Consider the following 69428-nt stretch of genomic DNA (forward strand, 5'->3'; position numbering starts at 1 on the left):
TAATGCAACTGTAATATTGACTTATATACAGTTATACTTGAATAATATTTCATTTCCAGATTGCACTAACGTCCTTTATCATTAGAATTGAATGGATCCTTGAATAATTATTAGTTATACTTGAACACGAAATAATGACCCAACAATTAAATGTTTATGCAACATGTTGTTTTATTTCAATAGATGCCTACATAAAATCCTACGCTCCATGCCTACCCCTCTCCACAACTTCTCGTCATCTGTCAATTTATGTCTTATCCATATGTGGTGGAAGTGGAACGAATAGAGATTCAAACCATAATAAAATAAAATAACATAATAACAAATAATAATTGATAATAAAACGAATATGCTATATTATATTATACAATAGTAATTGATTATCGTTATAATCGTTTTAAAAACTAGTGTGAATAAATTATCAGATTATTAAAAAGTCTTGAACGCAAAAACTCAATTTTTATTGTCAACGTGCCTACCTATACCTACGTAAAAAAATAATTAAAAATATTCAACTACCCACGCTATTCATACCTATCAACTTACGCCTGCAGTACTTACATATTATATTTATATATATATATAAAGTATATTTATTCGTTATTGTGATTCAACGCTCGTGTATTATAGGTACCTAACGAGACGTATGCGTGAAAACTCGCACGGTGTATGAGTATTAGTGTAACGTGGTCGGGCGAACAAAATGTGTTAGGTACAGTATATTATAATAGTAGGTATATATAATATAATGCATTTTGGTAGGTAGGTACCAATGCATTAATTTTATATACCTACCGCAGCCGTGTCTAGTATGTATATTGTATAATGTATGTATATTTTATATTATATAAGTGCGGTACCTATAGTACTTACCTACCTACCCATAGTTTGAGAAGACGCACTTCATGAACTCGCAACACTTTCTTTCACCAGTGCGTGAGCGGCATATGCTCGAAAACGTTTTACGTGCACGAAACGGTCACATAATAATAATAAATGTGACTCTTCTTGGCTTCTCAGTCAGATGCGATAAGTGAGAGAACGCTGCGCCCATATGCATCAGTCTTTGTCCATCTCAGGTACGTGGACAAATGTTTTAACTGTTTCCGCTTTAAAAATGGAAAAAGTCGACGTGATATATTGTTGTTATATCCGCGGCCGTCAAGGTGTGTCCTGCACTGCTGCAATAGTACCTACCATATAGGCACAAATAACAATACACTTTTAGGGGGACTTGATCCACCATAATTTTGACTAAAAAAAACATGGTACGTAAGTACGTGACCCCCCCCCCTATTGTTATAATTTTCATTAAATAATAATATATTCTATTTCATATCAACCGTAGTATAGGTAGCTCAAATTATTACTATTATGAAGACTTTAATTAAAATTTCTTTAGTAAGTACTAAGTACGCATTACTTAATAGATTAAAAAATGATCGATCTATTTTTTTGTACCTTGGGTCAATTTAAAAAATGTCAGTATAAAACTGGAATGTTATCTATAATTTCAGTCATTGATCTAAATGGTTGTTTTTATAGTGAGGTAATTCGTAAGGAGTTGGCATTTACTATTTTGTGCCAAATTTAGTAGGAACTTGTAATTTGCGCCACCAATTAATAAGGTAGGTACATTCAAGTGCGTATGTGTATCCTGCGACAAAATAATAATAGTTTAGAGTACTGACAGAAACGGACGAAAACGGAAAGTACCTACATTATTACAGGCACGATGACATATAATTTCGTTTTGGTTCAGGTTTAGGATTACGGAGTATTTAATTTCTCGGACACGGACACACGATAAATAATAAATAAAGAACAAACATAGAAACTCTGCAACAGTTTTGCCTCCGATAAAACGTCTGAAAGACAAGTTAACTAAATTAACTCAGTGGTATATTTAAGTTCAGAATCCAACAACAGACCACCGTTTAAGTCACTAGAAAAAATGGCACGTCAGACGGTTAACCAAATAACTAAATAAGTATTCTATATAGGTATTATATAATAGGTAAAATTATATCGTACCAAGCAATAATAACATTAATCGTTAAAACAATGAATTAAAAACTTGCCCTAAATTAAATAGAATCAAACGGTACTATGCACAAACTGTTTATAAAAACTAAAAGAAAAGGTCAAAAATAACTGTAAATTAACAAAAACGAAAAACATCATATCTAATAAAAACAGTTAATTGTTACGCTGAAGCATATGATTTTTATCGGCACGTGCGTAAGTATAATATTATATATTATATTCAATAGATACAAATTTAAATCAGTGGTCAGTGGTCACAGACTCGCAGGCCACAGCCACAGAGGGTATATACATACCACCAAACGTACGTTACATCTTACACCATTAAGATTTCTACTTTTAACCCTATAAAATAAAATAAAACAAGTACAATTTGTTATGTATATACTATACATTTATTTACAAAATAATTTATTTACCCCACGTCCCCATGGCCCATGGTGAAGTCTATAGTACCAATAGCATGCCGGTATTACCTAATAATTCGCAGGACGAAGGTATTTAATGGACCATATTACAACGCACATCATGGTAGGTACCTGTGTAATTATAATTTATAAACACTAAATACTATACAGACATATTCACATATATTATAGGTAAGGACTATAATACATTATAATAGTATTTATAATATATGTGATTGAAGTAGTATGAGTATAATATATAAATGAAAATCATTTATTTGTTCAATACCTAGGCCTACATTATTTTGAATCGCGACTGACATGGACAACCTACATCCGCACCAAATGCCTATCTGAATAATCACTTTCGTCCAGAGCTCGAATTGGGAAAAATTAAGTAGAGGAGCTCAATCTAACGATTTAAAAACTGCGTTCCAAGGGCGCAATTATTCAACACAGGCCATACAAAAAATAGAAGGGGTACGCAAAAAAAAAATAAAAATAGTAGGGGAGCTCCGTCGCCCTGCGCACCCCTCCCAATTCGAGCACTGCTTTCGTCCAATATATATTCTTTTCAAAATATTCAAACAAATAAATCTCCAAAATTATTCTTCATAAACTTGTCCTTAAACTAAGATGTTAATATTATTAAATTATACAAAATCCAGCCTAGTTCAGATATCGTTTTATTTAAAAAATATATTAAGTAATTTAAATATATAAAATACTAGTACTTATACTAATTAATCAAATATTATACGATTATATAAGCTACCTAAGATAAGCTATGATCATATAAACTCATAAATCGTGATAAGATAAATAAACAAACACTATTAATCAACGCATTGTAGTTTGGAAACCTGCATTATTTAGGTTTTAAATAGGTAGGTACTTATGTAATATCTAAATACAAGACGTACATAATAATATAGACTCTAGTCACGAATAATATTATATTAACTAAAAAAATATACCGTCACTCTTTGTTCGAAATGAGAATGTCTGCAAAGCGACATAATATTCTAACATCACATTACGTATTGGAAATTTAAGTTAAAAATAATAATATTACTATTTGAGCTTTTGAGTTTTGATTTTTCTTGATTGTACAATAATATTAAAAATTCACGGGCAATATCTTCTTTATAATCATTTAAAGTTCAAATGTCGACAAAATTGTTCATATTAAAAATTTACAAATTATTTTACAGTTCAAAATTTATAAAATGTTCAATTTTTAGAGCAAAGGATTATAAATTTAAAACAAGGTTCCACGGAAGTAGTTCATACTGTAACCAAAAAATCTAAAAAAAATATATAAACACAGTTTTTTCTATCGCTATTTAAAGTTCAAGTTTGGATAAAATTATGTTTAAACAAAAAAGAACGATTTAAGTTTTGTGTTCTAATTTTAAAATATTATTCGTGAGTAAGCACTTGAATCTAAAGAATATTATTATAAACAAATAATATTAATTCAACTTACCGACTACACGATTAATAATAAGTAATAACAATATAAATATAATATAATATATCATATACTGACAAACTGTCTCTCCGTTTAGAATAGTTTTTCGTATTATACAATCGTTGCATTCAAATTTAACACCATCCATAACACGCAGTGACCCACTTGCTGTTGAGCTCAGATAACAAAAAAAATATAGATAATTTCATTAATATTCATCTAGATAGGTACAGATAAAGATAAAAATCTTTTTTTTATCTAGATAAAGATAATTAATATAAAACGTTATTATTTAGATAGTAAAATAGATAAATTCAAATTTTTTCATATTAATAACAAAAGATAATTATTATTAGTATATTTATAGGTAAACATGGTTATTTGCGTGTAAATAAAATATCATCTTTCAAGATCTGACTTTTTGAATTAAATTTACTATTTCATACCTAAAATGTATGATGTTTAACCTGTAACCTGTTAACATAGGTACTTACATTTATATACAAATGCAAATAAGTGTACCTGCTGGATATTTGAAAATACTAATTAATAATTAAACATAAATAATAATTATCACTAATCAACCATAAAAAAAATTAGAAATCTTAATCTTAAATGATGTGTACGGATTTCCACTGGCGCATTGTTTTGGAAATAGGAAAATGTTTTGTAATTAATAATTATATTCTAATATAATATCAATTGGATCGTCAGAATTATTGACAATTTAGATGTGATTTATCGTTAAATTACAATTTAACACATCAATTACAGTAACTTACCAAGTACTCGGTTACGAGGTACACTTGAGACTTGAAATAGAGAAGTGAGTTTCCTGGTTCTTACATTTTTAACATTAGCAAATTTTATCAAATTTACAAATTCACCTTGCCGTAAAATAATTTGCCTATATTGGCAATATCGAGGTGCGATAAATCAAAACGTATTATCACGGAATCTATATTATTCTATATAAATTAATCCACATCCACAAAAGACAATTATGTAGAACTTAATGTTTTACCAATAAGTCTTTTGTACGAAACATTTGCTATATTTCTTACATTAAAAAAATGTTCCCCACTGGATGCTATATGTAATAAACGTGAAATCATAGCTTATGACACAAAATCAATTATGCAAAAAAAAATATAGGCCAAAAATTCGTTAACTATCTAGGACCAAAAATAGTCAACTCTTTAAACTTAAATGTAAAAAAAATACTCAAGAACTAATATTAAAATTAATGTAAATATATAATATATAAGTCTATCATTATTATGTGAGCTTTAAAATACTTGTAACCTTTATATAATATATTACTTTATGTATAGTATATAATATGTTCTATGTATTCAAATTTCAAAAATGCTGTTCTTATATTTTTCTTTTTTCTCTGTTCTTATTGTTAAATCTGTTTTTTCTTCATATATATTTAGATAAATAATATTACCTATAAGTAAAATATTAAAATTCACCAAAATAACTCTCTACCTCCAACACAAGCTTTGCTTACAGGACAGGGGCGGCTCCAGAGCCTTGGTTAGGGGGGGGGCCAAGTTATAATTTCACAAAATCTTATAACAAAAAGAAAACAACATTTTTACAACATAAATTCAAGTCGTCTATTTTTATTCCATTTACCCAGCAGATACATCGTCATACCTCTGTGGCCCATATATTCCATATGACAATATTATAATAATTTAATATGCATTTATTTTAACAATATATATTTTTATAAATACGGGCGTTGGGGGGCCGCGGCCCCTAGGGCCCCTCCCCCTGGAGCCGCCCCTGTTACAGGAAGTAGATAAACCATAGTAATTGTATGATGTTTGATTATAAATTGTAATAAATGGTTATTATAAATAAAAAATAGTTTCTATACTACTTGAGTGAGTCTTTTTCCAGATGTATCTACTCAATATAAATTAAAAAAATTCAATTGTTTCTTATAAATACAATTTATGCAAGCATGGGACAATGTATAAATTATTATATTTCTCAGTTCTCAAGGGGGGGGGGGGGGATAGGTTTGGGTGCATTTACCCAAAACTGAACACTTTAGGCCCTTCATATAATAGTACGTTTTGGCGCATATATTTCTTTACATATCTTAACATATATTATACTGAATCTGAGCCTATAAGCGTTTCACAGAAAACACCACGAGAAGGTTGACTCAACTGTCTTCCAAAAATGGTTTTTTTATTTAAAAATTGATTATTAGTTTTTATTATTTATTAATATTATTCTATTTATTTATTTTTATTGATTATTTCTATTTATTTTATGTGATAAATAAATTTTTCACGCAAAACGTGGTCCTAATTTTTTCATACAGGTAATTTAATATATTTTTTTTCAACTTCAGAAATTTCCCTCATTTTTGAACAATCTTGTTTTTTTCAGTTTCTTTTTTTGGATGTTGCTTATACAACTGTTGGTTATAATTTGAATGGAAATATTCAGGGCTATTAGATGTTCTTGGGTATGGAAATTGCAATGTTTGGAAGGAACGGATTCCTGGAACGAATTCCTTTTTATAAAAAAAGAACGATAAAATTAACTAGTTCTTTTTTTCAAGGAAAAATAACAAAATTGTTCGTTCCTTTCTAGTTCCAATAATTTATAAAGATAAGTATGTAAATAATTGAAATTAAGATGTATTTTTTTTTTAAAGTGTTTAATGTATTTTGCTAATTAGTGATCGTTATCGACTATCGACGTTATACAATCGATATACGTTGGCCAACAATTTAATTTTAAAGAAAACCTCGAAATAGAATTTTAAAATATGAACGTGCTTGTATATTATATTAAAATTAAAAACTAAAGAAGTATGCATATTAAAAAAAAAACATTAATGATTAAGTAAGAATTTTTATTTTATTTGGAACTAAAAAAGGAACTCGTTCATTTTCCAAAGGAACGAATTCCTTTTTTTAAGGAACTTGCCAAACACTGGGAAATTGCTCCTCAGCCCAAATTATAGGTAGAAATTGTGAATCGTCAGATATATAATTGTCAATATATTCAGTAAATTCTGTCACATCGGGAGCGCTATAGACATAGTTCAATAAAACCACGTTCAACCTCATCAGACGATAAAACACTCAAGCCGAAACAATTTTGAAGCCAAACACCTGTATCTATTTTCTCGGTGTAATGCTTCAATAAATGTTTGCTACTTTGTATTTTACGAAACCAACTTTGGTTTGAGTGAAATTGGCACCAATTATTCGACAATTAGGAAAAATATGTTTGGCCAATAAATAGGCTGATTTTCAAAATCCAAGTGGAGAAATTTAACTTCTAAACTTTGACCAAGAAGTTGTAGACATATGTTTTTAATTGTAGTCCAAAATGTTAAAAACATTTCAGTTGATTTTGATTTTAAAAACGCATAAATTACGGGTACAAAAAATCATTTTTCCAAATATGCACAGTGTACATTTATAAAAATATTTTTTTTTAGTACTTATTAGATTATATTACACTTAATATTAATTTCGATTAATAGTTACAATACCTATTGTGCCTAAACGTGTATTCTTAAAATATAAATGCACCCAAACGTGTAAATAATTTCCAGGTAAATTGTATATACTGCGCCCAAACGGGTTATCCCCCTTCTCAAGACCGCATCGAGCAGGGTTGAGAATTAAGGATTAAATACCAGATATATTTATTATATAGTTGTAGCCGTGTAGGTATTATTTTGTACTCAGGAATGTTACGGCTGGCACCTACTTGCATCACCTATTATAATAGTTTATCGTGTTTGAAAAAAATAAATTAAAAACGAAGATCGAAGAGCGTATTCAGTCAGGTAACCACTACCTGAACAATATACTAGCTTATATACATTTCCCAGTTGCCGCATTATATATTTATAAATAGTTAGGTTCATCTTCATGTTTTGTCATTATTTCGGGTAAGTAACCTGCTTACATGGGTACGTAATGCCACTAATACGTATGTCTTTATCGATTATATTTATAATAACTAGCCTTTTCACTTAAAACCCCTCTTTATGCGTTCTCGGTTGATTGTGACCGCTTGTAGTTATAATAGTTATATATTATATATGTGTAATATAAACACATATAACATGATTTATTATACATTTTGAAGATGTACCTACATACCTACCTATGTATAAAGAATTAAAATATAATATTGTATACCTGACTGAACACGAACTGGGAAAGGCTTTTACGATTATCTTTACCAAATAATATCCTCCCTCTGTCCACCATTAAGATATATAATACATGAACGTATATTATCACATGTATCAAAGCTGTTTGACTGGCTAAGGTATAATATGATATACCTTCCTACCTAACATACTCGTAAATATATTATAACATATTTTGTATACGTAGTTTCGTGTATACCTATTAAACATGAAAGAGGTGAATGTATGTGTCATATGTAATAATATATGTGTACACAGGATAATGATTCACCAATCGGTAAGCACGCTCACCCTCTTTTACGTCAACAATGGATATTTTATTCAAATTATGTTTTTAGGATGTGTTCCAGTGTTTTTAAAGACCATATTTTCAAATACTTAATTTTTTTTTTTATATAATTTAAGGTGTCCTGTGGCGACATAAACTTCTTGTGTTTAAATGAAAACCACCTTTTTTATTGTAAATTTATAAGCACATAATTTTTTTGAAAATGTCAATTTATTTAAACCATAGCTCGAATAATTAGTTTTTAAGTTATTGAATATGATGTTCTACCTATGTCCTATAATGATTTTACGTAAAAATGTAATAACTAAAAAATTACTTGAACGAGTTTTGATTTGTGAATGTCCGCAATCGGTGAGTGGTGAGTGCTGTCAGTCACCGGTTAATTTTGTCTTACACCAAAGTCGTTGGTGAATGTTGGCATATTGATTAAATTTGTGGGTACTGTTTGTAAACATTCACTGTAGTGAATGCCGAAATGTATATAACAATATTGGTGGACGTTGGTAAAGCCGATATACTTTAATCTGATCTATTAATAATAAAAATCTAATCATACTATCTAGTATTCTTCACACAGTAAAAGTATGATAGAAGTTAATCATTTCGATAAAATGTTTCATTATAAGGTATACTACCTTTCCCAACAACTCTTATTATATATCATATCTGGATAACCGTCATGCTATGATGCTTCGCTAACATTTAGTATGACATTGGCATACAATGTAGTTGGGTATAGGTATATTTTATTATGTACGATTGATTTTCAAAATAACTAAAACATTTTTGATCATAGTAAAATGGATCCCCAAAATATTTTAGCTGTAGTATTAGAAGTAATATATGATGATTTTTATAAATTAACTATCACTGAAAAATTACTATAATATTATAGTTAAACAAATTATAGTAGATATAACTGTTTAATAGGTAAAATAATTAAAATTATTTACTTATTATGACTATGTAAATATAGTTATTTGTTATGGTAATGATTACTATATTTCGTCGTTCACGTCCTATGTGAAAAAAGCGTAGTTTTCAGGAAACGCGAAAAACGTTTTAAATAAAAAAATCACATAGGAGTTATTTCATAAACGATTTATATTTGGTAACACATAGGATGATTTTTCTACGGTGGAGATAGCTGCACATAGGAGATATTTCATAAACGATTAGTAGGTACTACATAGGATAATTTATTTATTATTTTTCATTAATTTTAAACATATTTCAGTTCAAATAACTATAATAACTTAACTATAATATTTTAGTAAATCTAACTAACCTTATAGCTATCCCTATAGCAATTATAATATACAGTCAATCCTACTATTTTTATAGTACAAAAAACTGTTTCCGTGTATCAATAAAATGGTGTTTTAAATCAATTGTACGTACACCAGAAACCATTTTTCAGTATGTAAAGGAAATTTAATATCAATCACTGATGTCAAAGGCATCAACAAATTACCTTAAGGCAAGCTTCTGCATCATATTCATTATTTGGTGGGCAAGGGTATACGTAATGCAATTGCAAAACAAAGTGCTCCACAAAAAAGTGTGGTTGTAGAAATGTTTGCATTTTTTATAGTAATTAAATGTCATGACAGTTTTTTGTGTAACAATATGTAGAATAATTTTCCCCATTTTTTTAAAATAATAATTTTTGTATGGTAAAATAATCATAATTTAAATTAATAATATAAATATAATATTGTTTAAGAAAAATTAATTATAATTAAACATATTATTTCTATTGTCTATTATTGTCTATTATAGACTATAGTTATATAGTATATTATTATGTGCGAAGACGTACCTATCTCAACATTAACGAAAATCCTGATGTAAATGTTAACTTCTACTAGTACATGTCTATATTATTTTAATTTTTCAATATTCACCAATTTCGGACATTCACAGTAACATATATACATCAAAATATCCATAAAAATTATATCTACTAACTACTTAAGAAATTTCAGGAAAAATGGGTGGTTCGTGTTTGAATAAAAATGTACCACAAAAATATTTGTTAATTGTATGCTACTATAGTGTTTCTTAAATGTTATATTAAAAAGATGTAATTAATTTAAAATATTATGGTATAGTATAACAGTATAAATATATTTAAAAAATCCAATAGATAATCACAAATAAAAAAAATGTATAATAAAAGGATACATTGGGGTTGAGCATGCAGTTGTTAATAAACATATTGTTAACATTTATAAGGCTTGATAATTTAGTAAGTACAAGATTCTTCATAAGTCTTAATTATTTTGTGCTGGAATTTATAAAAAAAAGTTTAGTGTAATACCACATAATATTATGTTTTGAGCATTTGAAGTTCAAATATTGACTAGATATTTGATTTTCTGATATTCAATCATTACTATAATTAGGATTTTCCTTTGACATATTTTTGTTATTAATCGTAGACACTATATTGAACATTCTACTATTACTTAAATTATCATTTCCTATACACAATTAAATTTTCAAAATATTTATTTGTCCCCGAACCTGTTCTACAATACGACGGCATTGACCATTGTCCATTATAGTTAATAAAAATAATTAATGATATAATATAAACAATGTATTTGTCAAAAAATAGTTCAGTCTACTGTATAAATAATGATAAAAAAAAACACTAATAGATAATAGAAATAAATTACAAAATACCTATCCTTAGAAATAGAGGTGACACACCGTCTCCGGCCTCCGCGCTCAGAATCGTTTTTTTTGTAAATACAACATGCAATTATTTATCATTCAATTTAAATTTAACACATCCATTACAGTTATCTACTCAATGTACCTACGTAGTACACTTGACATCTACTGACTACTTTATAATAGTGCTATTTCGATGGTTATTTTTAATTTGTGTTTTTTTTTTTGTAATTTTAAATGCTTTTTTAACAGTTTATTTCGCCACAACACCCGATCCCCACTGGCTACTAATAATACGTATTATACAATATAAACTGCATAATGTACCTACCTACATTAGTCTGTACATGGCACAACGATGATAAAATATTTTTTAATTTTAAACCAAATAATGATTTAATGTTCTTTCAATAATAAAATAAGTAAGTAAGTTGACTTCTATATTGCAGCAGATAACTTATTCTCCACCACTCGCTTCGGTAGGTAGTACGCAATATAGTTATATTTTAATAATTTGATGGATTTAAAAAATGCTATATAAGTACCTACCTAACCAATCATTTGCTACGATAAGGGTGAAAACTGTATTCTGGCATCCCTTTAAAGTTTTAAGTGTTTACTTATATAATCTATTTCTATAAAGTAGACATATGTAATTACCTACTAAAAAAAAAATTAAAAATATCAATATTAATCATGTTCATAGTCTTCTGGTCTAATGTTCAAGGTGTATTGACAAGAACTATTATCCATTATTATTTAATTTGCCAGCACCCTGCATATGCAGTAAATGTTCATTATTATTTGTCATGTTTATGAATTTATTGAAAAAAATCTAATATTTTCTATAATTTTCTATGATCAAAGATTAACTTTACACGCAGCCGCACAGTACGATAATTAAACAATGGATCCAAGAGTCCAGTTTCGTGATACTTGTGAACCCAGAATCAGTGTATTGTGTATACATTATACATATAACTATATAAACGTGATAGATACTGCAGCCTGCAGCAGGTAGTAAATAATCTATGGTTGGTTCACAAAGAAATACAATCTTTATCATAAGCAAATACCAATAATAGTTGTATTTATTTTTTAGAAGCATTATATTATTATCAATTCATATTAAGCAATTTAATTATGTTTATAAACATTAAAATAAAAACAGCAACAAGTTCTAGATTACTTAATCTGTATTTAATTAGTTGTCACTTGTCTGATATTATCATACTCGCGGGTTTCCAATTGAAATATAGACTTTAAATAGTTGATACTCGATAGTTGCTACTTACCTGTATAGGTATAGGTATACCAAAATAAAATATTTAAATGCCAATATTTTGTATATAGTTTGAAACTATGATTTTTAATGGAAACGAGAAATGTGTAGGTATTTTAATGACTTATATTTACTTTTAGTGAATTATATTGTGTTACGTTATATTATGTTGTTATGTTAATTATACATTAGTGCTCTAGCTACATTATGCCAATGGAAAACCCAAATTTTGTTCCTTTTTGATTTATTGTTATAAGTACGTCATATAGCCAAGATGTTCAATAAACCTGAATGGTTAAAGCCCTCCTTCAGTCACCCAAAAAATCAAAAGTTATTACTTATTATAATATGTGTACTTGAGTCAAAGGCCTCAGAGCAGAGGTCACAAAATGGTGGCCCGCGGACAAATTTATCCGGCCCGCAGACAAGAAAAAAACTAAAAACCGTTAATATTATACGTTCTAATGTTGTAATTTATCATTTTTGTTCATTGGTTTTCACCAACGAACTCATAAACAATTTCTAAATTCTAAATGTAGCCCTTCAAAAATATTAATTGGTTACCCCTGCCTTAGAGGATGTCTGCGCAATATTTCTTTTCTCTCTTAGACCCATGCGCAACATACCTACATAAACCGCATTCGTGTAAAATTGTTCTTTCTGTGATTTTGCGTAGGTAATCTTTGAGTAAAATCACTAATAACCTACTACAAAAATTATACAGAATGATATTTTTTGAAGGTTTGATATATCGGTTTTGTATTGTATTATTTTTTTACTTTATATTCGAATTTAAAAATAAAAATAAATGTTGTACATTTTAATGTATATTAAATTGTTTTGTGAAAATATTTTGACAAATCGATGTGTCATACCCTCAAAATCTCTATTATTTTTGTAATTGGTGATTTTACTCCAATATTACTCAAAACAATGGTTTTGTGTGAATGCGTTTTGTCTATGTTGTGCGTGGGCCAGAGAGAGAAACTAAAAAGTGCACTGACATCCTCTTAAGAGGACGTTATATACAATATACTCGCATGTGTTGTCTCCGTCTTACTAGGTACTTTCTAAAAGTTCAATTTGTCATGTTATGCGTTATTAAGATGGAGACAAATTTGAGAGTGTAACGTCCACTTAATAATTGTACACGTATCAATATTGTCACTTGTACAGACTTAAAGTTATAATATAGAATAATATTAAAGTCGTGTTTGCAGTGTGTCTAATCGTATAAATTAATTAAACAAAATCGATATAATATGAAATAAACATTACACATTATACCTACTATAACATGATAAATGTTCGCCTCGTTAAATATTTGTGTTATATTATACATTTATGTGTGGTACCTATATACAAATAATAAAATTATAAATCAGAAAATCTTGAAGATGGAAAACTAATTAAATTACGGTCGATATCACAATTTGTATATTTCATTATTGTCATAATTATTATGCATAATTCATAATTCATTGTCATGGTAATTACTAATTTATATAATATAAATTTAATTTATTTAGTTTTTATAATGTTATCTGATATAATTTGTATTTTGTAAACGAAGATTTTCTATGATAAAAATTAAAAGCATACCTAACAAATTAAACAGAGTTTCTCATATGCGTACAGTGCTTATTTAATATTATTATTAATACGTAATAGGAATATTGAATAATATTATTTTAATCAAAGTCAAAATGTCAAAGGATTGTCAAACATTTAGTTATTAATCCTTGTATTAAATAAAAAAAAATATAACTTGTTTACTTTTCTATATAGATAGTTATAATAATATAATCTATGTAATTACTAATATAAACATGGCCAAACGCCGATCAAACAAGAAATAATATTATTTTCACTTTTCACTGTTCACCAAAATCGTTATTGTTGTTTTTGTTATTCTTCGATAAATTGTATTACTACCTAATATCATTATTAGGTATTAAAATTAAAAATAATATAATTTATTTAATTAATATAAATTATTACAATTCGCGAGAATTGTACTTTAAATTTCAGTAAGCAAGTAAATATCTGTATGTACTTATTATAATGTGGCTAAACATAATCAATGATATTAGGTATTAAAATATAAGGCGTGTCTCAAATCCAACATTTTATATCGCTGTCTGACCTTTCTGCCTCGGGCAGTTGCGTGTAATAATATAGCAACAAAAGTATAATATTCCAAATTACGACTGCTGGTTCAGTTTGGGGCAAGGGACCAATTTATTATACGTTTTATAAAGAAGGTTATTTCCTATGCATCGGCCGGATAGTTTTTAATATTTTAATTTTTATCGAGATAATAAGCGTACCTATTTTAATTTAACTTACATATTAATCTTATTTCTAACCATTAATAACTTTAAAAATATAAAAAATATAAAAACGAACAGGGACAGTGCACAGGAAATATCTTTCTTTTGTAAAACGTATAATATAGCCAATATAATAGCCAACATAGGTCCCTTTGCCCTAAACTGAACTAAAGAATCATAATCGCGGAAATATACGGAATACTTTTGTCGCCATATACGCGACAGACAGAGAAAACAATTGTTGGTGCTGCGTTCCCTAATGCTAAGTTTCCTCTACATACCGTTTTGTGATTTAAATATAGTTGAACTTATATATAAATAGGCAATATATTACAAATATTTTGTTATCTACATATACATATACGGAAAAAAGGAACAAAAGAAGAAACCGTGAAGTGGAAACTCGGCTTTACGGCTCGTCGAATATTATTAGTACCTAACTGTGCCTATCTATATAAATAAATAAATACTTATGCAATTTACGAGTTTGTCAAAATACCATAGGTTGAGCTATAGCCCTCCCTCTCTAAGTGTTTGGTCTTCCATGGCACAACAACAATTGTATTTTTTTATATGGGTAACCTAACTTATTAGTGGCCTGTAAATTGTCCTTTATAATCGCTGCTTACAGTGGATTCTATAAACACTCGACACTATGATATTATAGTCTATAGTAGGTACTAGGTACCTACCTACCACAGCGTACAGACAATGGTCACATGTTATTGTAAAAGTATTACAATTTTATATTTTTTAAAAACCGGGTTAACTCGCTCTGCTGTATAGACCATAGACGTATATAGTACTATGGTAGGTTTCGATTGTACTCGTCATTGAGTAGGTCAATATAATAGACGTAATTGGTTATTGGATTCAATGATAATTCATTGTATACGAAAAACGATTTCTAAGGATATTGTATATTCTATAATATATTTATATTAGATACAACAAGTTATTTTTTTCTATTAGTATAAGGTTAAACTTGAATTAATTGTTAACAAAACGATAATACCTATTATATATTATTATGTATTATAATCAGTAATCACATATTATATTATTATACATATTTAAATATTATTAATTACTAATTAGTACAATCTTGAATCTTGTATAATATTGTTGTAACTTATAAGTCTGCATGTCGAGTATCGACATACCTACCGTATATACGAATGTTTATTATTATTAAGTATGTATAATTATTGTACCTATATATACTTATCAGATAATAAATTCAAAAAAATCGACTTCTTTAAAGAAAATTATTATAATTATAAAACATGGTAATAGTCGTCAGTCGATACTATTATATGATTTGCTTAAACAATTTGACATGCTGTTAAACTATACAATTTTTTTTAATATTACCTGTTAATCTATTTTTATATATATTTATTTAAAAATATATATTAGGTGGTTACCTTTTTTATGTATCACGTGTGTGATATAAAATGTATGTTTTTAAATAAATTTGTACTTTAAAATATAATAAAAATAATTATAAATAATATATTGTATATAACTTTAATCTTGAATTAAATAAATACATGTGTTAAAGTAATATGTAACTTGTACTTAGATACACTGTTTTAGAATTTAGAGTAGGTATAACTTGTTACGATTTCCACTTATGCCAATAGTACACAAGTCCATTGGTGGTCATACGAACATGATTTTGTCATACAAACATGATTTTAGTACCTACCTACCAAAATAAACTTAAGAGTACGCCACCACACGGACACTTGTTGTCTCCGTCTTATAAACGAACAACAGGGAAAATTCAAAATTGTATGTTTAAGATAATTATCTGAGGTATCTCGGAAGCTTTTATTGATATTTTTATTCAGAAACAAGTTGACCATTTTTAAACAGTACATTTTTGTACATTTTATTTAAATGATCATAACTTACTCAAAAATAATAATATCAATACAATCCTCCGAGATGCCCTATATAATATTTATACTCTAGATTCACTCTAATTTTAGAAATTACAGAGTAAAATTTATTATAGTGAACATACAATTTGCCATGTCGTACGTTTGTAAGACGGAGACAACAAATGCCCGCGTGGGTGTAGCGTCCTCAATTATTTGTAACAAAAATCTTGGAACATAGATTAATTGATTATACTTATTTTTTATAATTTAAAAAATGATGATTATGATCAGTTTGAAAATAAATTTAAAAAATCTATTTCAAGATTTTTTAGTACAACTTTTCATGTTTATTTTAGTATTAAAATCGTGTTTTTATACAACCAACGAGGCCTATTTTGAACACTGTACAGTGTTACTATTGGAAATATAAAAGCATGTTCTACGGGCCACTTTTTTCTGCTGTGACGGGCCTCTTTACAAATATTTTAATTAAAATACTAACATATTAATTTTTTATAAATTATTCAGAAGTCCATGATCTTTTGCATTCGACTAGATTAATATTTCCTATGGTACCTACGTAGTACGCTGATAACAAATTCACTGTAAAAATGATAAGACAATATTGACATTAGATATTTAGATATTGTTGACATTGTAAACTATTGTTTGAATTACCAAAGTCTAAATTATTAAAAAGGAAAAAAATAATAATATAAGAAAACAGATGTAATAATATTTAATACCAACAATTATTTTGTGATGATAAGCGTAGAAATAATTATAAGTTATACACTTATAGACTTGTACCTAACTATACCTCATTTACCTACCTCTTAATCATACGAATATAATACGAGCATTGATCAAAATATATATATATATCGTGATGCGTTGTTGCATTAAGACTTAAGAGTTATCGAACTCTGAAAGTCTGAGGTCATACGTTTTCAAACGCTTGGGTTCATAATATTTTGAGTGATTAGTAAAAGTGTAAAACGCAAAACGCAATAACAGTATTAAATAAATAGTCTGCACAAAGACGTTTCGAATTTCCAATAGTAATAATATTAATGGTAATTGTCATCAATTCATTATCATAATCATTTTAGACACCTTGCGTGTTGTATAACGGTCCCGCCCAGTTGTTACGACAGTTACGTTATCAAATGCTAAATAATTACCCAAATAAATTCGTATGCCTATTATAATTTATACACCTGCAGTAAAATCGTATAAAATTCACTTGTTCGCATAATATAAGATAGGCCAAATGCTGTATGCTTTCTTAATCTTTCCAACTGTATAGTCCCGACTATATTATAATATAGTTTGGACTTGGAGCACTCGGACATTATCGACCAGTTAGCGTTGCGATTTGCAACTACTCATTGTGTGAACGCGTACTTATATTATTATAATTATAGATAAGGTTCGTGTCGTATAATGATTTCGGTACTCATGCGATTTAATAAAAGGTATTATTATAATAGGATATTGTGACCATACACCCAGACGACCAAGTCTAATATACTATAACGGGCAGTAGGAAATACCTAAAGTGCATATCTTTTGTTTTTTGATGTTGTAATTATCTATTTGTTTTAGCAATAGGCACCAACTACCAATTACAAATTAAGACACACTTCTTAAACAAATTTTTAATTTTTTTTTTTTTTTTTGTTAATAAAGAAAACCCTAACATACAACAATACCTATAGTTAGTAGGTACATTTACAAAATAAACTAAAATAGAATAATTTTAAGCGACTAAAATAATCGACCTTTCACGTACAGAACTAATTGGAAAATGGTCATATTATTAATCATGAAAGTTTAAAAGGATGATTACAATTATCGCGAAAACGAACGAAACATGAACATTTTCTAAACGACTATAAATACATATAAATTTAGGCATTTTGCTGATTAGGTATATTCCTGTATAGGGTGCTGATTTACAGGTGCTAACGACTCATTGCATCATCCTCCTAGTTCGTGACAGTAATAATCGGCGTCATATTTTAGTGTATTAATAATTAATGAAAATTAATTATTATCATTTAAAAAATATTAATAGTGCGATCTTCAAAAAAATCTAACCACTACCATTATAGGTATCTTTGCCTACTTTGGGCTTAATAACTATATATTTATATAACCATAACTTATACAGCTTATTACGCCTGCATTAACCCAGGTTAACAGAATGTTATAGAATATGGGTGGATATAATAGGAACCTATCAATCGACACAAATACCTAAAACATATGTAAAAATAACGAACCACGGATCCACACGACCACACTGTCGGTCCCGACATCTAGTGGCCGGTCACACGGCTCCACGATCGCTTTATCATAACAAAAATAATAATAAAATATACCTAAAATAATAATAATGCTACCGTTAGCAGGAATAGCTGCCGCCGCCGACACCCGGTTACCACAGACACCACCACGGCACCGCCGCCGCCGCGGGCACCACCGTCCTAAGACGTCGTCGCGGAGTATCGGCGTCCTTGTTCATTGGAGTGCGCGTGCGCGAGCGCCCGGAGTTTGCGTCGCTTGCGATCGTGTCGCGTGTGCGTGCGTGCGAGCGTGCGTGCGTGCGCGCATTCTTTGATTGTTTCCCGAACGTTCGCCGGACAAAACCCAACCACCGGAGGTGGTAAACGCGTATTTGCCCGCACGGTCCTTATCACGGCATCAGTCCTTATCACGCCGCTTTCGACTTTTCGTCTGTTCAATTCGGCTCGCAGTTGTCCCTTTGGGCGATTACGAACGCTCGTCAGTGCAAATCGTCGTCGTCGCCGTCGCCACCGCCGCCGTCGCGTATTGCGATTTTGCCCATTCGTTTCGGCCTACGACAATCGCGGTTATTTTTAATATAATTACCGTATCGTCTCCGTCTCCCGCGTCGATATACATATATACCAAACACGCTCGTCGTCGTCGTCGTCCGTATACCGTCCGCCGTCCGGCGAGTAGCTAGTCCGTTTACCGTCTTCTGGTCCGCGCCGCGAAATTCCAATGTCCGACTTCACGCGCAGTAGTGCTCGGCATCGCGGACGGTGTTCTTCTGCCGCGGACCCGACACAGTGAGATGCCATATATGGTGTTCGAAAAATCTCGATTGCGTCTGAAAAGGAAACACTATGATGCGTTCCACAAAGCCTACGTGCCGCACAGCTGACTTCGGCCTTTGATATTGTTGTGTCGAACGGCGACCGATTGTATCGACATTGCTCGAGCGTGTGTCCAGAGTCCATCAGCTTTGAAGACGGCCACACCGGAGGTGAGCCTATCACATAGCAAGTTTATTTAGTTTGTCTCCTATGTCTATCTCTCAATTGTTTTGCACCGACAAATCACTCTGATTGTGCCCCACTCGAATAGTTCTACACCCACCCTTAAGCACTTATTTGTTTTACATTTTGAACACAAGTATATTAAACCTATTATGCATAGCTATACTGTGTTTTTGATTTTTTTAAATGTACATACCATTTACACGCTTTTGATTGGGATTCTCAAAAGTATTTTTACACAAAAAATATCTTAGATACCTAAACACACACCTGTCAAAACAAACACCTGTCAATGCACACATTTAAGGTGATAGTTCTAAACGTTTTATTTCTATCACTCATTGATTGAAACATTTTTAATTTTATTAGTATTGTATATTATCTACTTATTATATTTCATTTGTATTACCTAATGTTTTTTTAATCCATTTAGGAATGAAAGAGATGGAGACTATAAAAGAAGAAGATAGGTTGCGGAGATTGCAAATCCTTGAGAAGAAGATACGTGATCCGAGAAATGTTTCAAATGTTGATTCTTTGTTGGTAAGAATACCTATAAAATTATGATTTTATATAGAAAAAAATGTATTTTTGTTGGTACCCAATTCATCATTTAAATTTAAAAAAAATTATACGGTAGGTACTATATTATAATGTTTTTAGTACTATTTAAACTTTTAAAGGTATTAAATAAATTAGAATTACTCAAGTAGGTAGTTATAAAATTAAGTGTAACATTTTTATTACCTACATAAAATTATAGGTAGGTAGTTGAATATCCATAATGGTAGGTATATGAAACTATAATCTTGGTAAACAGCCAATTACCTACCTATGCTCCTTAATTAATAAATTAAATGTAAGTACCTTCAAGTAAGTTCAAGCTAATAATATATATTCTACCTGAAGTATTTAATTTCTCTATCTGTCATAATATGCCGTAATAATATGCTAGATAGTGAAAGAAATAATTTGATTATAAAAAAAGGACTTAGTAACTATCAATAAAAATATCATAAACGTTATATTTAAAGACTTTCTATGACATATGTTTTTTGGTGTTGGTAGCTTATTTAATATTTGGGTACCTATTATTATTTTTATTTTTTATACTGTCAAATATCTTTTACTTTGGTTTTTATTATTTCAGATATTTAATTATAGTTTTCTAAGCATTTAAGCATTTTAGTTACTGAGAGATTATTTTATTATGTTACATATAATTAATAGATTGTTATTTATCAAATTGTATAAAATACTTGAGATGTAGGAATGTAAAAAAATACCTAAGTATGTACTTAATTATAATTTAGACATTCAACATTATGATTCTAATAATAATGCTTAGATTAGGCAGATTGAATAAGCCACAATAAATGTGTTACATTTGAATTCAGTGATAAATCATATACCAATGTTTTTGGGGCATTTTGACCTATTTTTTTTTTTTTTTTTAGGGCATTTTTGTGTTTTTTTTTTAGTTCATCAACATCCTAACTCTAGTAACAACTAATAAGCAGGACTGTTTTGATTTGATGCTTTTGCCTGTTTTTTTTTTTTGATACATTGTATAAAAATATGGTTATGGTCAAAATTTATTTTGTCTAATTTATAATTCAAATACAAAATCTTATTTTGCACATTTTTTGGGTTAGGGCATATAATTGCATGTTTTCATGGTTTCTTTGTTTTTATTATTTTGGTTTATCCTGTCTAAATTGGTCTAATAAACCTGTATTTCATAAAAACCAATAGTAAAATCATAATATTGTTCTGATATCTATAAATCCATTAAATGTATACATATCTGTAATCTGTAACAAATAAGAAAAATAAATACGTACCTTCCTAGTATAATATATAAAAAAATTTTTTTTGTGAACCATTTTTAATTATTATTTATTAATTTCAACAGTATTTTAATAAATAAGTTTTATAGAGTATTTTTTTTTTTAATTTTAGTGTACCTATAAATAAACTTTTTACATTTTTAGCTAGGTACCTATAAATACATTTTAGATTCTGACACATTTTAAAATCTTACAAGGTGTTTTAAAAAAAAAAATTTTTGTGTTTGTCAACACTGTTTCGATTTTCTTTAATAGTATCTTGTTTTATGGGAAAGTGAATTTAGTTAGTGCATTTGGGAGGTAAAATTTTAAAATTCTCAGTAGTTCAGAAAAGCGCAGAGAAAAACAGTATAAAAAATGAAGATAAATCAGGAATTTTTACGCAAAATTAATTTTGGTTTTTGGTGTAACTCTAAAAAAAATTACTCTAGATACATGAAATTTTCACTGGTTGTTTATATTATCACTTTTTATTCACAATAATTTTAAAATATTTTGATTTGTTTTGAACTGCTTACGGACATTTTTAGTTTTTTTTTCTATGAATGTCAATAAAATTTTAGTTGTTGGGTAAAAAATCTTAAAAATGTAATACAAGGCTCCTAATATATTGTTACAATTACAGATGAAAAATATTAATCACAATTTTTTTATAAGCATTTAAAGTTTGAATTTTGGTAAATACGTAAAAACTACGAAAATGTACAAATTATTTTGAGTTTGAAATTCATGAAAAATTTTCTTCTCAAATTATGATTCCTCATAAGTTTGTCTACCGTTATTAAAAAAAAAAATGTCCACCTGAAAGTCAAATAAAATTTTTATAAATGTTTGAATTTTTACAAGTCTGAATATTCACTAAATTTTTATGTAACAATTTTCTTATTTTACTGTAATTTAAAAACAAATTACTGTAGATTCTTAAAATATTTACACCATATGTTTATTTTATCATTTTTTATACTTGATTACCGTTCAAAATATTTTGACACATTTTGAGCTGTTTGCAGACATTATAAATAAAAAAAAAATTTTAGTTTTTTTTCTATAAATGTCAATCAAAATGTATTTATTGGGTCAAAAGCTTGAAAATTTAATATATTGATACAAGAGCCGTTGAAAAATATTAAAAATACATAGGCACAATACCTATATTTTTATAAACATTTTAAGTTTAAATTTTAACAAAATTTTAAATTTTAAAATTATTTTGTAGTTAAAAATGAATTAAATGCTCAACTTTTATAGCTAAGAATTGGAAATTTAAAACAAGGTTCCACGTAAATTAGTAAGCAAATTACTTTATTCACAATAATATCATCAATTAAACCTCGAAAATAAACTTAGTAAAATTATATTATAATCATTGAATTCAAATTTAACATTGACCCACTTGTAACTGTTACTGTACAGCAAAGAAACACCCACTTACCTTTTTGTTGTTTTTTTATCATATTTTTTAAATTTTTTCATAATTTGTCATTTTTTATTGTTTTTGTAACAATGTGAGGGCATTTTTCTCAAATTTTATATATTAAAGAAAAGTTTTTTAATATTAAAAACAATAATGTTATTATTTTGGGATATTATGTTGGGATTTTGTTGTGATTACATTTAGTATAGCTTGCGTGTTAAACTTTTTATAAAACAAGTGCTTTTTCACACATTTGCCGATCATACACATTTTAATAATTTTATATAATTCACTACGTATTTTAATTTTTTAAATAATACAATTTTTTTTAATGAATACGTTTAATAGAGCATGTTTTTAAAAATGTAAGTGTACTTGTATTTTTGAAATTTTCATTGCGTATTTTGCCTGCTTGTAGTGCATATATTCTAGTGTAAAATCTAATAGGTATCCACATATTTATTTATAATTGTCTTCAATTTATAATTGCACTGTGAAGAAAAATATGCTTATGTACCTACCTGCAAAAACTATAAACTATAACCTACAACTATAAAAGCTGTATATAAAAATTATAAAATATGTATAGTAAATAAATATAATGAAATTCTTTATAATAATGTATTATACCTAAGAACATTTCATATAAATTTAAATAATTTAATAAACAAATATTACCTATGCATTTAAAATAAAATTTTATGAAATGCAATATGAGATACAAATAATGCTTTTTATATTAAAAAAAATATCTGTGCACTTCACAAAAATTAAACTTTTGCTAATTTTTATTATTTTATTTAGCTTCAATAAATACTAGTTATATTACCGTGTATAATACTTTATTAGGTGTCTATATCAAACATTTACATTTACAAACAACTTTTTTAAATTTCAGAGAGTACCTATTTAATCAAAATTAATTTTTATCACGAAACATTTCTAATTTTTTGTACTCTATTTATTTTGCTTGCAAGTTTTATTTTGACATTTTAATTAATGCATTAGAATTATTTATGTATATATATATTATTGTACAATCCACTGATAATACACATTATATAGTAAATTGTGTGTATGAAAATATTGCTTAAAACCAATCACCATTATGTAAAATTATCATGAATAATTTTGTGTAAATAAATTAATGAAACATACTTTTGGTAACATGTGGAATTAGATTATAATATAAATAAAATTGTTATTTATATTAGTATTTACTATATAGAGTGATATCTATACATAAATCACTATGCATATATATATATGTATATATTAATTATATAATTTTACACAAATCTGTGTATTTAATTGTGTAACATTGACCTTATAATAATATATCAGTTCTTAGATTAGAATTAAGTCACTAAACATAATGACTTTTCAGACAGTCATTCATCACACAAATTTATATTATAATGATATCTTCTCACCTATGACATTAATGGAATTTACTAAGATTAAAATTAAGTGTTATGATGAAATGAAATATAAATTATACCTATGTTATAACTGATATTTGTATCAAATATTAAAATAATATACATTTTTAGCTAGTAAATATAGAAATATCTGGAGAAATATCTTGTACCTTTGTTTTTGATGTTCAAAGAGTTGAAACTCAAAAACATTGTTAAGAAAGTCTTCAGTTATTATGCATTTTAAACTAATTATTCTAATAATTGTATAGTTATGATGTACAGTATAAATGTACAACAGCTAAAAATCAAAACAGCTAGGTACTAACAATGAGTTCTACTTGAAAACTTAAAAAATGTTGATTTAATCATTAGACATTTCACCAATTGTTATAAAAAAAAATAAGAAATTTTAAATGTTGAAACATATTGGACTTGGCCTAAATGCATTCCATTTTATTACCTTAATCATATTTGTAAGGTTGTTAAAAACTTTACTTAAAAGTATTTTTACAGCCAAAAGAATTATTACAATCTTCAAAAAAACTCATTGTACCTAAATTCTAAAATATGGGTATTTTTGCTCGGATATTTAATTATTATTTAATAATTATTTTCCAAAGATTATATTTATTATTAATAGAAAAAAATATTTTGTTTAACTTTTATACTGTTAGTTTTATTTTTTTTTTAAATACTTATTTATTTTCATATTTTAGTGTGTTTTGTTTATTTTTATGCGCATACAATAATATTTGATGGGTTATGTAGCTCAATTATATAATTTTAATAATTTTCCAGTATTTTTTTTTTTAGTAGAAATAATATGAATTTTTGACTCTAGTACTAACATTAAAAGTATTTCATACCTGTTTAATCCTATATTTATTAATTTTAAATTATGGATGGTTGTAGTATAAGCATTAGCTTATAAAATAATATGGATGTTGTTTAGTTAACAACAACTAACTTTTAAATTAATCGTGTTTTTAAGTGCTAAATTAATGAATAAAATAATGTTTAAGAAGTCACATCACACACACTTTCATAATTTGTTTCTTTTAAAATAATTTCACGCAAAAAAGACTACTCGGACTATTCATTTCTGGTTCAGATTTTTGAAACTTTTTATAGAACTTGTGGGAATGTAGGCAATTTGCCTAGTATAGGGTATGTCTATGCGCATAGGTCATGTAAATATGTGCGTAGTAAATAATCATTAGTATATTAGGTATGTGAGTTAAATGTGACTGTTTTTAAATGTAAAATAAATACTTGAGCGCTCCCGTACGTGTAATTAACGCGTTACACAAATATTAATTGCTGTTTTTTTTTTTTGTTAAAAAGTAAAATTTCTTTTGCCCATTTTTCTAACTTATTTATCTGATAAAATTTAGGAATAAACAATGGAAAACATGATGGAAATTAAATTGTTGTTAAATTTAATTGAAAACTACTAACTTACATTTTTAAATAATTTTTTTTCCATATTTTTATCGTATTAAAATGCTTGGTATTCAAAACGGAAAAGTAGTTTTCAAGGAAACTCTAGGAAAAATTCAAATAAGTTTTTAGAAGTTTTATCGATTGGGATATTTGATATAATTGACATAAGATAGGTTTATTTTTGTTGACGACACAGACTGGATCAAATCCCCTTAAGAAACCAAATTTTCTCTTTCCAATATAGTTTGCTTTGTGTGCAAAATTTGGCGATTTTAGTACTATCACAGCTTTTACAGTTATATTTTTTGCAAACTCTGTTTTCTTACTACAAATTACTGGTAGGTAGATTTCTTTAACACAAAATAAATTATATTTAATAATAATAAAAATTAATTATTAACATCAGAAACGAAAACATTTTTTAATTACTCATGGTCGCTGACATTTTTCTGCTTCTATAGGGTTAAGTTAGTAGATAATCCAAAAAAATGTCTGTTATTATATGAGATGTCTGTTACGAGAAGTTTGTCTGTAGTTCGTAATTACTAGTTATTAGTACACATCCTAACAATTTTAATACAAATAAACATTATAATATACATACCTATATTAATAATTAAAATTGAATACACTAGAGTGGCTAATTCTATAATATATTATTTTTATTTTGATTACAGGACACTGTACAAGCGTTAGTAGCTGATTGTGAAAACCCTGCAGTTAAACGAATGAAAAATGTCGAAGCATTCATGCATAGATGTAAGTAATATAATTGGATACCTAGATGCATTGTATAGAATTACTGATTCAAATTGAAAACTTGTGAAAGATTTTATTGAATATTTTTCCATCAGATATCTTTATTTGTAGTTAAATATATGGTATATAATATGTACTTACATATTATTCATGGGTGCTGAAAAATAATTTTGTAATATTTTGATACCTAATTCTTGTTATGGAAAAACCTAATTAATAAAATAACATGTTATATATTAAAATGAAGTACTTCTTAAATTATTTCTTTGCTTATAATAGTTGGTATGCATACAATGAAGTTTTTTTTATGATCAAATTTTAATATTTTATCATTTCTTTGATACATTTTATCAAACAGTAGTTATTTAATTACCTATAATATATTTTTATATAAATATTTTAGACTTTAAATAATTACAAAATAGTATTATACATTATTATTATAGTAAGTTATTATTATAGTAGGTTACATATTAATTACATGTCAGTGTCTTGAAAATATTGTTTAGTATTTAAATCTTTGCACCTCTGTTTAATATGTAAGTACCAAAAAACTACTTAAACTAATCATTAGAGATTATTTTGAATTAGATGCTTACTACTTCTCATAGCTTATAAAATATTCTTAATTGTTTTTTGGTATTTATAATCTTGGAATTAATCATCAATACAATTATTATGATATTACCTATGTTTTATAGATGATAAATTTGCATCTGACATTTGTCAATTACGTATGAAACCTGATGATTTCAATCTTATTAAAGTTATTGGAAGAGGAGCTTTTGGTGAAGTTCAATTGGTAAGTACCATGGTGAATCATTTAATTTATGATTCTTATGATAGTTGATGTGGATTTTGTATAATATATTGATCAATACAATAGCTACTTAAAAATAACAGTCAATAAAAGAGCCATTTTCCCAATTTTTTTTTCAAAAAATCCTTGAATTGAATTACATAAAATTTAACTCTTTCCTATTACAGACTATAATATACTATTTTAAAATTCAAGTCATTGCAGAACTCAATAACCTCTTAATATTCCTTCATTCTAGCCATCAAATCCAAAACAACTGTTTTTCCAGTTCCAGAAATTCTATTCTAGTTTCACCACATGTGAATGTCATTGTTCCTTAAAACTTGACAAATTTTACCAGTATTATAACTTGTGAGTATATTATTTTAATTATATAGGTAGTAGGTAATTTTAGACATATTTTATGAGGTACGATGTACACTGTACAATGTACATATTATAGTCCTACATTCAATATCAATTATCAATCATAACCACACGAGTAACCACATAACATTTGGTTTAGTACGTGGAAAATACACATCACTTAATTACTCACTTTATATTCTCTAAACAAGAGCCTGCCATAACAACCAGTACAAATTTTCACCTATTTAGGTGTTTTCACTTTTAAGAATACTCATCGCTTGAGCACGGTTATATCCTCTTCTGCTATTCGGTAATAAGGAAATTGCCTATAAATTCTAGATTTGTTGTTCTGTGGGTGTAAGATAGAGGCAAACATGTGGGGTGTACGACATCATCTTAATGTGAAAATTATATTATATATTTCTGATAAATAAATTTGATTTTGATCTATTCCCTTAACTTTCCTCTCAATAAATATTGGTAATGAATTAATTATTATTCAATAATCAGTACATTTTTTCTAATATTAACTATAAATAAATTGTAGTAAGAATCCAATATGTTTGTTATGTTACAACTGTGTAAGTACGATACATAACATGGTAGGGGGTAGGAGGTGCAACATTCTCTTAATGTAAAAGATACATTTCTGATAAATAAATTGTATTTTGATCTTTCTTTCTTTGAACTTTCCTCTCAGGAAATATTGTCAGTGAATTAATGATAAACTTAAACTTTAACTATTTTATTGGAATAATACTGTTTATTGATTATTAATGTGTGTTTATTTTATTTTATTTTTATAACAAACTTGCTATTTATATCATATTTTAATTAATTAGTAAGCATAAGATTAAATATATATTTAATCTTTGATGTGAGTTTGTAATACACAATTAATAATGATATTAAAGTTATTCACAAATAAATAAATAAATAAATAAAATACTATCATAGTTAAAATTTAAATTTTGACTATGTACCTATTAAAATAATTAATCTAATTTATACCATGCTATTAAATTAAATGTGATTACATTTTTATTTTATAGGTGCGTCATAAATCAAATAACAAAGTGTATGCCATGAAATTGTTAAGTAAATTTGAAATGGTATGTTTATTTTTCTAAGATATTATAATAACTATTTGCTATATAAAACTTATTTCACATTACTATAATTTGTGTATACATTTATAATAAAGATAAAGCGATCAGACTCCGCATTTTTCTGGGAAGAACGTGATATCATGGCACATGCAAATTCAGAATGGATTGTTCAACTTCACTTTGCTTTTCAAGATCATAAATATTTATATATGGTTATGGATTATATGCCAGGTATACAATTATAATAGTTTATTTTATTTCTTGTAATTATTTCTAATACAATAATTATTATACACAAATACGTTTTTTAACTCATGAACTTACCTAAGCCATAAGTCCAACATTATTTTTTAAATTAAATATGTATTTTAAGGTGGTGATCTTGTTAATTTGATGTCTAATTATGATGTTCCTGAAAAATGGGCAAAGTTTTATTGTGCTGAAGTAGTATTAGCGTTGGATGCAATTCACTCAATGGGATTTGTGCATAGGTACTTAATATTTTAATTATGAATAAAATAACGTAATTAACTATACTTTCCTTTTTTTTTTAGGGACGTCAAACCTGATAATATGCTGTTAGATAAATATGGTCATTTAAAGTTAGCTGATTTTGGAACATGTATGAGAATGGGATCGGTAATTAATATACAATAAATAAATGTATTTTTTTATTTTGTTATTTATAATTCTTTTGTTGATATTAAGGATGGGATGGTTAGATCTGACACTGCTGTTGGAACACCTGATTACATTTCACCAGAAGTATTAGAATCTCAAGGAGGAACCGGAACAGGAGATCATGGTGTTTATGGTAGAGAGTGCGATTGGTGGTCTGTTGGTGTTTTTGTGTATGAGATGCTCATTGGGGATACACCATTCTATGCAGATTCACTTGTTGGAACATACAGCAAAATAATGGACCATAAAAATTCCCTAAATTTTCCTTCCGATATTGAAATATCCCAAAATGCTAAATCTTTGATTTATGCATTCCTTACTAATAGGTATTTTATAACACTAAAAGTTTGTATAATATTATTTCATTATCATTATATATCTTTCAGAAAAAAGCGTCTTGGAAGAAATGGAATTAGTGAAATCAAAGATCATCCTTTTTTTCAAAATGATCAGTGGACTTTTGATAATTTAAGGGATTGTAAGAGATTATTAAAATCAATGTGCTTTTGGTAAAGTCTTTAACATAAGTTAAAAATTTAGGCGTGCCTCCTGTTGTCCCAGAGTTAAATGGCGATGATGATACAAGTAATTTTGACGATGTTGAAAAAGATGATGGTCCCGAGGAAAACTTCCCAGTTCCTAAAGCATTTGCTGGAAATCATTTACCATTTGTTGGATTCACTTATTCCAGAGATTATCAGTCAGTTAATTTTATTCTTAGAAGATTTATTTAAAATTATTTAAGTCATTTTGATTGAATTGTATTTTTTTACTTTATTTATTTTCAGATTATTGGGAAACAATGTAACCAATGGAGAATGTATACCTGATACAGTGAGTTTAAGTTAAACAATTTACTAATAATATTAAGTCCACTTTTATAAATACCTTCATGAATTTATAATAATTCATACAATACCTACTAGTAACACATTTTTTAAATTGTCTTTACGATAAAGTTTTTCTTTAAAAATGATAACAATATACTATTACAAAATTTAAATAATTGTATTTATCTGAGCCATTATGTGGATTTATTTAATTTAAATCATTGTGAGAATCAAATTTTCATTACTCCTTACCATTTTAAAAAAGTAATGCTTACCGCGAAGAATTCCGTATTATTGTTAGAAATTTTTATAAAAAGTCCCTTCTAAGACGTCTAGTTTTTAGTGTGAAATATAATTAAGTAAATAACGTCATTAATTTTTTTTACTATTGTCTAACATCAATATCATTTATTCATGTAGTGATGGTTTTATGTAATACACTTTGTTGACGCTAAAATTAAATGTATCCCTGTAGTGGTGATGGAATAGAAATGGGATGGTGTTACAACTAATAACAAATACTATATTTGTTTATTTTCTGTCTATAGTTTTAGGATCCAATTTCAGTGTTTTTTTTTTTAACAATATTAACAAATTAAAAGAAACTGACTACTTTTACTACTACCACTACTTTTAATATAGATAAATATAGTAGTAAATATAATACAATATTATATACTACTCAATATTTTACAATAATAATTTTTGCATATGCTTGTTTTTAATATTAACATTTCTTTTTATTATTTTTCATGTGCGGTGCTATAAAAAGGTGGATTGCGTAAGTAAATTTATTTTAATTTTAACAATTATATATAATTTAACTATTAAGCTTGGATTTATTGTATTCTATTTTAGATTCTACATTTTTTTTCAAATTTAAGTTAACCTTTTACAGAACTATAAAATAGTATTTTAAATTTAAATACTGCTTCCTTCATCAAAATAAAATGTATAAGATTGATATTTATGAATTTTAAATTGCAACTATACTATAAATTTATAATTTATATTCATAATTAATTTAATTTAATTTAATTTTTATAGAAAGAAACTACTCATATTGTTGTTCTTAAAAGAGAATTGGATAACGAACGAAAGGAATTGTTAGTTGCACGTGACCAGAATAATAAGCTATTGGTGCAGTTACAAGATGGAGCTGATCGAGAATTACTTCTCAAACAAAAATCATCAGCCTTAAATACTTCTATTACTAATCTCCACAAGGACTTGAGAGATGTAAATACATTTAAATTAATTTATACCAGCATGAGTCTATAAGATAACTGTATTTTTTTAAATACTAAAAACAAAACAAATAATTTTTAACTTTTTACTATAAACAAATTATTTATTAGTTAATTAATGTTTTATAAAATTTTCAGGCACAAAGAAAAGCTGACAATGAATGTGAAATGCGCAGAAAGACAGAAACATTATTACAAGAATTGAAAAGGAAACTTGATGAGGAACAAAATAAAAGAACAAAAGAAATGAACAATAATCAGCAACATAACGATAAAATAAATTCCCTTGAAAAACAGGTAAATGTATCATCATTAATTATGTTTTTTTTTTTTTTTGTTTAATAGTTATTTATGTTTTTAGATGACCGAGTTGCATGAAAAGTTAAAAGTGGAAACAGATACTTGTACTAAACTTCGTAAGCAAGCGGCAGAGTTGGCAGTTGCCAAAGCAGCTAATGAGCGTATGGCTGTTGAACTGCAAACAATGCTAACTACTTTGCAACTAAATCGAGATACATTGCATGAAGAATTAGCTAATTTACAAGGTCAATTGTCTCAAGAAAAAAGTTCTCTAAGAGATTTACAATTAGAACTGGAAGGTGAACTATTAAAGATAATTTTTAAATGATATGAGAATGAAAATTTAATAATTGGTTTTTTTTTTTATATATAATCAAAAGGGAGAAAAGTTATTATCTGTCACAATTATATAGACTTACAATTGAACATTTTTCGATAAACTATAGCAACATTTGTAGCTATATTCTATACAATAAAAATTATTGTGTATTATTATAATTTATAAATAATAATTAATTAATTTAATAAGTTTAAATTTATACAATTAATTTGTTACCTACAGTTTTTTAAGAAGGTTAAGGGGGTTTCTTGATTATATATATTGGCCAATTATTGTCAATAGACTTTCTTGTAAGTTTTTATTTTTACTATCAATTGGAATTACAGTTAAATATATATATATCACAGTTTGGATAAATACAAATAAACATTTAAGTTCTTAATTTTACATTTTAATTTATTTAAGATGAAGTGTCCAAACCTTAATTCATGGATGATAGTGGGGATTTCGTCATTTTTTTTCATTGTTGTTTTCAGGATATTTGAATTTATTTGAAATCATGTAGTAAATTATAAGATTTAACCAATGATATAAATGGAGGTGACTTAATTATTTATTTATAAAGATTTTTACAAATTTTGTCTAGTTATGTTTTGACTTTGTGGTAGAAAATCCTGTTTGTCTATCGTTGTTTGATAATGACTGTTCACTAATATTTTAAATGATAATTTTACTATATTAAATTAAGTTATGAATGACTGAAAATATAAGTTTGCTCATTCATATAGGTATTTAATTAAGATTAAATTGCCACTCATTGCCATTAAGTAATGATTATAAGTTAAATTTTCTGGTTTAATACTTGATGTATCTGTATGAAATATATAGTTGGTTTTTAGTTTTGAATACTTAACAAATATTTTGTTTAAGGTCGTTTGCAAGCCTGTCAAGCTGATCTTGTGCGCTCCAAATTGAGAGAACAAAAATTAAGTGAAGACAATAGACAACTTGGAGAAAGGACATCAATATTGGAAAAGGAATGTGCATCTTTAGTGTTGGAATTAAAAACTGCTCAAAATAGATATCAACAAGAAGTGAGGGCTCACGAAGAAACAGAAAAAAGCAGATTAGTAAATAACGAGCAGGCTAATCTTGAAATAGTAAAAGGTATGTGTTTATTTTTAAAATTAAATTAAATTCAATGAAAACTTAAATTATTTGTTTGAAAATTCTAATGAATTAATTTTTATGTGGAACTGTAAGACTAATACAACAATAGGTTACTTAGGTAATACTTTGTATTTTTATTATATTTCTAATTTTTGAAATTCTTCAAAAACAATTGTTCGAGACAAATTAATAATAAATTGTATAATTAACTAATTGTGTTGTTGTATTATTATATGAAATACTTATAAAATAGCGAATAAATTAGAAATCATAAAAATATATTCTTATTAACTCATTTGTTTATGAAAATAACAGTCTTGTTTGTTTTATTTTATTTTATTTAAACTAAATTGTTATATGTCTTACATGGGAATATTTATAAACAATTTTAACCAAAAAAATCAAACCTATAAATATTTAACTTACAGTTTGTTACTACCAAGTAGATATTTGTTTGAATTATTTAAAAAAAAAAATAAATAATGAGATTTTCATAAATATAGATAAATCTATTTATTTTATTTTCATGCTATAGTTAAAATGGATTATATATTTAAAGGTAAAAAATTGTGCATGTAAATATTCTGACGAGTAAACATTTTTAAAAATTATATTATTATTATTATTATTTTTCAGCACTTCAAACTAAATTAAGTGAAGAAAAGAGTGCCAGACAAAAAGCCGACTCCCTTACTCAAGAAAAAGAACGACAGATATCAATGCTATCTGTTGATTACCGTCAAATACAACAGAGACTTCAAAAACTTGAAGGTGAACATCGACAAGAAGTGGAAAAAGTACGCTATTGAATTGAAAAATTACATCTATATTGTTTTTATTTATACAATTTATTGATCATTTTAGAGCAAAGCATTACATGCTCAAATCGAACAAGAATTAACAAAGAAATCTGCTTTGCAATCAGATTTGGGTGTGCATATATCTGAAGCAACACAATTACGTGCCAGAGAAGCACAATTATTGCGAGAAGTCACTTTATTAAGGGAAAATAAACGTGCTATTGAAGAAGAACTGCATAAGTTAAAGACAGAACACTCAGTTACTGATTTACAGATGAAAGAACTGCAAGACCAATTGGAAGCAGAACAATACTTTTCAGTAAATCTTAGTATATATTTAGTGTACAATAAAATATGACTAACATAAATATTATATTGAATATTTCACAGACTTTGTACAAGACTCAGGCTGCCGAACTTCGTGAGGAAGTGGAGGATAGAGGAAAAGGCGCTGCTGAGTTGGAAGAAGAACGCGGTTCACTAGCTCATCAATTACAAATAGCATTAGCTAGAGCTGATAGTGAAGCACTTGCTAGATCTATAGCTGAGGAAACTATTATAGATCTTGATAAGGAAAAGACAATGAGAGAGCTAGAACTTAGGGACAGTCAAAATCGGCATCGCAATGATTTAGAATCAAAGGAATTTACTCTTAATAATGTAAGCTATAACAAAATATAATTTATAATAAATGTATTATTTAAATAAACTTACTTTTCATTGTGTAGTTGAGAGAAGTAGAAAATGAGTTGAAGAAAAAAATGGAGCAATTGATTAAAGATAATGAAGAGTTGAAAAACCAGTTAACTATAATTCAAGAAGGCAAGATATATTAATAAATTTTATATATTTAATTTTGTAATCATATTTATATTACCATCCATTTTTCTGTATAATATTAAATTATAAACTAAATAATTTGTAGAAAGTAAAAAGAATTTCATTGAGGAACTTGAAAAGCTTCGAAAACAACTTAAACAAGAACAGCTATTGAAAGCTCAAGCTGTTAATAAACTTGCTGAAATCATGAATCGTAAAGACAATACGACTAAAGGAAAGAGTAAAGTTTCGTCTGCTGATTTACGTAGAAAGGAGAAAGAATGTCGAAAATTACAACAAGAATTGACACAGGTATGTAACTAGTTGGAAAAATCAATAAAACCTACTGATATTTTATATTTTACATAGTTATTGATGATTGCATAAATTAATATAAATGAAAAATTGTTGGTACCAAGAAGAATATCAAAGTTTATATAGTATAACAATGAGAAGTTACATGTAGAATTAAAATTATACTAATATAATACAGTTATTTTAATGCAAACATATTGCGTAACTACTACTAAACTTTCTCAATAATTTAGTTTTGTACATTTTTAAATTCTCTGATGTACTGAACATATAAATGAAGCATTACACAAATTTGGGTTTTTATTCAGTAGTTGCTGGGAATTTCACAACCCATGTACTAATTGTTTTATACTTCTCCCTCGTCAGATACATTTTAAATATGTAACCCACTTTTATCTTATAATAAAACTGGAAAGATTTCAAACAAACAATGTTTGTTGATGTATCTAACAAACAAAGTTGAATTGTAATGAATATTTAAATTATTAGCCATTGAAACTTGGAAATTTAGAAGAAAATTCAATAATTTATATAATTTACTAAATAGTAAATTTAAAAGTTGACTTTTTTTGCACCATTTAACAAAATTTCTGACATATTTAGGAATTTTGATTAATACCTTTATTTCTATAATTCTTTATTATTCTTATACAAAAATATATTCTTACTCAATTATCAATGTAATGTACATTTATATTTGTTCCATAAATGTATGTACTAAATATAATACACAAGTGTGTATATGTATGTATACAGTATATGTATATTTATAAAATTAATTATATTAATCAGGAACGAGAAAAGTACAATCAAGAAGTTACAAAATGGCAGAAAGAACTCCAAGAACTTCAATCACAAGTAGTAGACGAGAATGCTAGTAAATTAAGACTTCAAATGGAACTTGATTCAAAAGATTCAGAAATTGAACAACTTCAAGGTAAATTAACCAACTTGGGCAGCGAGACTGCATCACTTAGTAGTGCTGACAATGATGACACTGATATATACACTCAAGGTTTGTATTACACATTTTATTAACTTTTCATTTTCAAAAACAATTGCTCAATCTTCAATGAATGACATATTTTGTAGAATCAAGATTAGAAGGCTGGTTATCGGTTCCAAATAAACAAAACATAAGACGACATGGTTGGAAAAAGCAGTATGTTGTAGTATCATCAAAGAAAATATTTTTCTATAATTCTGAAAGTGACAAACAAAATACTGATCCCATATTAATTATAAATTTGAAGTAAGCTCTCATAGTTTTCAAAGTTGTTTTAATACGTGTTCTTATTGTTTTAACAAATTTTATATTCTAGTAAAGTGTTTCACGTACGGTCTGTAACTCAAGGTGATGTTATTCGAGCAGATGCTAAAGACATCCCTAGAATATTCCAAGTATGTATAACATTATAATATATTATATTTTATTCAAACCTTGTTTTCACTCTATCTTTCTATTTACTTTTGAAAATCATCATTATGAAAAAACCAACACTAGCTTATTATGTGGCTACATTAAATTAAGTTTATTAAAATGTGTCAGATTGATTGTTGTGAAGAAGTGTTATATTGATTTCATCCCTAACTTTTAGATTATTGGAGGGTATATTTCGGTTTATTACGGCTTATTTATTCTGTGTAGAACAATACTTTATTCATTTTAAAGATAAGAGGTAGATAGAAGGTTTAAATGTAAATGTGTAACTACGTTTATACATATATATTCAGGACGACTGGTTAAATGGCAGTCCTTTGTCAACGTAGATAATTAAAAATAGAATAAGGAGTGGGCGTCAGGTTAATTTTGATAGTTATTGGCATAACTGCAGGTAAATTTCTAGGTGTTAACCTTATACCAGTTTAACAATAACCTTCTCATATTAACCTAATCAGACACCAGTGATTCCTTCTCTAAAATCTAGATTTAATTATCTGTCTAGTTAATGAAAATATTTTTTTTATTAACTCAGTTATCTATGTCACGTCATTGATCACCACCAACTTGTTAGGCCTAACCTAAGAACACCTAACCTAACCAACTTGTTAGGCACTGGTATGCATCGTTATAAGCATATTAAGAAGATTCACTTTCTGACCGCTTTTAAGAAGTTTAATATAGACAATTCTCGATGTTGTACATTGTATGTGTATGCTAACAGTGAGAAGTTTCATTAAATATACAATACAATCGTTGTCTCCACCGTTCCATTTAATTAGCTGTTTCAATATTAACATTATATTTTTTATTTTGTTTTTAGCTTTTGTATGCAGGTGAAGGTGAGGCTAGAAGACCTAATGAATCTGGTCCAGAACATCTATCAAGAAGTACAAGTGTTACAAGCACTGTGGATGAAAAGCCCGGTACAATTACACTAAAAGGGCATGAATTTGTTCAAATATCGTTCCACATGCCAACTAATTGTGAAGTATGTCCTAAACCATTGTCAAATGTTTTTAGACCTCCACCAGCTCTAGAGTGTAGAAGTAAGTTGAACCACTTGAAAAAATATTGATAGTACGTGGCTGTATACATTTTACTTTTGTGATAGGCTGCAGAATTAAAGTTCACAAAGAACATCTTGAGCGCAAAGAAGACGCTATTGCACCGTGTAAGCTGCATAATGATCCGACATCTGCTAAGGAGCTGTTAATACTGGCGCCCAGTCGAGATGATCAGAAATTGTGGGTGCAGAGACTGAGTAAAAAAATCCAAAAGTGTGGATACAAAGCCAACACTAATCTAGATGGTTCCAAAATATCGCCAAGGTTTATTTCATTGTTTAATCATATTTATTAATTTGATACCACGAAAAAAGTGATTGTAATATTTTATTACTTTACAGGGAATCAACTCGATCCACATTAAAACTTTATTCTAGTAGTTCTGTACATCAAAGATCTGCAACATTACCATCAAACATTTCTAAATAAATGTACCAATTTAAAAAATAGCTACAGATGGTAAAATGTCTATGCAACAACTAGCAGTGAGTGTTTTATATTTCTAACAGTTGATGTTGCTGTTTTTCAAACAGTAACAGAAAAAGTTAAATTTGAGAAAAATTTTTTCTATTTTTTTTTTTTGTAAAAGTTATTTTTGATATTTCTTTTTAATATTAGGTATCTATGCAATGCATTAGGGTGGTCCTTAATTTTCAATGGTTTTTTTTTTTTTAATTACCCCCCCCCCCCCCCCCTAAATCTATTCTACTTCTAAAAAAAAGCATACAAAAAAGTTTCAGACAAATTGATTAAATTTAACCCGTGCCACAAAAGCTCTAAAGTTTTAAAAATAGATAATTACAAAAATTTTCAGTTTTTTTAAATATAACCAATCATAATTCTAGAAATACAAATTCTACAATAAAATTGCAAGAACATTAATTATAGGAGATGTTATTTACAATAATTTTGTACTCCTGTATTTTATTTTTAAATATTACATTTTTACATCTAGTCGAATATAAGTATCAAACCAGTATAAATTGTATAGATTTTGTATTTGAAATAATAACAAAGACAAATAATTTAATTTAATTATAGGTAATAAATAATTACTTTGGACTATAATATATGAAATACGTTTTAAAATATAATTATACAACTCAATTTACACTGATGTAATAAGCGTTTCTTTTTTGTGGTCAAGGAATTTTTTGCGGTAGTTACTAACAATTTGTAGTAAATAATGTTTTTGGGATTCGTCCTTAGTTATTTTGTTATTATATTCCTCTATTAGTTTTACACCTCTTTCTGCGACATCGTTAATAACAAGAATTTTTTTTTAAAGTACTATTGATTTTTGAAAATCTTCATTACTCCTTCAAGTTGACGGGTCTAGATTTAAAAAATTTGTGTTGATGACAAATCGCTTAAATAGATTATTAGTTTTTACACATACAAAATCCTCGATTTCTTTTTCTAATAGCTCGTTAGGATTTTTTAGAGATATTATTATACGTTGTGTAGTAGATAACATTTCTGATGTACTTTCTTCGTTGTTAAGAGCTTATACCATTTTTCTCTTCGTATCGATCGAAACAGCCTCATCAAAAAAAGCAAATGCACATAATTCTGCTGACAAATACCACAGGTGACCACTGAACTTTTTAATTGCAATCTGAGAAGTTTCTTTATCTATTGCAGTATAATTTAAAAGATTTTTAATAAAAGTTAAGTCTTGTAAAGGTGCTTTGATAGCAGAGGGTGCACCAAACCATACTTTAATGTAAAGTCGAATAGTAAAAATACAAATATTTCTTAATGCAGTTTCCTCTTTTACTGTTAACCGAAATTGCTCGCGAAATAAATATATTTTTAAGCTGTAAATAGCTTTGGCCATCCAACAGGCATGATGAGTGGCACTTGGTTTCTTAAAATAGATACCATTAGGAAGTATGTCACGTAGAAAAATAACCTTCAACTCTAAAAGCTCTCGGTAATCATCCCTTGGGTGATTTTCCTCTAGTCGATCTATAGAAAATTGAATAATATCATCACACACATCATTTACAGAACCCATTACAATACAATTTTCTATTCCAGAATTAAACATTTTAGTATCCATTGTTACCCAGGCTAGTTGGAATCTTTTAAAAATAGCCAAATCTGGACCCGATGTTCCATTTAATTTGAGATCAAAAACACTTTTTAATACTATTTCATATATATGATGGTGGCATGGTAGGTATACGATTTCACGTTCTAATAATTGTTCTAGTAAAACACAAGCTCCATTTAAACGTCCTGTATTTGATGTAGTAGTATTAGAACAAAAAGCTTGTAAATTTTCAGTTAAACACCAGTCTACAAGCGTTTGGTACACCGCATTAGCTTAATCACTTCCAGTTCCCGTGTTTAATGCTAGGACACCTAGCAATTGTTCATGACCATTTACCAAAGCGACTATAGGAAGCCTATCAATTAATCCTTTCCCCGTTAATGCAGGAAAAAGCTTTCCGTCTCAGTATACAACTACTATTTCTTCATTTGCTAAATTATAGTCTTGACGTATATTTTTAGCACGTTCTTTACAAAGTTCTATACAAGCGCTTCGAATTGATGACTGATTTATAATTAGTTTATTAACATTATTACCCAAAGCTTCAGCAGTAGCAATTAAAAGATGTACAACATTCCGATCACTTATTTTGCATTTATCCAGTACGATTGCAAGCTTTTCGGAGACGAATACTTCAAATCCTCTGCTTGATTTGAAATGTTTGGTTGAAAGACCAGCAACATTTTCAAACATAATTGCTTCACTATCTGTATCGTCATATTCGTTAGTGCTACTGGACGACTGTAATTGAACAGTTTCGGCTAAAATAAGTTCTCATTATTACATATCAAAACTCACTTATAAAAATGTAATAATTGGTCTTAATATACTTAAATAAAGTTGCTAATTCTTGGTGAGCTTGATAATTTTTTTTATTTTCCGCTTGCATCCGCTCTACTGCATTTTTTTCTTTCATACACTTATTTTTATCGATTCCGAGCAACGATCCAAGTCGCCCTTTTTGTCTTTGAGCAACTAAAAAAGCTCTGTCTTCCTCGATAGAAATTAAATCTAAAGCGTCTGCATACACAATATCGAATAAATCATCTAGCTCTGAAATAAACTGCATTTTTATGCATTTGTACTTCAATTTTCCTATGTTCTAACTTCTGCAAATTTCTCCATTCTTGGTATAAATCTTCCAACTTTTTTACACATTTTTGTTCAGTTCTCGTAGGTATGCGTGCCTACTGCCAAAAAATCATCGTTTCTTGGACTACTAAAGTAGCACTATGATGTGAATTTAGCTTAACTTCCCGCATATTAAAAAATAATACCGACAAAACTTGTTTATTTGAGGGCAATTTACTGCCAACTATTTGACTTAAACTATATCCAATTAAAAAAATATATTTTTATTCACGTAAACTTCTTCTGGTAACCATTTTAAAACCGTTAAAATAAAACGTCTAATTATATCGTACGAACTATTACAAACATTAAACTAAACTGTGAAAACTATACGTACAACATCGGCTGTTGTTGTATGTCAACTGAAAGCTATAGAAAAATAACAAATTACTATCTGAATTGACAAACTATTAAATATGATAACGTGTACAATGAGTCCAAGGTATAATGTACAATATTGTACAAACTACAAAGTACCTTAATACCCACATAATGAGTCTATAATAATTTCTTGTATCGTATAATACAATGTGTAGTATTATCTACAAATTAAATAATATAGTAGGTACAATGTACATAGATTTATATTAATTTAAATCACATTATATGGTATAGAACACATTTTGTATATTACCTACTGTGACAAACAATTATAACAATTTATTTTTATTTTTAATTCAAATAATTTTAAATCGAATATTTAAAAAAATATATGAATATTAAACTGTTGTAATAATAATAATGTATAATTAACGTATGTACAATTTTTTTTGTAAAATTATTATTTCTAGAGTTATGATTAATTATATGAAAAAACTAACGATTTCGAACATTTTTCTATTTTTAAGACTTTAGAGCTTTTGTGGCATGTGTTAAACTTTATCAATTTATCTGAAATTGTTTTCTTATGCTTTTTTTAAGTATTGGAACCAATTTGAGGGGGGTAACTTGAACATTTTGCAATTTTTTTTTCCTTCATCTATACCAGAGGACCACCCTACAATGCATATTATGCATATTTACAAATGAATACAAACATTTAAATTGTCTTATTAGGATTCAATCTCCAATCAAGCACCATGTACATTTAAACGAAGAGAGATTGATGGATCACAAGGTATTATGTACATATATATCATATATATACATAAATAATTACAACGAAAATGTTTAATAAAATCACAGTTAGGTTTATTGAACACCAATTAGTTCACGGTTTAAGAACCATTTTCAAAATGTTGGTTCCCATCAACTGTTTTAATTGATTTGCGTAGGTTGTAAGTGTATTATTATTTTCAATGTGTTACTCGCAATGACTGATTATGTATATATAAAAACCTCTGTATTTTACGTTTAATAATTTCGATAGCTGAGAAAATTTGTTGTTAAGTTATACTTATTAAGAATCAGAATTTTTGTTATGTAATAACATATATACATAATTATTGCAATACTCATGAATTTTAGTTTTTTTTCCATTGATACAATTTAATTTATACATTGTTGGCTGTCTGTATTAGTTTTTATATTAACGATCCTTGGGCTCGTTATTCTCTAATTATTATTTTTTTAATGGTGTTTCTCATAAAGTTAAAATCTAAAAATATAACCGTTAAAATAACGTAAAGTAAACGTTTTATAAGTATCATGTAGCAATAAGCGTTCATTTTTTTAATTTGTTTTAAATACAAAGACGCATGACAGACTGCTAAATGTTTTTTTTATTTTTTTTTTAAACATTTCAAACAACGATTTTCTCAGAACCAAATCATTGTTTGTATGTGATTGCCAAAGTTTTTATTTAGGAATTCCTTTTTTTTTTCTTAAACTTTTAGTTTGTTTGTCACTATTATGTCATATGTTACCCATTGCGTGAAGTATCTTAAGTATTATTATATGTAATTTGTATTATGTAATTTATTTTATTGGCATATTTAACAATATTTATTTTGTTGTCATTTTATTTTTAATGATTGTGTATTTTAATAAATAATATTTATACTGAAATAATAAAAATGAAATACCATAAAGATCAACTAAAGTCCAACAATACAAAATATTATGTCACACATATTTGTGGGCCATGCTGATTTCCCGTGTTAGCTGTAATAGGGAAACTGATAAAAATCACAGATCCTCTTGCTATAATACCTCCATACCTAATTTTCTCAATTAGGCAGTCTTGTAAAGTATTAGAATAAAAGTATTTTAATACTTTTTTTGTATTCGAATACTATTTTAAATACTTTTTTTTTAAAGTATTCAAATACATATTCCGAATATTTTATTTGTATTTTTTATTCATTAAAAAAATACTTTTTTCTGATCCAGAAAAATAGTTTTATCATGAACATTAATTTTATTCTTTGAATGAAATATAATACTGGCCCATGATATGATTATTTTTATATGTGGTCAAAATGTATAAATAACTTTTGATTACAATGTATTTTTAATTATTAATTAACAAATGTTAATTACCAACCATTCAAAACTGACAAAAATAAGTTGTGAAAAAAAGTATTCTAATAGTATGTATTCTGAATACCTTAGTTCTCATTTATTCAAATATGTATTCCGAATACAAAATAAAAGTATTCTTTACAAGTCTGCAATTAGGTAACTCTCAAACAATTAGTTTTACAATAAAATGTTAAAGGAATTAAATGTATTCATTTTATCAGTTTAGTCTATTTAATTATTTCAAATGTAATTTACTGATAAAAGATTTAAATTTACATATCTAGTTTGCAAATTTAATAATTGTATTACTTGAAACTTTTGTAATGCTGAACTCATCTGGTTAATATCCCGAATTAATAATTTAACACTTATTATTTTATTGTTCTTTTTCTAAAATTTTGTGTTTGTTGGCTTTTTTTTTCGTTATAGAAATATGAGTAAACTGAAGCAATAAATTATTGTAATGTAACATAATACGTTTTATATTTGAATATATAGTTTTTTGTATTTATATTAAACAACGAAATGGTAAATTAATTGCTCAATCAAATACTACACTAAATTATTTATGTAATTTGAAATTATATTTTACTGGTCTAAAGAGTAGTGATAAACTCCTTGGATACCTCGAATGGGAATCGTAATACACGCAAGAAAAAAATTGTAATTTCATTTTTTGCAAAACCACCTTTATGATGTTATATTGCACTACTTACTATAATAATTCGACCAAACGTTTTAATGTTGTGATATAAAAAATGTTTGATTATAAAAATCAGTTTTAATTAAAACTAATATTTTCTTCCAACAAGTCTGAAAATAATGTATAATGTTATTTCCATTTATCAAGTAAATCCTAATAGTTAATATTGCACACTGTTCCTAAACTATTCTATACATAGTACAAAACACACAAAATCATAAAGCTTTATTTTTTAATATTAAATTTTTTAGCATAACAACTATCATATTTAACAAAAACAATAATTTTATCTGAATAAATATTATCTAATAATTATCTGAATTTAGGACTTTTTGCTCTCACCCAATAACCCATAATAAAATATTTTACTTCTTCCTACCCACCTACCAGCCATCAAACTAAAAAACTTAATTTAAATTAATACACTGTATTAATATTTTCTTAAAAAATTTGGCGATTATCATTAATTTAAAAACTAACTTACCAATAAGTATCTAAATCAAATAATTGTAAGTAAATATGTATATTATAACTTAAGTGTAACTAAATACAAAATAAGCTTTAAACAGCTGTTACTGGGAGCAAATGTCCTATTAATGTATTTTGCATTGCTATACTTTTTATAAAATAGAAAAATTAAAGTTATGCCTCTGAATTCAAGTGGTATAATATATCAATGAATTCATCAATTGTTATTAAAATAAGCTCAATAAATATTTTTATCTTAAGCTTAAAAAAATTAGTTAGAAAGCAATTAAAAACAAATTTTAATAAATTATCACTGTAGTATATTATAAACATTTATGTTTATTATTATTATTATTATTATTATTATTACTATTACAAATGATACAAGTTAATGTAATTGATGCCTTTTACCTATAATGCATAAATTGCATCTGATGATTTATTTATTTAATTTTTTGGTGCGTGTAAGATTGAAATAATTTTACAAATTGGTTGATTTGTTTTAATTTAGTATACATAAACATTTGAGATTTGTTGCTTACTTTTAAACAGTAACAAAATAACATTATATGTTTAGGTACAACATTGGTTTATATTTAACTTTGTCATAATATGAATGTCAAATAAAATATTTATATATTATACCTACATTTTCATCTATATAGTAGTTATATTATTAGTATTGCAATTGTTAAGCCTGATATGTATTTAGCAGATATAACATTGAAATATGACATATTATAACGAAACAAAGGCATTCTTAAGATAATTTTTGAATACCCCCATTAAAATAATGTGTACCAATGGCTATGGAATACATTGTTTACTCTGTGATTGTATTATTAAACGTTTTACACAGTTTTTTTTTAGTCTAAATTGTATTATTATATAATTTTTTTTTTTCATAGTATTTAAATTGTAGCATTTTAAGTGAAAGACTTATACTGTATTGTAATGATTGAAACAGAATTTTAACAACATTATTTTACAATACTGTTATTTGCATATGATGCGCTTGATGCGCTTTTAGTAATATTTATAAGTATTATAAGATCTTCATTTGTTGTGTTTACATAATATTATGTTAACAACTTATATTAGACATTGATTGTAATGTAAATTTAAACTATTATACAATTTGTAATAATAATAAGTATATGTAACATATGTAATGTGCTTGCGCATAATATATATTAATAATAATAACTATAAAATAATCATGATAATAACAATAGTTTATGGACAATGGAACAAAAAGCAAACGTTTATGTTTATGTAATAGTATTATTATCAAGATGAACTTAAAATAAACATTTTTTGCTTCGATGTATAATTTTTTATTAATAATCTATTATGCTCATATTATAATCTAAAGTTAACTAATTTTTAAAAAATTAAAATAATTTCTTTGGACAGTAAATTAAATAGAATGTTATAATCTAAATAAAAAAAAAAGGTAAAATTATATTATGTTAACGAGTAAAATTGTAATTAAACTGAGCTTGGTTTTAATAGAAAAGAAAGCTTTTGAGACGCCTAAACATACAAGAATATTTGTAAAATCGGTACATTTATCAAACAAACTGTGCAAATAGTATGGTTAAGTATTGCAAAACGTATTTATCCGACGAGGTGTCTTGACCACCTGTTGTTGACTTTGAATTTTCAGTTTTAATGCATCTCTTTTCTGAAAAATCACGTCAACGCATTAGTAATATTATATTATAATAATGTTGATTGATGACTGCATTATTGTATGTTTATAAAAAAAAAAATTTAATTTGTTTAAATTAATATTCATTTTCTGCATGGGTTGATGGGTGGTTGAAAAGTTGTTGATTTTACACATGAATTTAAATATCGAAGAAAAAAAATATGTTTTAATATCAATCTATTATAATTGATAGTAATATTACTTAAGTATAATTTCTCAAAATATTTAGTTAACTATTGTGGTGACAAATAAATTATAAAATTCTCGTATAAATTTTAACTCATGAGGGTTGACACTGTCGTGAAATAATTAAACTTTTAGGTAAGCTGTATAAAGCTTTTCGACAATTAATTTAAATTAAATAATAAATTACAAATAATATGTACAACATTACAATTAATGGTGTATTAGTCACCATTAGTCAACATTACCTACGTTTTTACATCAAAAGACAATGCATGTCGTTGGTTAAATTAGTATTATATATATCAAAAACTATATCAAATATATAACGAATTTACATTAGCCAGTTTGTTGTATTGGTTTTTGAGTTGTTCCAAATGTTTCACTCTCTGTCCAAAACCTTGTTGCTCAGATTGATTCGCTAATTTGCTAGGCGAACGTTTTGTCATGTTTAGATTGTCGTCAAGAAGAGCTCTTTTCCTCTTAAGTTCTTCATAACGACTTTTGTACACTTCCAGTTGACTTTTTACACTGTCTGTTTGCTCAAGAAGCTTTTGCTTTTTCTCCTTTTTCCTATAAAAAAAATTACAACAATAAAAGCATGTAGGTATGCCTAATATTGTAAAGTGCTTGAGCAGGCGCTAAATATTTGGATCAAACTATATATTTTATATTTATAGAGCCTAAAATATAATATTGGAAACAGCATTAGATAAATAATATAAATTAATAATTTTAATTTAAGAAAATTTGATCCAATGAGGGCTGCTAATAATTGCTTAAAAAAAATTTATAATTTTTTAGGTTTCTATTCAAAAGGTTAATTAAATATTTAAATATGTGTATACAATTTATTTTAATTTTAATTAATTGTTGTCATTAATATGAGTGTTATTAGCACCACCTCAAACTATTATACTATTCGTGAAAATATATTAAATTAAGACTAAAAACATAATTTTTAGGAGTTTTATTATCCAAAATATTGGGAAGATACTACGATATTTTAAACTTCAAATATAGTATTATTTACTATACTTAGTATACTATTATTTCCCACTAATAAGTAATAGTTATTTGCATAAAATATTTATGATAAAAAGAGAAAATGCTTTGACGCTATAAATGTTGACTAACTATTGTATATTGTGTAGTTGTATTCCTACAATCTATATCCAGGATTGGACATATCATAGTTACATATAACTCATGTAAGTTATGTAACTCAGTTACTTATGTAACTTGTAACTAGTTACAAATTTTCCTTTAACTTTATTTAAAAGTTACAAGTTACAATTAATACAATTTACATTGTTCTTTTTGTGCTTTAATTCATTAGTGGGTCTGCGAAAGCAAAAAAAAAAATTAATACAAGATTTCTCAACGTTTTTCTACCTTTATCAAATAAAAAATGTCTATACCGGAACGTCAAATTAAATTTTTTAAAGCATTGGAAGTTAGACAACAGGTTTTTATTAAATAAATCAATTTTTGGGCTTAAAATTGTTTATAGAAAGTATTAAGTTGTTCTGCGCGACAACGTATTTATTTTTTCGATCTGCGATTTTTTCCCGTTTAGAATAATAGAAAAATATACCCTAAATCCGACTTGTTTCTAATCGCCCAGAAATTAAATATTATACCAAAATATTGGTTGGGACTCGGTAGGATATTATACGTCAAACGTAAAAAGTAATATAGGCAGGTAGGTTACACACCTGGCAACCTTGGCCTTCAGCTGTCCGATCTTTTCAAGTTCCTCGCCGATCTGCTTTTCGTCGACGGCCAGCATGCGGCCGAACTCCAAGTTCCTGATCTGCTGCGCCGTGATCTGTTCGGTGACCGCACAAAAGTCGTCCAGCACGACCGCCCTGCACTTCTTGTCCGACTGATCCGCGTCCAGCGCAGTGCACGCGGCCGTCGCGCTGCACAGGCTGGTCTGCAGCGAATCCGTCTGTTCGTCGAGTTCGGACGCAATCGTCTCAAGCGTCCGGTTATACTCGGACACGGACTTGATGGCGCGCCAGAGCGTTAGCAGTTCGTCAATCCGCAGCCGGCAGCCGTCGCCGCCACTGCGAGCCTCGGCGTCCCGCCGGAGCCGCCGGAAGATTGTTAAGGCGACGTCAGCGTCGTCGTCGGCGTCGACGTCATTCAGCCAGCCACCATCGTCATCGGCGTCGATGTCACAGGACCAGCAGGCGGCTGCGGGTAGCGAGACGTCGCCGACAGCCTCGTCCAAGCACAGTGACCGGAACCCGCGGTCGGTGGCGATCATCTCTTGCGATTCGGATTCTTCCGCGCCGCCGGTGAACCGGAAGAACCGCTTCTTGCGTTCCTCGTACTGGCAGTGGGCTCGTTCCACGTCCACCCGGAGAGCGTCAACGGTGCCGTCCACGCCGGCCCGCATCCGTTCAAGGCCTTCCAGCAGCACCTCCTTGGCCTCGTCCAGCCTGTTCAGCTCACGCATGTAACGCATTAGGCCGTCAACGTATTCCCGTCTGTGCGACCGTTCTCGGTCGATCGCCGACTGCAGCGTCCGAACACCCGCGTGCAATACGCGCCCGGTGCACAAGGTGTCGGTGCACATGAGTTTCAGCTGTTCGCCATTGACAGGATCGAGAAAACTGAAAAACACAGAAGACAGTCTCAATTTTTAAAGGTCGTGCGTGCGCATAAGACCCACCCGCTTAAAAGAGCGTACATTTTTTACCCTAAATTACCAAATGTTTTGAGCCCAATGTTTTAGTTAATTTTAGTACGGGAGGTAAGGTTGAATTTCACTTATTTGTGTCGAATATTGCGCTCGCGGGACAGAAAAAATTAATGTTCGAATTGACTTCTTCCGATCATTATATATTATATTGTTTTTACAATCTACTTTTTATGTTATAAAATATACATCGAGTAATAATTTTTTATATTTAGATAAAACGATTTTTAAGTAATATTGAATCATTATATTAGGTAGGTATGTACTCGATTAGCAGTGTTGGGTAACGGGTTACGTGTAATTGCATAGAATTGTTTCCAAATACCAAAAATGTTTGATAATATAAGTATTTTGAAAAGTAATTACTACAATATTTAAAAAAAAATAATAAATACTAATATTTGAACAAAAAAAAACGTTTTCTATGAATGACCTGACTTGGTGTTATTATGTTTTTATACGTATTAAATATACACCAACGAGAGGTCACGCAATGTCGCACAGACAATGTTCTTACCTTTAAATTATTATAGGTCAAATCTCATTAAAATCAAAGCCAAATGCTATCAAGTAACAACATTGGTTCTACTGAACGAAAGTTGTCTATGTTGTGCCCATAGGTGGAGATCGGGGGGGGGGGGGGGGCTTACCCCCTCCAAAAGTCCGTCAAGTCCCCTCCTTTATTAGCTGTGTAGTATCGAAGCCCCTCAACTCACATTTATGTTAATAATGTTAGCCCCCCCCCTGAAATGTTAATGGATTTCCGCCTATGGTTGTGCCTATACATTTGAATGGCGATGACAACATATCCCACACAACATTTGGGAAATGATAATATTTTGTGAATATTTTAAAGTGCTTGAATAATGAATATTTGACTAATAGGTACCTAATATTGTATAAATATTTTCTTCTCATAATAACGAAATATTATACTATATAATTGCATGAAAATGTTGAAGGAATATTTTTAATTCCCGTAAAAATATTTTTTGAAAATATATTATGATTAAAATGTTTTGTAAATGTTTCTTATAAAATATTTTTGCCGTATTTAGGAAGTATTTTTATGCTGTGCGTGTGATGTGGGTGTCGGGGGCGGAGTCCTCCTTAGTATAATATCTGTTACAGCTAGTTGTTATATTTAAATATAATGAATACAATTTATATTATATAGGTATAGATATGACATGTTTTCTTTTGTAATAATATTACATTTATTCTATTAATATACTAATTATAAGTGAATATACAAATATTGCTTGACAGTCAAATTTGAAATTCCAAAATAAAGCTGCTTAATTGATATAATTTACTTTAAACTAATCGAGAACTCCAGACTATTTTAAATAAAAGTATAAATTAATACGTAAATAATAATATTATTGGTTATTATGGATATTTTGTAAACATCCTAAGCTCGACGAAAATCCACGATCGAAGACGAACATGTGGCAACATAACTCTGATGCGATTTCACGATTTTAAAGAAGCCAAATAATATTATAATAGGAATTTTACCTGATTTCATAATTTTCATTCTGTGAGATGAGCATACGTTTAAATTGCGTGGATTCTCTTAACAGCTCCTTCGATAAACTCAGTTTCTTCCTTTTGTTCGTCTAAAAATAAATCCAACATAAATATGTTTCTTAAATACAAAAATAAATTAAACTATTGATATCTCCCAATTTTGTAGACTTACGGTACAAATTGAATTGTCATCGGATTGCCCGAAATCAACGGGACAAAGTTGTTTGGACATTTTGGACGTGTTTATAGATTTAAATTATCACACGTTCTCGACTGTAAAATATAATTTTGTTAAAAAAAAATACTTTTTTAAATTTATGACGACATGTTTAGAATATTAAGTAAGACAATGATACTTTATGAAAGTACATGCCCACAGAACTCTGAGTGGTAACTGGTAACAGTAACACCATGTCCTGATATCGTCCTACACAATAATATGTTTGCAGCTATTATAATATTAAATCATCTATTTAACTATAAATATTATTATATTTCTACTCCATATATGTACCAATATATATATGTAATTATATTTTTACTGCATATTTTAACAAAATGAAATGTTAATTTTCCCATTATATATGCATATAATATAAGATATATCCTAGTAATAAGTTCTAAGACTTTGGAGTCCAGTATAATTTTTTTTTCCGTCGTGTTACACATGTAGGCAGTGGCGTCAACTTTTTTTTATAAATATTTTAAGTTTCAATTTTGACAACATTTATCAAATTTAAATTTATTAAGCGTGTAAGTAGATGTCACTCTGCTGTACAAGTGGGTCAGTGGTAAATGGACTGTATTAAACTTGAATTCAATGATATGACATCATTGTATAAGAAAAATGATTCTGACCGGAGATGGTTTGTCAGTCTGGATATTTTATATTGTTATTATTTATTACCTATAGCCTGTAAGTTGAACTAATATTATAATATTATTATTTTTTATTCATTTTTATGGTGATAAACAAAGCGTTAGAAGTTAAAATCATGTTTTTAGCGGATTTTCGTAATTTGTCGGTGGTTTTTCCCGTGGTATTAAATAACTATTCAGAAAATCGAAAAATTATCTCTTGAAAGTACCATCTTGATCCAATTTACTAAAATATAAGATACTATATGTTGAAATCAAAGCACTCTTTCTGGTAGAAATTGTGTATCCTGGATAAAAAAAATAAATAAATAAATAAATACCGTTGTAAAACTACTAGCTTCTAAAATGATTTTGTCGGTATATAGTTTACTACTATAGTTTTTTTAGACTTAAAAAAACATTAAATTATGCACTAAAAATGTAAAAACAAGCACTTAAAAAAATTAAATACATTTAATAATAATAATTTGAATTTCAAAAAACAATAACAGGTGAAATATTAGGTAAAATTTATAGCTCATGATCTTTACAAAAAAAATATAACAGATACAATAACGCGTATTTGACGTCTTTTAATAAACTAACTCGCATAACTACACGTTTTCGATCTTCGATCAATGATCAGTGATCATGAAATCATCAACATTGTTGGTGTGCAATATTTTTCTGGCCTACACAATATAATCAATGGTCATGATTCCAGATTCGTGAATTGTGAATAATTGTTAAAAGTCTTAATAAAAATTTAAAGAATAACATTATTTCTGTATTATCCGATGCTTTTGTTTTGAAATATTTTCATTTTTAAGAAATTTATTAATAATTATATAAATAACCAAACATTTTGAAAACGTAATAATAGGTACTTATAACTTTCTTAAAAATCAAAATAATTTGAAAATGCTTACGACAAAACTGAATTTTTTTGGAAAAATGAAATTAACGTATTATTATATAGTAGGTACCTATACCTATACTCTATACATACAATACATACGCCAATAATACGCTAAGTACATCGACCGAGTTATAGGACTTTTAACATTTTACTACAGCTGCTACCTACTGTATGGTTTAATAATTAGATTAAATAGATTTTCTACTAATATTTGTGCCAATTTTTCATTATCAAATTAAAATAAAACTACGGTCAAAAAAAGTGCCAAGCACGCGTCATAATACCAGCCCGTATCTCGAGCGGTCCACCGAAATTGTCTTTGTAGCTGACCTGTCGTCGTCTTACAAACGTACAATAACGTAATATTGTGTGCTATTAACTTTAATATAAGAGCGAAATGCGAATTGACATATTATTATCAAACTTAAAAGTAATAATCTGATTATCCACGGGGCTCGTGGTGAGCTTTTGTTGATGAATTTAATTTTAAAACGAGTTATGAGCATTTTAAAATTTGTAACATTTTACAATATTCTACATTATAAGGTCTACCTAGTTGAATCAATTGTGGATTTTAAAATGAAAATATCCATAAAAGACTACATCGGATGATCAATAGATATATATACCCATACCTATAGGTATATTATTCTTACCTTTAAGTTTGATAATTCACTTTAGTTTTAAAGCTATAACAACACAAAGGCGGCGGAGACAAAGCGTACGGTGTCCTCTTAAATATTATAATATGTAGGCGAAACAGTCGTTTTCGTACTCACTTCGTTGCATCTATAATATCGACGTGTGGCGGTTAGATTTAAGTGTGCTTCACTTTCGATCGGTTTCGTTTTTAAGAGCGGAAAAAATGCCGTCGGACCACGACGCGCACGTGTCCAAAGGTGCACTTCCAAAACTTAGCCGGTGGTATCAGTGTAACTGTGTAAGAATAATATGCGATCACAATATTGCAACTTGTAGGTTATAAGCGACCGAAATACTGAACAAATATGGTAGATATGATATTATATGGTCGACTTGTACCCAATCGGTAATAATCGTTTAACGGCTTATCGGCCCGTATATTATATTAATTGGATTATCGTTGTCGTCGTGTGTATAGGTAACATAATATTATTATATTTTTATTACGACAGACGATCGGACGCACAGTCGCACCCATAGAATTTGCTGATCGACAATTTATGCGCCACTGGCGACAGTGCATTTATCAATTATTAATTAATAATATAATGATATTATTGTTTATGGACATACTAGCTCAATGTTATCATATTACATGCGACATTCCAACATTTATTATGTAGGCCAGCGATTCCCAAAGTGTGTTCGGCGAAACCTATAAGGGTTCCGTGGGATAATCTCAAGGGTTCCGCCAGGTGTATGCGTAAATATTGAGAAAATTATTTTATATTTTATTTGGGAAAAAACGTTACTATAGTATAATATTGCTATAAAATATTCGTTTGACGGATATCGAGGTTCCACGAAACACGGAACTTTTTCTTAAGGGTGTCGTGGTCGTAAAAGTTTGGGAACCGCTGATGTAGGCTATAGACGAGAGTGCGAATGTGTAAGCTGTTAACAAGGTAAAGTGTTAACTACTCTTTTTTAAAAAAAAAAATTTTTACATTTTATGAATACATTAAAAGCACTTTTTCATCACGTACCTACATTTTTTGCGAGCGACACGTTCCTCACTCAATTATATCAAAAATAACGTTATTTTTTTATAAATTTATTTTTTATGAAATTGCATTTTAATATTATATAATCATATTATTGCATCGACCCTCGGCATTTTAAATTGTTTTCTAAATGGTGGTACATACAGTTATTTATACAATTTACACATATTTTACAAATTAAAAAAAATGTCCATACAAATAATATTAATTAATTATTATGAAAGTAGGTACGTGGAACTATTTGTTCAATGCGGATTACTAAATTTAGCGTTTATTTTATCGATATCATATATTATTATGATTTATATTAAAAAATAAAATTGTAACATAATATAATATAGAACCTAGGTTACTGACTACTTGTACCGCCAAGAAAGTATTTTCCAGCCACTTAGGTTTATTTGATGCCCGTGGCCCGCCACTTATATCACTCGTATTTTCGATGTTCTAATCATTTACTATACAATTTATACTGCAGATAAAAAAGGTACGATTGTACGAAATTTATATACGTTAGGTACGTGTGTAATTCAATTATTGGATATTTTGAGAATAATGTTTGGTAAAATCCTAGTAAAATTAATGATATAAGATTAAGGTATAACGGCGGTACCGTATATAATAATATTTATTTACTATTAACCTACTTCAGTTATTCGGTCGTCATCATTGAAATGTTCTGTTAAAAATACCTTAATACGAAACATTGAACACGAATTTCCTATAAATTTATAGTGACTTGCACGATGATTCATCGGCAATATTTTTTTGTGCAAAACATAAATATTATTCATACAACGAATATAATAAAATATTTACTCAAAATATATTATATTCCAATTACTTTACTTATTTCTATGTCCATAGTCCATAAAGGAAAATATTGCTATTATTTTGATACTTGAAAGAATTTTAAGGGGACTGAACCAATTGGTTAACCCCTTCGATGTCCATCAATATTATACAATACCATAAGATAAAATGATCGTCGTTTATTCGTTTAAAATCCAACAATATTGTGTGTACAATATAAGTAATATGTTTTTACTCATCTGCTTATTGTTTGTAACCACGTTATAACATTTTACATTGTATATGTTGTAATGTAAACATAAATCATTGTCTGAAGCTGATCACATTATAGTAATATATAATATATTATATTACCTATAGTACTTTATTAAGTATTGTAAACAGCGGTGGCGTCTGCCGAGATGGGATCTATATACGCAGAGACCGACCTAAAACGTATCAGACACATATTATTATTATTATACATTATTATACTGCAGTTGGCCCACCCAGACACGATGTCTATGGTAATAAAAAGGTACAATATAATATATTATAATACTAACAATAACGCACAATACGTATAAAAAAAAAATTAGGTACCTTATACCGAATTACTGGTAACAGTGACCGGGTGTTGGGCACATGTTTCACTTCACTCGCCTATATAAGCATGCAGGATAGTCGTAAGAAAGGAAAAGTAAAAGCTGCAATACAACTGTCAGTGAAGTCAGGTTTAGGTATTCCCATAAAACGTATTGTAAACAATTAATATATTGTTCATCGAACGTTTTTTTTTCGAGTTTCAGGAAGGCCACTATATACAGTGACTATAGTCTCACGTAGGGTGTTGAGCCATTTCCGACGATAGATAAAATCGTACTGTTACCGACGATTTTTAAAAAACAGTAATCATTTTGTAATATAATTTTTGACGATATTAAAACCAGGTAATCGATTATAGTTAATGCTTCAAGTTTTATCGAACGTATAGAAGTTTCACATCGTAATCACTTTTGTAACCATGCATTGAAGTTCAAAAATCTCTGCCTACTAATAGAAAATTAGGAAAATAATAATAACCTGATGATAAATCTTGAAATGTTGTAAATTATGTAGGCAGCAAGAATATAAAAACCGATATGAGAATATGAGATACTCTCAGTAATCTTGACCTATCCTTTTTGTAATATGTGTACTTTGGGACCACCTGCCAGTTACTTTGAGTTTTAGATTTATTTTCAAATTTAGTCAAAAATGTATTAAAATTGCCTATATTAAGCCCCTTATAAAAATATCGGTGAGATTTTATCTTAATATTTTAATACATTTTAAACTATATACCTAGAATTAATTTTAAAAAAAAGTTTTTAAGAAGAAAATGGTTAGCATAATTTTGTTATGATTATATTATTAGAGTATATTTGTTTTCAATTAACATATACATCGCTTGTTAATATTTTAAGAACAAAAATGGTTTTTTACGAATATCTTACTCAACAAGTTGTTTGATTTACAACTTTAGAAGGCATATTTTTCGAACTACAAACCTAAAATAATATAATATAATTTAGCACAATATGCGAGACATGATGAAAAAATTTAAATATTAAATTTTGATAATAAATTAGAATAATTCATTTAAACACCTAAAGAGTTAAATGTATTTATAACTAAATCTATTACTAATCCGGAATGGATGTTTAAGCATTTATCTTATTTAAAAAAAATAATCTAAATTAATGTGGAGTAAGATAGAATTTTTTATCATTACTTGAAGAATTCAAATGACAAATTAAATATTTTATATATTATTTTTGAATATTTGTTCCATTTTTAAATTCATCATACTTTTAGACTTTAGTGCATATTTATGGTTTTTCGTAATATATTTTGTCAAATATTTTGTATGTTCCTAACATGTACGAATATTATTTTTAGACAGTAATAGTTCACAAAGTTTAAATTTATAAATTATTTACTGTTTTAAATTTTAAATAAATAAAATAAAGTTTAAATCAATTAATTACCTAATTAGTGTAATTTTTAATAAATAAAACAAAGCTTAAATTAATGAATACCTAATTATTTAATTTATATTAATGCATGTTTTAAATAAATTCTAAGCATATTTTTATACCTTATAATGTAGAAGTGCATGCTCCCTACTGATCACATATCATGTTCAAGATTAGGTAGTAGAATATTTTAATTCTTACATACCTAGTGGTGTGCAAAAACGGGCAAGAAAAACATAATTTGGCATAATATTATGCCAATTATAATAATATTACTATAATATTATTATTAGTTTTATTGATATTAAATTGATTAATTATTTTGCTACTCTTCCGTACAGTATAACCTATGTCCTATATTATAAGTACACTGCACTCGATATATACAAACGAAGTACTTATTAAAATTCGCACTTCAGCCGATATTTTATGACGCGCTGTTTTAACTTATGCTTATTTACAATTTTTTATTGCAATGTAATCGTTATATGTATTTTTTGAATTTGAACTTTGCTAGGCAATAACAGTTATTGGATAATGGTTATGATTAATATTGGACTCGTAAATGATAAACCATTAACTATTTTAATTTAGTTAATTTTAAAATGCTTTTAGACCACAATGCTTTTCTACGTTTCTTTGGCCGTACCTATTTATAATTTTATAAAAACAATATGCGTAGGTAAGCACTAACTCATATTTTATAAATATAAATTATATATTTTTATTACTAACTATTATAGCCCAATGTAATTTAATTATAGAAGTGTTTACTTTATGTGAGACATGAGTATATTTTATCTGTTATTAGTTTATTACTCTTAAAATAATTTTTGTTATCATAAAGCTCCCGTTGACTATACGTGTACAAATGAATAACTCAATAGTCTCCAAGTGTAAAAGGGATACAAGGAGCTCGTGACGTTTATTTTAACCGTATTGGAATTTTTGTTTCAACTTTCAACCAGAACTATAGAGATAGGTACACATAACACAATCATATTAGGCACACAAAAGAATAAAATCTACTCAATTGATATATTTTAGGTATGGGACTTAAGAAGGGCAAGTTAATGAAAATAATTAATCCAAGTGAAGTTATGTTAAGTTAAGTGAGCACACGATCGTTAAGATAGAAGTTATAAATTATTAATTAATAAATGATATTGCTAAGTATAAAGTTAATATGCAACGAAAATATTAACTCAACTCAATTCAAACAAATATTTAGATACTTTTTAATTAGTATGTGGATTACATAAAAATTATTTTGTGCCTATTCCCTTTCTATATATATAGATATATTATACATTTATAACACAATTTTAAGTTATTAAAATATAGTAGGTATATTATTATAATTATTATGGTATTAAATTATTTTGTTTTAAAATCGCATATATTCAAAAATTAAAACTTAAAATTAAATTATAGTCTATATTAAAACTATATAGTAGATATCATAGTAAAATTTAAGTCAGTATAATTAAAGTATAAAACCATTAAAACCAACGATTCAAAAAACTAATATTTACCTGATGGATGATGGATAGGTCGAAAAAAGCCAAGTTAATTTAACAATCAATTAATCTATAGTTAAGTTCTTAAGTTTTAAAAAATTACAAATGCTCTACCTTTTGTTTCAAGACACAAGGACCTAAGCATCCAAACAGAGACGAAACTGCTATGTTCAATTAGAATATAAAAGAAAAAGTATTACTTAAATTAAGGTTGGTCGAGACCTACTTTAAGTATTGCTTTTAGTTAATATCACAAATTTTTGTTTTTAAATTATCAAAGTTAGTTTAAACAATACTTATTCTTAAGCATCGACTATGAATACGGCTCTTAGTACGAGGCTCGTATTTCAATAAGTACTAAGCATATATTGACAACATAAGTCTGCATTTTATAGTACGTGTATACAAATAAACAATATATTATAAAAATATTATGTACCTAATAATTAATTTAGGTAGGACTAACATTAAAATGCATTCCGTACATAAATAAATTACATAAATATAAAAAAAAAATACATAACGTTTCTATGGCTATAGAAAACGGTTTGAACCTACACCAATTACCAAACATGGTTGAAGGTAAAAATATTACAAAAAATAAAACATATAATGACAACAAAAACCCACATCCCCAAACTCACAAAACTTGTAGGTACTTAACTATTATTGTATTTGGTAATAGAATATAATTTATTAATATACGCAAGATGATTCACCGCTGACAGCTCAGACAGTTAATAGCGGAGCGAATATCAATGTTCTGGTTTTATGTGTGTATTTAAAGTTTTTATTTTGCATCTCTCATCACCTTTTGACGCAGTAAAAAAGCATAACAATTAACAGTTATACCCATTAAAACTTTCAATATGGTTGGTACTTTGTGTGGTTAAAAGTTAAGTCAAATAGACAAAGAGTGCATTTCTAACAATCTTGTAAAAATATACTTTTAATTTGTATTTAAATAGAGATACAAATACATCAACTTAAAAAGTATTTGAATAGTATTTAAAGTACTTTTTTCAATATAAATTTAAGAACAAATACAAATACTTATCTTAATATATTTGTTTTAACTTTGGGTTCAATACTTTTTTTCCGATATTTTAACTTTAAATTTGACCATTGAGATCAAACTCATTCAAACTGTATATATTATTATTTATTATATAGTTAATACTTAATATTTCATATATAATGCACATTCTATATAGCTTCTGGTACTAACCAAGGTACCTATAATTGTATGATATGTTAATAATCACCGAATGATCGTTTTGATTATTTATTGTATGAGAACTCTGAACTAAATAGATCTCCACAACAAACCTAGCTTCTGGAGAAAATAATTTATGCATAAATGCTATTTTTCTGTAGTGAAAATATTTGTATTAATGTACATGACGTATGTATACTATTAAATTTTTCAACAGGAAGAAAGACAAAAAATAATTCCTCGGAGGGAAATATCGCTAGTGAAATTTTACTAAGGCTAAAATTTAAATCTAACGAATATATATACTTTATTATATAATATAGATTACAATTTTTATCTATTCGGTTTGTGAGTTAACGTAAAAGATAAATGTACTACCTACGTTTTAAACTTCTTGGTGTTTAATCTATACCGAAGAGGAAGAATTCGAGCACATAAAAAATACTTAAGCAAAACATATTATTTTTAAATATAATAATTTATTACACCTAGTGGATTTTTACCGGAGGTAAATAATTTGTATATAGGTAGTACCTAAAATATCACCGAGGTATATTTTCACAGTTACACCAGTTATAGACGACAAAATCAATTTTGCTCTCTCTTGTAGGTGTTACAAAATGGAAAAACAGTAGAGAATTTCACAAAATATATCTAATATATTATTATATTATATCGTTTGCTACGTACATGGAATAATTTTCAATATATTTTAGCTCTCTTCAAACTATTTATGTATATCACGAATCTACTCAATTTTACGTCGATATTGACATACAAGTCAATAATATACTATGATGTATGATATGAAATTTGCAATGTTTCTGACAAAAATGACTTCAACCTACCGTAGTGGCGTAGGAAGTAATAGGAAAATAAATTACTAATAGTTATACAAAAAAAAAAAAACTATAAAACATGATTAGAAATAGAAGTTGACACACCGTTTCCGTTTGGAATTGTTTTTCATATGCAATGATTTATCATTAAATTCAAATTTATTACATTCATTACAGTGACATAATCTAGTATGACGAGGTAAATTCGAGAAGCCTTCTATATATAGTACTCTGGCTTTCTCGGTAAAAATGCTTTGGTTATTAGCTTTGAGTGCGGTTATTGGTATATAGCAAAGTGGATCTAGTTAGTTTATACCTACTTGAGGGGGTCAAAATAAAAAAATTCCTTTTACTTTTCTTATGTTCGTAAATACAACTATAGGGCAAAACGGGGGTTTTTATGCAAAACCAGTTTTCGACAAAATCTATAATGTTTTTTGGTATATCTCAAAAACGAATAACCATATGTACACAATAAAATTTTTAAATAAAATGTTTTCGGCAAAAAATAATCGAACCTACTGTGTTACTAATAGGTATACAATAGTACCTAATATAAATTATAATTTATAAATTACCTACTTTAACAGCAATACCTATAATAATACTTATATCATACAATATACCTACTTAGTAATATAAGAGCAGACAATGATTTGTCATTGAATTCAACTTTTATATATATATTACAGGCTACAGTAATGTACTTCTCAATGACAATAAGTTTGCATTGTCAGTCGCACACGGATTATTTCTTAAATGGTAAAGCCAAAGTAAATGAAATTATTTCCACTTCAGGAACCCTAAAAAATTCGAAAATTAGAATTTAATAAATTAACCATTAAAGAATAAAAAAGGTTAAGCACGTGCAGGTTGATGTATGTCAATGAGGATTTTAAATAAAACATATAACAACCTATATATAGATAGGTACAAGATTTTAAATATTAACAAAAACTTACACCCTTAACACTGTAGCGATTTATTTAATTTATACCACGAATGTGGTACAAATTAGTGTCTAGAAGGTAATATTGCCATGTAGGTAGGTAATTAAAAATTTAGTGAGTACACGTATTTATAGATGATCTTTATTCGTTGTAATTTGTAACTGCATATTATTATACATTTAATTATATCTGAACAATTTTAAACATCATTAAAGTGTTTTATTACTACGTGAGTACTTATTCATAAAAATATGGTGTATACCCATTGGCCATTATATGGCCACATGCGTAACTATGGACCTGTAAGTTATAGGAGGGGGGCAACAGATTCCTGACATTATTGATAGCAAAATAAGTTACGAGGATAGTCATCCCTCATATAGCTGTTACGGTAAAAGTACAAATACCGATGAAACCTAGGATTTACTGCCAAATCCTAGGTTTCACCGAATGGCTAGGCGGATGTCCGGGAAAATTAATTGATCCAATTTAATTCATTTCATGCATCCGAACCATTTTTTTCATTAGATATTAATTGATACGTTTTAAAATTAAACTCAGCTTACAAAAAATATGTACCTAGTCAAAATTATCAATTATATTATTATAGTAATTACTGAAATAACGAAATAACACAGCCCAACACCTACAATTGATCAGTTTGGCTGTTTATTATATTTTATTTGACCGATTGTAAAAAAATTATCAGCTTTATACTGTACACTGCATCTGTAGCAATTATTTAGAGTCTGCGCACGCCTATATATATGACCACAATGACACAATAATATTATTGCGCATATTATTATATTGTGCGTTTATATATTATTGTCGCCGTACTAAACGGAACCGTTTTCGAATCGTTTTAAACAGGCTCCGTATTATGTTTTTTATTCGGTAAAATACTATAATAATAAATAATAATAATAATGCAGACACGCGCTCGTTTAAGTGTCCACAAGAGAGATGAATGCGGGCTTGTGCTCAGCAGCTGCAATGTTTATTATATTAATATTTTATTTGAACCGTTTTGCTGGCGTTGTTCAAGTAGTCTACTGTGTAGATTATAGACGATAGCTATGACGCATGTACCATGTACATTATTATTATTTATTATGAATGACACACACTCGTACAAAAAAAAAAAACAAATGGGATATAATGGATGTTATTTAGATAATAATATTATTATAGGTACCTACGACGTACCTATGTCCCATAGGCTATTATAGTTGTCCATGTCCATGTCATCAAATGCTCGTGTACGAAAACAACTAAACAAATAAGCTATTATAACGTGAAACATAAGATTTACCTTTGTATATAACGGCATATACGCGTTTTGTATGTTATTTGCTATTTATAGAATATTGCATACAGAGTGATTCACCAATCATGCTCAACCCCATAATCGCAAAATATAGTCAAAATATAATAGGCTAGAAATATAAATTATTAACATAATTGATTATATTCACAAAGTTAAGTTAGGAAATAATTTGGGGTGGCTTCAGGAGTTTTTGTGAGAAGCCTCCCCGCGCCACCACCCAATTTACGCCTATCATCACAAGTCACAACTTTATTTTCTTTTACTAATAATGCATTTTTTTTAATTTTTATTTCTAGAATTTTTAAGTAGATATATTGTCTATTGACCATATTTTGAAATACAAAGCCAGTTTACAATTTTCATAACCTGTTAAAATAACAAATGTCAAACAACAACAAAGTTAAAATATAAAATAGGTGGAAAAGTGAGTACCGGTCTGCTGTATATTAGTTGTCGAGTGTAATATGTCACGGCATGTAATATACTAATATGTGACCCACAAACCCATTACCTAAGTATAATAAACATTAAAACATTACCAAATATGTACTGATAATAATATACTACCTAGTACCTATAAGTAATAGTTAATTATATTATTGATGGAAATGAATAGGTGCAGCCGTACAGGTAAAGTTTATCTATAGAATTTAAACAAAATTATTTCATTTTAATATCTTATTGTTTTAATATAAAATGTTTATAATTATTTCCACATTCACTCAAATAAGTCGACTCTAAAATGTAAACGGCACACTCTCCACAATGCTTCAAACTGTGAATCATGTAACTTTTTAATAAAATTGTGCTGTTTCAATTTATTATTTGCTTAAAATATAGTGATAGGTATACTGATATATTGATATCTATAAATATAAAATTATATAGGTACAATATAAACGAAAGTAATTAAGTAAAAGCATTTCGATTAAGAAAACGTATTTAAGTATAATTTTTTTTAACTTATAGGTAAAGTAAATATAATTAATTAATTGTGTACCATAATTTATACCTATCCAGTACCCATTTATACCACCAATTTCAGAATTAGTACCAAAAAATTCTTGGAATTTCTCTAGAACCTAACCATATTAATTGTAACAAGATTTCTTCTCCAAATAATTGTTATATAAAATGAATTACTACAACAGATACTTCAATTAAATTATACAAGGATTTTCTAGATAATATGATATAAATGTTAATTAAATAATTTTTAATTATTTATTTAGATGTTTTTTATGAATTTTTTTTTGAAATTGTTCACTTTTTTCCTTTTTTCCTTTTTTGTCTTTTTGTTTATAAGAAATGTTCTACAAGGCCAAAAGCTTGAAAATGAAGTTCAGTAATCCTCGTAAGTTATTTATACTGGAATAAGTATTATTTTTTTTTAAAAATTCAAGTCTTACTTTTTTATAAGCGTTTGAAAGTATTACGTATATAATTTATTACTTTTTATACTTGAAAACGATTTAAAGATTAGCTCTGCTATGTGGTATAAGGTTTCGAGAGTATCTTGCCATTTTGGAATCGTGGACATTCCCCCCCCCCCCTCCCGAATATTTTCGGTGTAGTAGGACTTTCCACCCTATTTTTTTAAAGTTTACTATTTAATAATACAATATTATTATTTAATATGAATATATTTATGCCTATTGTTTAATATTTTCAAAAATACCTATAATAAATTATAAATGTATATCATTGATCAAGTGAACTACTTGAATCAAATTCACAAGCAATTATTAAATTGTTAAATATTCAAACTGCAGGTACAGTTTTTACAAAAAATAAAAATAATAAATATTAACAAAGGCTAAAAAATATAAGTCAATAAATAACAAAAAAATCAGATTCAAATGTTTTTTTACAAAATGTATCATTTTTATGTCGGAACTTTTAACTATTTTTATTAATTATATTTTACTTTATACTTCCCTACTTATTTTTTTTAAAAAATTTTATTGTATTAAGTAAGTAGTTTAGTTGATCAAACATATACATTTATAATCTATTATATTTATAAAAATAAAAACTATTTTATATTTTATTTAAAAAAAAAAATGTATATTAAATACCTAATAAATAATATTATATTATTAAATTCAATATTATTAGTAAATAATTAACTTTAAAAAATGGGGGGGGGGGGGAAATGTCAGCATCGAAAATATATCGGAGAGGAAATATCATATAGTAGACCAAAAAGTAAAAACAGTTGGGGAGGGGGGGGGGGAATGTCCATTTACCGCCATTTTGTTGGTAACAGTAATTTATGCGTTAGAATTGAATTCAAATTTCAATAGCTATTATATAGGAAAAAAATTCTAAGTCTTTTCTTAACCTTTTCTTATTTACAAATTGTCTATTTTTACTAACTTTTATAACAGAAAAAAATCCTTTACATTGTACCTAGTAGTCAGTTTTCGTTTTACAATTCATAAATCATTTTTTATTAATTTAATATTGTTTTTAGTTTAAAATTGAATTTTTCTAATAGGTTTATTGTTTATAATGCAGTATGAATGCATACTGATGAGCGATTTCAACAGAAACAGACAAAATATTATGTAATATGTATTTTAAATATATATAATATAATGTCAATTAAGTACTTAAAATAATTCAAAATATTAAACAAGTGTTTAGAAATATTTTTTTGTTTATTTTCAATTGTTTTTACATAGTTATGCGTCTTAGGAGAGAACAAGACATAATAATTAGACAGTGTCTACTTAGATTAAAATTTTAAAAATATATTCTAGAATATAATTCTGTTGATTTATAAACTGACAATGAAAATAATAGATTACCTATTATTTTTAATTTCCTGAATGTAAAATATTTTAAATATTTTTAATTTTAATATTTTGCCCGCGGGGGGGGGGGGGGTATCTCGTGAGGTTGGAAGACACGAAGGGAAAACATCATAGATTCTAGTTTTGTGTAGGTACACTCTTAATCGAATATATTATATAAATAATATATGAACTTGAACTTTTTAAATTATTTTTTGATTTTAGTCCTTCAATGGTACCGTCCTAGTATGTTCTATGTAAATTTGGCAAACAAGCAAATTACACAATTTGTCATTGGTTCAGAAATCAGAATCCTAAATACAAGTTTAGGTAGGTATTACCATTTACCTCATATCTACTAGAGGACATATTAACGTTTTACGTATATAGAATATTATACCTTAAACTAAAAATAACAAATAAAATATATCAAACACTTCAAACATTTTATTTTATTTTTATTTTATTAATCATTAAGCTCAGCGACTATGGCCATTAGCTGTTTGTTTGTAGGGGAGGGACGGAGGGTACTGTAGGTTGGTAAACACGTGTGTTTGGTTTTCGACAGAATTTCGATTTGGGCACCCGCAGGTTTCTGCCATGCCCGATCGGGGGATGGCATCCTCTATCTCTAGACAGTTGCCTGCCCCGAGAGAAAAGCCGCCCGTGGTCGAGAATCGAACCGCCGACGGTACGCGTCACAACCGTCGTCCGCTCAGCCACTCCGTCCCCCTTGAAACATTTTGTTCGGGTTGTCGGTGTTCTTTAATTTTTTTTTGGACCGATTTGATTGAGCGGATATAAACAATTGTGATAATAAAACCTATTACTAAACCGACAAGTTCGAATATTTTCTTAATAAGCCGAATTATCTCAAGTGGATTGGAATCACCTGCAATTCAGTAGTTCACCTATTTTATGTTAAAGCGTTTAATAGTGAGTTGGGTATAAATGTATAACAAGTCTTGTTAATTTCTAATCGATTACCTACTAAAAAAAAAAGTCGTTTTACCAGTATGTTATATAATACGTCAATAAATTATTTATTCGTGTGAATTAAATATTTAATGTAGATTATTAAATTTTATAGCATATTATGCCTATGCCTATGGCTATGGTCATAATACTTCCGCCAAAAATCGATATGACCGATTTTTCGACGAACGTCCGTAACGATTTTGGACACGCGTACTTACACATTTATTTTATTTTGCAAAATATCTCCTTATGAAGGGTAAAATAATGATCGCTGACCGGACGTCAACACGCGTTGGTAAATTCACACTGTTTAATAATTTATTGGCAACAATATTGCAGTCGGCCTTTAAATAATTTCGCGGTACAGGAAAATCCCAGCGGCAGTGTCCGATATAATAATAAATAATAATAATATTTACTTTCACTTTTGAATTCCGGCAGTCCGGCATGAATGCGTTATGCGTGATACCTGTTGCAGAGTGCAGTGTCATTAATGACTCAGTTTCCTAGCCTGGTGTTGTAGCACGATTTTCAATATTATTTTTGTACTCGTGATTAATAACTATTACTAAGTATATATTTTTCTGGTATTTAGCAGTGCGAGTTTGTCACTGCTGTAGAGTGTTTCATAGTAATACGAAATATTTCAGTCGGATGATGACCTTTAATTAGCATTAGGTAGACATCGGTCAGTCTACACGTTTCGTCCATCGACACAAAATCGGTAAACATCAAAGGAACGTATTATTTTGTCGATCGTCCGATGACGTACCAGTGTAATACTGGCTATCCTACGAGCATACTAATAAGTACACATTCTGGGCCAATTTTCAAAATGTTTAAATTTGTTGTTACTATTATACCTACCAAATTCAAATAGTGCAGTTTGTTCAACTTTTTTTATATTTAAAAAATTGGCTGACTTACATAGGTACATTTAATTAAACCAAATTCGGAATTTTCAACAAATTTAATTCTCCTTTATTTTAGTCATATTTTATTATTTTTCTTACATAAAACTAAAGTAAAATTTCTCTATATTACACGCACCTACCCCAACTTAAATTTACCTACTGGCTACTGTAAGTCAGTCATTTTTTTTTAAATAGACAAAAAATGTAGTCAACGAAATCGCTTTAAAATATTAGGGCTATTTTAATTTAGCAACTATAATATATGTTAACATTCAAAATAATATTATAAGTTTAACATTTTGAAAATTGGCAAAGAATGTATGTATTAGTATCCTCAATTTTTTCAAAATTACCCATATCAATCAATATCGAAGGTCATCCGACTGAAATTGTATTTAATGTTAGATACTATTTAAGTGAAATATACAATATTTTTACCAAATAAAAACACGCATCAACGCACAAGACACATATCATACACACTCTGACACTCATATTTAATTTATTCAGCTTTAGTGGAACCGATTATACTCTGTGGTTGGACGAGGTGGTGCATTTGACAATATTATAAGTTATAACAGAATTATAAGTTTGCCAAAATCAAATTTTGAGAGTGGCCTTTAACAAATATCTAAGATTTCCAACCGAAACACTGTAAAAAGATCTGAAGGTACCTATACTAGGCATCCATTAAAAAAATATACTATAAAAACAATTGCTATATTTCTTAAGCAACATGTTACGTTAATTTCTTTTTAATAATTCACTTGGCATCAATATTAGGTATGCTAAAAAGTAAAAATAATTTTTTAGTGAATTGGTCGAATAAAACAACATCAGAAAGACGTTTTAAAATAATTGAAGGCACTAAGCTAATTAATAGGGTATATGATATAAGCGCCAAAGGTACAAAAATAACATATTATTTGCGCCAAAATTAATATTTTATATAAATAGTCAATCTAATAAAAGTAAGAGAGTGTGTGAGCCTGCACCGCCATTGTGACTCTGGGGAAGTAAAACTTATTTCATAACTAATTTGGCCCGTGAAATTATAAGTGAATTTGGGAGAGAGTGAGAAAAATCAACACAATAAAAAAATATGTAAATTTACGATGGACATATTTGTTTATTAATGGTTGCTATGGACAAATATCAATATAGATAAGCAAACGTGTCGTTTCATTTTTTATTACAATTTTTTTCCACCCACACCTCAATAAAGAAGTTGTACTTCGAAAATGTTATTGTTAATAACTATATAATATACTATAATTGAAACTCATAATATGCGCACCTGCCCGCTCTAACTTTAATCTTGTCCGCGCGTCAACGAGTGAATTAATTCTATATTATATAATGAGACGGTTCTGTCTCCTTATATTATATACATAAATGGAACAAAATTAATATGACGTGCTTGATATTAAACAGTTAACATATATTTAAAGATTGACAACAAATATACAACAATTAACAGTGGCGTACATACGGGGGGGGGGGATCAATCCCCCCCAGGACCAAAAAAAAATTGTGATATTATTGATGAATATCTTATTATTAATCATCCGTGTATACACAAACATAAGTTA

At 27.8% G+C, this 69428-nt stretch overlaps 2 protein-coding genes across 5 annotated transcripts; one reads left to right on the forward strand and one right to left on the reverse strand.

Moving 5' to 3' along the window:
- The first annotated feature begins 19248 nt into the window (after positions 1-19248).
- Positions 19249-42877, forward strand: LOC100164812 (rho-associated protein kinase 2). Of its 3 annotated transcripts, XM_016802381.2 has the most exons (30): positions 19250-19907; positions 20354-20463; positions 26726-26807; positions 27509-27609; positions 29028-29087; positions 29180-29315; positions 29458-29575; positions 29639-29723; positions 29793-30091; positions 30152-30243; positions 30306-30465; positions 30554-30599; positions 31368-31376; positions 31643-31834; positions 31981-32139; positions 32204-32441; positions 33353-33589; positions 34128-34151; positions 34229-34389; positions 34457-34711; positions 34783-35052; positions 35121-35214; positions 35318-35523; positions 36319-36541; positions 36619-36778; positions 36849-36927; positions 37791-38016; positions 38082-38298; positions 38376-38519; positions 42281-42877. In XM_016802381.2, exons 2-29 carry the CDS (start codon positions 20356-20358, stop codon positions 38461-38463), a joined length of 4125 nt encoding a protein of 1374 aa, XP_016657870.1. In that variant the 5' UTR covers positions 19250-19907; positions 20354-20355; the 3' UTR covers positions 38464-38519; positions 42281-42877. The 3 variants fall into 3 exon arrangements, with proteins under 3 accessions (XP_016657871.1, XP_016657870.1, XP_001945269.2); XM_016802382.2 differs by lacking the exon at positions 31368-31376 and having other exon boundaries at positions 19249-19907; XM_001945234.5 differs by lacking the exon at positions 34128-34151 and having other exon boundaries at positions 19251-19907.
- Positions 42878-46349: 3472 nt separating this feature from the next.
- Positions 46350-53895, reverse strand: LOC100569299. 2 transcript variants are annotated; one of them, XM_008182323.3, is made up of 6 exons: positions 53555-53895; positions 51171-51271; positions 50987-51087; positions 48474-49379; positions 47094-47328; positions 46350-46545 (listed from the first exon to the last, which is right to left on the reverse strand). In XM_008182323.3, the coding sequence occupies exons 2-6, from the start codon at positions 51228-51230 to the stop codon at positions 46459-46461; spliced, it is 1389 nt and encodes a 462-aa protein (XP_008180545.1). In that variant the 5' UTR covers positions 51231-51271; positions 53555-53895; the 3' UTR covers positions 46350-46458. The 2 variants fall into 2 exon arrangements, with proteins under 2 accessions (XP_008180545.1, XP_016657872.1); XM_016802383.2 differs by having other exon boundaries at positions 53432-53895.
- Between the last annotated feature and the right edge of the window lie 15533 nt (positions 53896-69428).

The sequence above is a fragment of the Acyrthosiphon pisum genome, chromosome X (genome assembly GCF_005508785.2).
Source record: "Acyrthosiphon pisum isolate AL4f chromosome X, pea_aphid_22Mar2018_4r6ur, whole genome shotgun sequence".
Classification (NCBI taxonomy): Eukaryota; Metazoa; Arthropoda; class Insecta; order Hemiptera; family Aphididae; genus Acyrthosiphon; species Acyrthosiphon pisum.

Bases quoted from the DNA above. Each gene is read 5' to 3' on its own strand.
- LOC100569299 (XM_008182323.3), bottom strand. From the start codon at position 51,230: ATGTCCAAACAACTTTGTCCCGTTGATTTCGGGCAATCCGATGACAAT. The intron at 49,380-50,986 runs GTAAAATTCCTA...TGTGTTTTTCAG, and splicing joins AATGAAAATTATGAAATCAG to TTTTCTCGATCCTGTCAATG. The intron at 46,546-47,093 runs GTAAATTCGTTA...GTGATTTTTCAG, and splicing joins AATACAACAAACTGGCTAAT to AAAAGAGATGCATTAAAACT.
- LOC100164812 (XM_016802381.2), top strand. From the start codon at position 20,356: ATGAAAGAGATGGAGACTATAAAAGAAGAAGATAGGTTGCGGAGATTG. The intron at 33,590-34,127 runs GTATGTGTTTAT...TTCATGCTATAG, and splicing joins TAATCTTGAAATAGTAAAAG to TTAAAATGGATTATATATTT. The intron at 36,542-36,618 runs GTTTGTATTACA...CATATTTTGTAG, and splicing joins CACTGATATATACACTCAAG to AATCAAGATTAGAAGGCTGG.